At 43.6% G+C, this 72,089-nt stretch overlaps 1 long non-coding RNA gene across 1 annotated transcript; it reads right to left on the reverse strand.

Annotated features, from left to right (window-relative positions):
• Positions 1-16,930: 16,930 nt before the first annotated feature.
• On the reverse strand, positions 16,931-43,217 carry LOC145357093 (uncharacterized). The gene is made up of 3 exons (XR_013889248.1): positions 43,036-43,217; positions 34,480-34,545; positions 16,931-18,038 (listed from the first exon to the last, which is right to left on the reverse strand). It is a non-coding gene; the product is annotated as an uncharacterized LOC145357093 (long non-coding RNA).
• Positions 43,218-72,089: the final 28,872 nt, after the last annotated feature.

A 72,089-nucleotide genomic window follows, 5' to 3' on the forward strand; every position in this document is an offset into this window, starting at 1 on the left:
TAATCTAAATTGACTCGTACCTCAATTTTAGAATTCTCATTTTGGTTTTAAAACTATGGTCTCTGTCCTCGCTGTCTCTCTAATCTCTTTTATCCCTACAACTCTCAGATTATAGGCTTCTTAAAACCGCTTCCTACGAAAAAGTTTTGGTCATTATCTCCTTAAGTGGCTCTGTGTCAAAGTTTGTTTGATAACCCTCCTGTGAAACGTGAGCCATTTTCCAATATTAACACTCCTTTTTAAATATATAAGTAAATATTTTAACAAATAAGTATGTTCTGTTCTGCCGTGGATACTCCAATTCTGAAATGCACTGCTATTCCCTGTGTATACTTTGTCCTAGGGTGTCACCTGATCCTCTTCTACTCCTGATCCTTCACACTCTCTCGTTAATTGTCATCACTTTCCTCTCTTGTCAGCACTGACACAAGAGGGCGGATTGAACACTTAAACACCCCCACCACGCCCACTATCTACGCCAAGTTCATCATCTCGATGAATCACCAGTTCAGTGCAAAGGAAATGTGGCATGTTGGAGATGCTGTCCTTCCATAGGGATGTTAAACTGAGACCTTCTCCCTGCTTAGAACTTTAAAGCTCCTATGATTTTGAAGAAGATGGGATTCACCAGTGCCCCAGACAACAGTCGTCCCTCAACTAACAACAGCAAGAACCAGAATAACTGGTTATTTAGTCATCCTTATCTGACTGATACTTCTGTGCACAAAATGACAGCTGCTTGTAGTAGCCTAACAACAGTAACTTACTTCCAAATTGTTGTAATTCAGCCAAGTGCCAGTTTCCCGAAAACTCTTAATTGCGAACTAAGAAAGAGATGGTTCCCATGGCTCACAGCTAGGTAGTTCAACACCTCAGGACCAACAATGCTGGTCTGGGTAGAGTAACGGATTTCAAAATCCCCTTCCTATTGGGCAAGCTTCCACTTGCTAAACAAGGGAGCTTGTACTCCACCACGCCCACAGAGAGACCTGTTGTTGGTTTTGTGTGATCTTTGTCACCATCATATTACAAGTCATGTTTGTGTGGGGCACTTTGGGACAGTTATCTACAGATGTATGACAAGATGCATTATTTCCTTCTGGCGTGACGCTTCACATATGTGTTTCAAAACAGAATGTCCTCATTTTCAATCAGGAGCAGGAAACTTGTCTGAGTATTTGGGTCACCATTCTCCTGTCTGTAAACCGGGAAATTTAGCCAACTTTGGAAATCTTTGCAAAATGCCAAATAAAAATAATCTATTCCCCAGAAGTGTAAAACCTATAAAAAAAGGGTTCTGGGAGTTTTAAGGTTTGTTTGGTGTGGGGCCAACACACAGGTTATGAATACGGAAGGTACAGAAATGCACTGAAGATTAGCTTTTCATCCAGATTCTGAAGGTTAGAATCTAGGCGGAAACTTAGAAGAAATTAATTTTAAATCAAGTATGACACCACACGTATGTGGGGAAGCTTAGAGTGTTCATTATTTTGAGTTAATACTGTCATGATTTCCATGGGGATAAGCCAAAATGACCAGTTACTGAGTACCCTCAAATGTAAAAATTACCAATACTATACCACTTTTTTGTGCTATTACTTTAACACAAAATAGAATCAATGAAAATTAAACTTGAACTAACAGGAAAATGATATTTCAAATAAATAAGGTAAATTTCACTTGAAATAGTCAATAGTCAGTAATGTGGCACGATGTAACTGCATCGTTCCACAATCTTCCATTCTTCATTCGCAAAGAGTAGGTTAGGAGTCCTAACTTGTAACAACATTCATCTTCGCGTTTCATGGCTACAATTCTCACCAGCACACCCATACTTCTATGAACCCTCTCTATTGGATCACCGTAGTCTTCATAGTGTAGCTTTCTGGGGTTCTTTTTCAACTGACCGGCCAATAACACACTTTGTCACTTCTGGGAAAACACCCAACCATTTAGTGTCTCTGAGCTGTACACACAGCTTTCCAGAGTTTAGGCCTTTTTAGCCAGCTCATACAGTACCAGCAAGAACTCTTATAGAAAAGCTGACATTTGCTTCTCCCCACAAGAATTTTGCATTCCTCTGTCCATCTCTGTCTGCTTTCTCTTAGTGTCTGCATCTGTGTACTGATTGTCTTACCCTCCAGCTCCTCCACTTGTAGCTTAACTTTGCATTTGCCAGCCACACAGTTTCTTTCTAAGCTTCCTTTTGGCCCTGCTTCCAGGTCAAGAGTCACCAGTTCACATGGATCTGTGTCTCTTAACGTCCAAGAAAATTGCAATTGAGCTCTATACAATTAAAGCAAACTTTTAAAAGTCCCTTTCGACCATTCTTGAAACAATTACAGATTCCACACACTATTTCAAGAAATTCAAATCTTTCTTACTGTACTGCTTCCAGGTCAAATGTTGTCACATGACATGTATATAAGTTGAATCCAATCATAAATGTTGGACTACATGTTCAGTAGCTTTGGATTTAAAATTCTTATCTGCTTGATTTCAACAGGAATTTTTCTCTTTGTATGCGCGTGTGAATTGAAAGAATGATGGCTGGACTTTTACCAAAATGTGGTAGGGGAAATCCTGCAGACTGGAACTAGAACGAGATAAAGAAAACCTCTCCAGGGAGATTCCATGCTCAGCTGTCAGTTTTACAGAAAAGGGAAAAAGAGAGAAGAGATAAGACCAAACCAGGCCAGAATTGGAACTAGTGTTGACCTGTGCTGAGTTACCTAGGGCAGTAAAGACACAGAGTGACTTGTATACTATCGCCTAGACATTAAGTAATACTTAATAAGCTTTTAATTTATTACACTGAAACTACTGTCTATCAAACTCTTGTCTTGTTGAGAAACAAAATAAATGTTCACCCACTCCAGAACATTTACACCCTGACCACTCCCTTCCCTTTCAAAACAATGTGTAAATTATTTTTATTTATTAGCTTGAATGGAGTATGTTCAAAGTTTGCCCTCCTGAAGGGCAGACTCATTCACCCTAAAGAACAGAAAGGAATCCTTGGCACTCAAATGGTGTGATTTTGGTTGGAAAGTGGGGGGCAGTTTGGAGGAATTTTCTCATGAGCAGAGGTTGAGTAGGTTGGGCCTGTACTCATTTGAGTTTAGAAGAATGAGAGGCAACCTTACTGAGGCATATAGGATTCTCAGGGGGCTTGACAGGGTAGATGCTGTGAGGTTATTTGCCCTTGTGGGAGAATCTAGGGCCAGAGGGCTTAATCTCAGAATGAGGAGTTTCTTCTCTCAGCCGGCAGTGAATCTATGGAATTCTTTAATGCAGAGAGCTGTAGAGGCTGGATCTTTAAGTATGTTCAAAGCTGAGGTGGACAGATCTTTAATCAGTAAAGGAATTAAGGATTATGGGATAAGGCAGGAAAGTGGAGTTGAGGATTATAAAATCAGATCAGTCGTGATCTCCTTGAATGGCAGATGGGCTGAATGACCTATTTAAAAGTTTCAAAATTTATTAGTCATAATATTAACACTTCAATTAAGTTACAGTGAAATTCACCCAGTCACCACAATTCAGCACCTGTTCAGGTTAATACACCTAACCAGCATGTCTTTCTGAATATGGGAGCAAACCCATGCAGATACAGGGAGAACATGCAAACTCCACACAGACAGTGACCCAAGCCAGGAATCGAACCCAGGTCCCGTGAAGCAGCAGAGCCACCCTACTTCTGCTGCTATGTTTTACGACCTTATGGAATGCAAACTGAAATGCTTCAGCGCAAGTCTCCTTTCAGCAATATACAAGTTTTATATAACCAAGTCACTGTTTAAATATTAAAGCTATATCAGAGAACTTCAGAATGTCTTCTTTCTTTAACAACTGACAGGATGGTCTCACACGGATGTTCATCTGTTGAAATGAAAGCATTCCTGATTGTTACATGTGCAATCTCACAGACTAGCTACATGACCACAAAGATCAGCTTAATCAGGCATCTGTTACAGTGGTCGCTGACTATGTCCTGTTCTTGTATCCTTTCTTAAACTAAAAAGGAAGTGTCTATTTTCACACTTCCCCTACAGCACACCAGGTCTGTTATGGAAAAAGCACAAGAATTGTATTACAAGGTACAAATACTGAGAGAGTGCAGACACCATGGAAGTGAAATTATTCTTTGGCAATTGAACCAGACACGACCGTGAATTTCTAGCTTCTTTTACAATTCTGTGGCAACACCTGCCAAACCTGTGATCTCCACAATCCAGAAGGACAAGGGCACTAGCTGCCTCCAAGTCACACATTACTCTGACTTGGATGTATATTGCCATTGAGTTATCATTGCTGGCTTAAAACCTGCTCACTGATGCTCAGTTCAGGTTCTGCCAGGTAGTCACTCATTTCCTGACTTTTTTTTTAACAGTCTGGATTCAATCATGGGTAAAAGGGCTGAACACAGTAAGAAGTCTGACAACATCAGGTTTAAGTCCAACCAATTTATTTGATAGTAAACTCACAAGCTTTCGAGGTTAACCTCTTCGTCAGGTGAATAGAGAGTTCTGGCCTCAGACAGTGCATATAACAGCACAGACAGTTTACAGATTAGAATGCGAATCTTTACACCTAACCTGCTATTCAAGTCCTAAAGTGGCTAACAATGTGAGTGGAAGGAGCACTGAGCACAGGTTGTAATCTTGAAAGCTTGAGAGTTTACTATCAAATAAATCAGTCGGACTTAAATCTGGTGCTGTCAGACTTCTCACTGTGTTTATCCCAGTCCAACGCCGACATCTCCACACCATAAAAGGGCTGAACTCCAGAGGTGAAGTAAGATTGATTGCACTTGACATCAAGGCAGCATTTGACCAAGTGTGGCATCAAAGACCCGAGCAAAACTGGAGTCAATGGGAATCAGGGAGAGATGCACTGCTGGTTGGAGTCATATCTGGCACAAAGGAACATAGTTGTGGTTGTTGGAGGTCAATATCTCAACTTCAGGACATCTCTGCAGGAGTCCTTCGGGGTAGTGTCCTAGGCCCAACCATCTCAGCTGCTTCTACAATGACCTTCCCTCCATCATAAGACAAGAAGTTGAGATGTTTGCTTATGATTGCACAATGTTTAGCAACATATGCAACTCCATGTACAAAAGCAGTCCATGTCCAAATGCAGCAAAACCTGAATGATATCAAAGCTTGTATTGACAAGTGGGAAGAACATATCTGCCACTCAAGTGCCAGGCTGAGCATCTCCAACAAGAGAGAATCTAATCATTGCCCCTTGGCATTCAGTGCCATTATTATCACTAAATCCTCCACTGTCAACATACTAGGGGCAACCATTGTGTCTGTACTGTGCCTTTAAGAAATGTATTTTTAATCATGTTCTCTGCAGTTATAAGCAGGCACAAAGCTACCTGCTTAGATTTTTTTTTATTACTGCTTAAATGGGGTTTTGTTTATTTTTAATCTGGGCCCAATGCTCTTTTTGGGAGTTTACTACATTTTGTGGCAAGATTGATTAACAGGTCAGGTGGGACTGTAATTTTTCCATCTTCCAAGAGTTCTTTATTTTTAAGTTTTGGTTGCTAGATGTTTTTTAGTTAGAAGCTCTGTGGAATCCAGGCTGATGATAGTGTTTTTGTGACTCTCCCCGGTATTGGAAATTAGCTTGGTGGCTGGCTAGTTAGTAATTAGAGTGTCCCTGTCTCTTGAAGTGGTTTTAAAACAAAATCCTGGAATTCCTTCCCTAACAGCACTACGGATGTACTTACATTACATGCACTTCAGGGGTTCAAGAAGGCAGCTCACCACCACCTTCTCAAGGGCACTTAGAAATGGACAATAAATGCTGACCTAGCCAGCAATGTCCATGTCCCATGAAATATTTTAAAACGAGAGGCCAACAGTGGCTTTACCTGAATGGTCTGTGGTCAGAGTTTCAATTCTCTATCCAAAGGACTAATTCACAGCAGGTGTTGCAGACTCAAAAAATCCAGCATCATGTGAGCATTCTTATTTTCTGTGTTAAACCTGGAACAGTGTATGTTTATAAGGAACTTTGTTTGTTTGGAACAGTGCATTTAGTTGTTAAGGTTTATGCAATATCATGTTTTTTTTTTCTGGTTTAGAGTTGGTAAAAGCTGTTCCTAATTTTCTTTCCATTGTTAACTATATTCTTAAATAAACTTTGTTTGATAAAAGCTCCCTAGTGGCTCATTTGAATCATATCTGAAGTGAAACATCTTATGCTTACCATGCCAATTCAAAGTGTAAAATTTATGGTCTAGGCTGACTTCATAAAACACCTTGGAGTTTCTGACCTGGATTATAACACCATTGACTGGAACTGAACTGGACCAGCCATATAAATACTGTGGCTACAAGAGGAGATCAGAGGCTAGGAATCCTGCAGCAAGTAACTCACCACCTGAATCCCCAAAGTCTGTGCACCATCTACAAGGCACAAGTCAGGAGTGTGATGGAATGTTTGCCACTTGCCTGGATGAATGCAGCTCCCAACAACACACAAGCTTCACGCCATACAGATCAAAGTATCCCAACTGATTGGCACCCCATCCACTACCTTAAACATTCACTCCCTCTGCCATAAATGCACAGTAGCAGCAGTGTGCACCAGCTACAAGATGCACTGTAGAAACACACCAAGGCTCATTAGAAAGCACCTTCCAAACTAATCTTGAAGGACAAGGGCAGCAGATGTATGGGAGCGCCACCATCTGGAAATTGCCTCCAAGCCACTCACCATCCTGACTTGAAACTATGTCACTGTTCCTTCACTGTCATTGCATCAAAATCATGGAATTCCTTCCCTAACAGCACTGTGGATGTACTTACATTACATGCACCTCAAGGGTTCAAGAAGGCAGCTCACCACCACCTTCTCAAGGGCAATTAGAAATGGACAATAAATGCTGACCTAGCCAGCAACACCCATGTCCCATGAAATATTTTAAAGCCAATGAAGTACATTCACTATTATAACATAGGAAATGTGACAACCAAATTGCTCACAGTAATAATCTATAAACTCAATGAAATAAATGAGAATCAACTGATTTTAGGTATGGTTGAGGATAAATATTGGCCAGGACACCTGTGAAAAGTCTCCTCCTCTTCTTTAAAACAGTATTGAATCTTTTACATCCACACAAAGGAGAGCTGGGGCCAATGTCTAACCAGGAAAGGCAGCATCTCCCTTTTTACTGCATTTTAAAAGCAGCATTAATTATGGGCTTCAGGGGGAACTTGAATCCATTACCTTCTGACTCAGAGGCAAGAATGCTAATCACTGAGAGAAGACTGTAGTGCACTGTTTTTTAATGACTGTTCTACTTTTTTCTCTTTTTCTAAAGGCTGGTTTCTGTTCCAGTGGGTGATTCCACAAATGTAATTTCTCAAATGTCTCAGTGCAATGGCTAGTCTCTATGTAACATTTGTGATGATCCTGTGCCTTTAAGAAATATATTTGAGCCGTGTTCCTGTGCAAGATCTATTGTAGTAGTTTTATGTACTTGAAGCCATCCTGTATTGTTGCTGCAGCAACATAATTGCTTCAAAAGGCCAGAAAATTGGTCTTAATCTGAACTAATGCTGTTCTACTGTTTTCCCCTGGGATTTTGCAGAATGGGCATTGATTTGGATGACTGGTAGGTAATGTGACAGAGGAAGCAGGGTTTACACAAAATATTCAAGCTAGATGCTGCTTTTGGAGATGAGCAAGTGACTCTCTTTTCCCCTCTCTGAAGTTGAAGACTAGAATCTGCCAGGAGATGTTTCTTTCTTGGAAATTCTGCTGTATGAGAGTAGATCATTCTCTGAAAATTGCTATCTAGATCTCTTAAAAAGCTGAAAATCTAGCATCATGTGAATATCTTTGCTTTCTCTGCTAACTGGTTCTACAGAAGGGATTTACATCTATGGGGTATTGCTTTAAACTGGAACAACAGAAGCAGCTAACTGTTAAGGATTATACTTTGTCACGTCTATGTATTTTAATTCATAAAAGTTACGCTAATTCTTTTTGTTATATTCTAACTGTGTCCTTGAATTAAGTTTACTTTGATGATGTGGACAAGTCACCAGGACCGGATGGAATGCATCCGAGGGTTCTGAAAGAAATGGCAGAGGTGACAGTGGATGCCTTGGTGGTTATTTTCCAGACGTCGCTGGATTCCGGGGAAGTGCCGGAAGATTGGAAAGCGGCTAATGTTACGCCGTTGTTTAAGAAGGGTGCCAGGCAAAAGGCAGGGAATTATAGGCTGATTAGTTTAACGTCTGTTGGAGGTAAAATGTTAGAATCCGTCATCAAGGAGGAAATAGCGAGGCATCTTGAGGGGAATTGCTTGATAGAGCAGACGCAGCACGGTTTCGTTAAGGGGAAGTCGTGTCTGACAAACTTATTGGAGTTCTATGAGGATGTGTCTAGAGCGGCGGATAGAGGAGAGCCGGTGGATGTGGTCTTTCTTGATTTTCAGAAGGCGTTTGACAAGGTACCTCACAAGAGGTTATTGCAGAAGGTAAGGGGGCATGGAGTTGGGGGTAGGGTGTTAGCGTGGATAGAGGATTGGTTGTCAAATAGGAGGCAGAGAGTGGGGGTTAATGGGTGCTATTCGGATTGGCGGTTGATGACTAGTGGAGTGCCCCAGGGATCGGTGCTGGGGCCTCAGCTATTTACCATTTATATAGATGATCTGGAGGAGGGAACCGAGTGTATGGTGTCGAAATTTGCTGACGACACCAAGATTGGTGGAACGGCAAATTGCGCGGAGGGTATGGAGAGTCTGCAGAAGGATCTAGATAGGCTGGGCGAATGGGCCAGGAAATGACAAATGGAATTTAATGTTGGCAAGTGCGAGGTGGTCCACTTTGGTAGGAATAATGGTAGGAATGACTATTACTTACATGGCGAAAAACTGCAGCAGGCGACGGTGCAGAGGGACCTCGGGGTCCTTGTGCATGAGTCGCAAAAACCTAGCCTACAGGTGCAGCAGGTGGTCAGGAAGGCGAATGGGATGCTGGCCTTCATAGCGAAGGGGATTGAATATAAAAGTAGGGAGGTCTTGCTGCAGCTGTATAGGGCATTGGTGAGGCCGCAGCTGGAGTACTGTGTGCAGTTTTGGTCGCCGTACTTACGCAAGGATATTTTGGCCTTGGAGGGAGTGCAGAGGAGGTTTACTAGGCTGATATCGGAGTTGAGGGGGTTGAACTATGAGGAGAGGCTGAATAAACTAGGCTTGTACTCGTTAGAGTTTAGAAGAATGAGGGGAGATCTCATTGAGACGTATAAGATGATGAATGGGATGGATAGGATAGAGGTGGAGAGGCTCTTCCCGCTCAGAAAGGACAGTAGGACTAGGGGGCACAGCCTCAAGATAAAGGGGGGGCGGTTTAGAACGGAGTTGAGGAGGAACTTCTTCACTCAAAGGGTGGTGAATCTCTGGAATTCTCTGCCCGTTGAGGTGGTGGAGGCTGCCTCGCTAAATATTTTTAAGACGCGGGTTGATGGGTTTTTGATAAGCGAGGGGATTAAGGGTTATGGGGAGAGGGCGGGAATGTGGAACTGAGGCACGACAGATCAGCCATGATTTTATTGAATGGCGGGGCAGGCTTGAAGGGCTGGATGGCCTACTCCTGCTCCTATTTCCTATTTCTTATGTAAAGCTTTCTAGTGAATCACTTGAATTATACCTGGAGTTAAACATCTTATGTTCACCCTAATGTCAATTCAAATGCAGACGTTGAGGCTTAAGCTAACTGCGTAACATACCTTGCAGATTCTACTCTGGGCCTTAGCACACTGTTAGATTGCTATTTGACCAAGGGAGCCACCACAATGCCTAATCCTCTCATCACTCAAAGTCACATTTGTACCCTTTCCAGTCTGAGTCACCTGATAGCAATTTGGAATCCTGGTTGATTTTTATTTCCTTCCCATATCCTGAAGTCAACTTCGAAGGTCCATGACCACTGCACCAAAACAGCATAAACTGGGAATAAACTAAGGAACTTTAGTCAGGATACAGCGTTCATTGAAACCTGGATTATAATTGTTGTTTTTATAACCCATTTATAATTACCTACTTGGCAGTGACACTAATGTTGCTCTGACTGTTCAGCTGGTTGTTTAGCAACAACTAGCTACTGTGGTGTATAGGAGTGAACACAACATTATGTTGTCACAACAACATGACAACTATCTTATTTGGTCCTCACCAGAAACTCTGCTCTCTCGTCCTGACACTATTTTTTCTTGCTGCCTGCTTGCACAGGTGCAGCCTCGAGGCGAGATCCCTCAGCATCCTGTTTGATCCTTGCTGGACATCTTGGCCAGCTTGGAATTAATAATCAAAATTCTTTGTAGCTTGGAGCAGCAGACTTTCCAAGATAAACAGGATGGCTTTGAAGTACCATGAGAAGAAAGCATGGTTTGAATTCTACTTTTAATGTCTTACGTGTCCTATGCAGTGTTGCCTTTGGGTGGGAAATAACTTGTCAGTAATGGCATTGCCAGATAATTAATGGCCAAATAATAAGCATGGATAAAGAAAGCCATCAACTATAGCATGGAAAGATAACTATTGATGAAACCCATTCTTCAAAAGATTCACAAAGTTAAGACAGGAAGTCATGCTTCAGGGAAATACAGTTGTTTATATGAATAGAATCTCATGGGGTCTTATCTGTGACACGTTCAGGGAAAGTTCACTAAGCTGATTTCTGAGATGAAGGGTATGCCTTAGGAGAAAAGGTTGAGGAGGCTGGGCCTATACTTATTGGCATTTAGAAGGATGACGGGTGACCTTACTGAAGCATTTAAGATCCTGTGGGAGGTTTGACAGGGTACATACTGAGTTGATGTTTCCTCTGATGGGGGAATTTAGTAAGCACAGGTTAAAAATAAGGGCTGGAATTCCCTGGCCATTCACGCCGGTGGAATTCTCCAGCCCTGCTGGCAGCACACCCCCACCCGTGGGTTTCCCGCTGGCATAGGGTGACATCAATGGGAATTCCTATTGACAGCTCGGGACCAGAGAATCCCACTGCCAGCAAACAACACCCCACCTCCCACCGGCAGGAAACATGCAGCTGGGAGACTGGAGAATCTTGCCCAATGGTCTATCATTTAAGATAAAGTTGAGGGGGAATTTCTTCTTTCAAATGGTGTTTAGTCTTCAGAATTCTCTTCTGCAGAGAGCTGTGGAAGCTGGGTTATTGAATTTATTCAAGACTGATCTGGACAATTTTTGATTAACAAGGGAATCAAGAGTATGGGGACAACAGGAAGGTGGAGGCCACAATCAGATCAGCCATCATATAATTGAATGGTAGTGCAGGTTCTGAGCTGAGCAACACTTAATATTTTGATTCTTAGACCACCTACCTGAATAAAGTGCCAGCAGGGGACTGTGCTCATTCCCTTCCACATCTGCAGCAGCTTAAATGTGATCAGGATGCAAAAGTCAGTTTTGTTTTAATACTTATTTCCCTTCACTCTACCCTTAACATCTCTCCAATGCTGTGGAAGTCCAAAACATGATGATGTCACCACATACGTGCAGATGTCTCTCGACACGCATTGCGATGTATCCCTTTCTATGGACCTGTGGCAGTGCTCACTCTGCTGTGGCCATTGGAGCTCACTCCTGCTTCACTGGATCGTGCCCTACAACCACCAAATGGATCGTACAGCAGCCTCAGGCAAGGCTGGAAGAGATGGGGTCTGCTTCCTAATCAACACCTTGTGGTGCCTAGATGTAGCAACCCTGGCAACTTTCTGCTCCCCAAACCTAGAATACCTGACACTAAAATGCCACCCCTGCTACCTTCCGTGGGAGTTCATCTCCGTTATCTTGATGGCAGTTTACATCCCATCCCCTGTGGATGTGAAGATCATGCTGGATGAAACATACAACACTACAAATAGCCTTGAGACAAAACATTCCAAGGCCTTGTTCATCGTGGCCGGGGACTTGAATCAGGCCAAACTCAAGAGTGAACTACCAAGTTACCACCAACATGTCTCCTGTTCCACCAGGGGCCCAAACCTTCTAGACCACTGCTACACAAATATCAAACATGCCTACTGCTCCATCGCCCGTCCACACTTTGGCAAATCAGATCACAAGGCTGTGTTCCTGCTCCCGGCTTATAAGCAAAAACTGAAGCAGGAGAATCCATCAAAGAAAATAGTGCAATGTAGGTCTCAGGAATCAGATAATCTCCTATGAGGCTGCTTGGAATCAATGGACTATTCAGTATTTAAAAACTCTGTGACCAGCCTGAAAGAGTTTGCCACTACACTAACTGACTGCATTAGTAACTGTTTAGAAGACTGTGTGCCAAATCTGTATGTTCCCCAGCCGGAAATCAGGGATGAACAGAGATATCCACTCCTCCTGAAGTCCAGGTCTGAGGTGTTCAAATCAGGCGACACTGACCTATACAAGAAAGCCAGATACAATCTAAGAAGATCCATCAAAGATGCCAAAAGACAGTACTGAACCAAGTAGAGTCCCAGGCTAAACGCACCGATCCCCACCAACTATGGAAAGTTATGCAAAGTATAATACGCTACAAGATGAAGGCATGTAAAATCGCCAGCTCCAATGCACCCCTCCCTGATAAGCTCAATGCATTCTACGCCCATTTTGAGCAAAAGGTCAGCGAGAGCATGCCCTCCACCCTGGAAGCCCTGCAGATGTTAGAGCAGCCTTCCCGAAGTTTAACCCATGGAAAGTGACTGGCCCGGATGGGGTACCGGGACAAGCACTCAGATCCTGCACTGATCAGCTGGTGGGGATATTCACAGACATCTTCAACCTCTCTTTACAACAATCTGAGGTCCCTATCTACTTCTAGAAGATGATCATCATGCCGGTACCTAAGAAAAACCAAGCAGCGTGCCTTAATGACTATCAGCTGGTGGCTCCGATATCCATCATTATGAAGTGCTTCGAAAGGCTAGTCATGGCACGAATCAATTCCAGCCTCTCAGACTACCTGGATCCAGTACAGTTTGCATACTGCCACAACAGGTTCACAGCTGACACCATCTTCCTGTCCCTGCACTTAACCCTGGAACACCTAGATAACAAGGGCACCTATGTCAGACTCCTATTTATTGACTACAGCTCAGCCTTCAATACTATTATTCTCAGGAAACTCCAAACTCTGTGGCCTGGGCCTCTGCACCTCTCTCTGCGACTGAACTTTCTTACTCATAAACTGTAATCAGTAAGGATAGACAACAACATCTCCTCCACAATCATCCTCAACACTAGTACCCCACAAGGCTGTGTTCTCAGCTCCCTGCTATACTCCTTATACACCTATGACTGTGTGGCCAAATTCCCCTCCAATTCGATTTTCAAGTTTTCGGATGACACTACCACAGTGGGTCAGATCTCAAACAATTACGAGACAGAGGGCAGGATTGAGGTAGAGAATCTGGTGAACTGGTGGAGCAACAATAATCTCTGCCTCAATGTCAACAAAATGAAGGAACCTTCCTTCACTGTCCACCATGTCACCAATCTTAGTGTCATCTGCAAATTTACTAACCATGCCTCTTATACCCTCATCAAAATTCTCCCAAAAAATTTCAAAGTGTCAAATCTGCGGGAAAACTGGAGTAATTCATGTTGTTTTTCTCAGTTGGAGTTCAGTCTAGAACCTCCCACACTCTGTACAATGCAGACGCCTCCAGCATGAATATTATTAAATTTCAGGGGGCGGTGCCTATCCCCACCCAGGAACTGAAATCAGCAGCATCTGAGCATGTGCAGTGTCCCTGATCTCCTTCTTTGTGGTCAAGCTTGATCACTGGCCAGTCCGGGACCCCGGCAGTGCTGCCTCCCCCACCCCAAACACCCCCCATGACCCGATCGCGGGCCCCCCCGGCTACTCCTGGGCCCAGCCACCACCCCCCCCCGAAGCATGCCAATCTCCACACCCACTCCCACAGTTTGCCCCTGCAGCAGTCCCAAACCCACCCCCTTCCCAGGGGCACTGCTGAACCCCCATCAGGCAGATGCCCCCCCTCCCCCACCAGCCTGCCTCGATCTCCAGCCCTCCCCCATGATGATTCTCCTCCATGCCCGTAGTGCAGATCCCCCAGGAGGCAACCTCCCTCCCCCAGTTGACCTCCCCCTCCCGGCATAACCCCTCCCGGCTGACCCCTGGCTCCCAGCCGCCCGATTGCTGGCTCCCTCTTGCCCCGACCAATCCCAATGGCACAGTGGCAGCGGGGGGCCCCCACCTCCACCGATCATCTCTAGACCCACTTCACACTGCCTCCAGTAGACCCCACCCCCTTGGTGCTGCCTGATGGGCATTGGCACTTTACTCCTTGGGTAGAAGCAAGGGCACAAGCTGGCACTGCCAAAGTGCCAATGCTCCCGAGGGCACCATCCCCCACACCCCCCGACCACATAGGGGAGCCCCGATTGCCCCCTTCACTCCAACGGGCTATCCCAATAGTTCCCCGGAGTGGGGACCTACTGTAAACCCTGCTGGAGTGAAGTACTCTGGCAGGATGGGACCCAGAGAATTCAATCCTGGGCCCACTAATTACATTTAAATAACTTACCCTGTCTTCCTGCAAGTTTCCAGCGCAGATCTGATGGTGCCAGGAATCCGGTGCTGGGAGATGCACTGGCGGCGGGAACGCATGCACAAATTGGGCGCATGCCCCCCCACGAGATTCTCCCACCCCACTGTGCTAGAAAACTAGTGTGGCAGGGAGGGGGAATCGCCCTCATTAATTCCATTCTACCTCTCCAAAAAAACTGCCTGACCAATTGAGTGTTTCCTGCATGTTTGGTATTTGTTTAAAGAAAAGCAGGTTCTATCTGGCCAGTGGATTGAGTTACAGATCATGTGATTAGGGAAGTGGATATTATCTCCTTGGGTCTGAAGGAAATCACGATGACTACCCCACAACAAGCTCTGGTTAAAAGAGTAGACAGGCTCAGATGACATCATCAGTTGCCCATCTTTTTTTCTTGAGAGGTTGCCTCGTCACCTGGTCAGATGGCCAGGATTCAGACAAATGGGAGGACAGCAGGTCCTGGACAAATTACACACCATAGGCAATTTCAACCCACTCAGATTCTGTGGCTGGCGTGGTTAAAGTTACCGTCCTTAATGGAAATGTGTGTGTCCAGATTTCTTACTGTGTTTATCCCAGTCCAACGCCAGCATCTCCACACAGTGGTTAAAGATGCCACTATAAAGTTCGGGTAGCCCAACGCAAAACAGGCATAGGAGGAGGATAAACAAAGTTTCTGTTAGTGTTGGGAGATGAATATAAATACAATGCCCAAAGCTATCAGTGACTAGACTAATGTCAGTGCACTTTGATCATTCTGCACAGTGCCTGATGTAACCTGAGGCTGAGATCCTGGAAGTGGCCCTGAAAATGGAACATGATGAAGGGCAACAGGAGGTTTTACTGCACTGCACTGAAAGGACAGAAGGAATCATCAACCCCTGTCTATTCAGTTACTGTCTAGATGCCCCAGTGCTATTATGCAACCTGCATATAGCTAGACTTTACATTCTCCACAAACTCTGAAATCATATGAGGTCAGACTAGGAAGGGAAGGGCAGAGATGGATTGATGATGCCTGTAAGAGAGTAAATTAAATGAGCTGAGTTACAGAATTAATCATGGACTCAGAGCATAAAGAGCCCATCATGGCTGGACTGGTTCTTTGTAGAGTTAGCTTTAAATTCTAACCCCAGCTCAGTCCCCATTGCTCTGTAAAGGTTTCCCAAATATATATCCAATTACCTTTTGAAAGCTAGTATTCAATCTTCTTCCAACACCCTCTCAGGTTTTGCATTTTAGGGAAAAAAAATGTGTCCCTGTGTCACCTCTAATCCTTTTGCCAAGCACAGTTGATGTCCTTTGGTTACAAACCCTTATTTGTCACTTAAACACTAAAGTTTGTAGTGTTTTCATTCAAGAGTAGGAGTGTGTCCGATTATAGGATTCTGTGAATGGAATGAAAGAAAAAGAGGTGCAAAAATTACTTGTAGAGTCTGAACTAATTGGTCAATTTGATACAGTTTAAACGGCACATTTCTAATTGGCTCCAATGGCATTAGAAAATGGTTCTTGCCTTTTTCCTAATGTATGTGGCAGCCCTTGGCAAGTGGGAATGGTGCAAATAGTGAGGAAAAGAAGACCCATTTTGTCCGCTGATGTTTTATCAAGCCCCAGAGTAAACTATTTTATTTGGTTGAAAGCTTAATAAAGTGAGCTGGAAAGGAGCCTGTGATGCTGCTTTGTGCTGAGGTTAATGATATGAGAAGTAGATAATTGAAGGTTTAAAACAGGGAAGGTAACATACAATGGCTGCAAGATAAAAGATCAAAATGTGTGATTTCTAGGCTCATTTCCTTTTGAAGCAGCAACAAAGACACCGTAACTGGCTTTGTTTAAAGATATAAATTACTGAACAATGGGTGAGTTGGGAAAATGACTGGAATTAGTTTGAGGAAGTGGTATTTTACTTGGAAGTTAATATAAATTAACGTGGGGTTAGGGAAACCAGCCAGAATTCATTAAGTACTCTGAGAAATATTTGGAAGGAGAATTAGAGCGTGGGCAGGTCAGAGCTACAATGTTACAGGGGAAATAATCAGAAATGAGAGAGACAAATAAGGAATGACCAGGTGGAAACAGGAGGTTCAAAATTCATGAAGCCATACGGTGGAAGTCTACTGCCTCGCCCACTACGGAATTGGAGTGGGCAAGAGGCTGACAACAGAAATGTCCGTTGACATCGGGTAGGAATTTTAATTCCGCCCATAAATAGAAGTGAAAATAAACATCCAGAAATTAAATCCAGAAAGGTTGATAAATTATTACTTATTAGTGTCACAAGTAGGCTTACATTAACACTGCAATGAAGCTAGTGAAAAATCCCTGAGTCTCCACACTCCGGCGCCTGTTTGGGTACACTGAGGGAGAATTTAGTGTGGCCAATGTACCTAACCAGTACGTCTTTCAGACTGTGGGAGGAACCTGGAGGAAATCTACACAGACACGGAGAGAGTGTGCAGACTCCGCACAGACAGTGACCCAAGCTGGGAATTAATCACAGGTCCCTGGCACTGTGAGGCAGCAGTGCTAACCACTGTGCCACCATGACACTCTAATGGAAAGGTTTAAAAAAAAATCTTACTTTTAAAAAGGCACGGTTCTAAAGAATGATGAGGCAAAGCAGAAAGTTCTATGTGGTCTTAATTTTAGAATAAATCCAAAATATAAATGGTGAATTGTATCTCTGCCAAGTGTGCAGATGTCTCTTACTCAGTAGCAGTCAGTATTGTTGATGGCCAATACACAAGGCTGTCTATATTGAAATTACACTTGTCAATGTACCGAATGAGAACATTTGACCGAAACAGATTTTCACTGGTTTTCGATCCATTTCTGACTGGTCAAAGCATGGTCTGTTCACATGGCTTCTCTTCATTGCTATTTCTTGTGATCATATCATGGTAATGAGAATCTCAAAATTCAATTTAATCTGTTTGTTGGATTGTATGAATCAATCGGACTGGGAAAGTGTGAACATTAGAAGAAGATTTGATTTCGATCAGATATGAATTGTCAAAGGTAAGCATCAAAAAGATTGCTTTTATTTCAAAAGATAAAACATTTTTATAACCAGGGACTTGCCCATGGTGTTTGAGTTGCCAATTCGCTGATTTCACAGGAGTGCTGTAAGAAATAATCTTATGTATTTATCATCAAATATTGAAAAGAATTTTCTAAAAAGAACAATAAAGGTTACTACGCTGTATTTACTCTAATCACTCAATTTAGTTTTTATAGGATATAAATTGGATGAACAAATTGCTGGATTTTCTGTTTTGTTTTCTCTGTAGATAAGCTGCTATGCAGAGGTTCTGTGGTAGAATTATTTACATCTTCATGGGTGATAAGACAGTGTGGTGGGTAGTCCACTTATCCCACAGTAAGTGATTTATTGCAATTTGGGATTAACTGGTGGATCTGATCCATTCTCATTCCTAAAGGTAGAAAATAAACAGATGGCTTTCAGTTCAAAAGAGACTTACAGACAAAAATTGTATAACACCAGTTTTCAGCAGGGATTACCTTGCACAATTACCACACAATCAGGGTGATGCAGGCAGCACACAAACTCTGGACTCCCCTATTCATCACCATGAATACTGTGTACATAAACGCTACAGTCTGGTTGCAAGCTCAGCAGGAGCCCAGGTGCATATATGTGGATACTACGAGTCACAGCTAGCCTGCACTTCTTGAAGGCAACCTGCAACTTTTAAAGGGGAGGTGAATTGCAACTGCAGCAGGTGGTGGAAGTATTTGAGAAGGAATAAAAAGCACCAGTGGAGCACCAGGACAAATAGAGAGGGCTTCCTAGTTCTCCAAGGTAGCACTGGAGGCCTTAAGGAGCTTGAGAGGAGGAGAGACATCAGGTGTGGAATCTTACTGCCTTAATTTCTTTTCAGTGGTTGGGACTACTTACAAGACAAAAGCACAATTGTTGAAAAAGCAAATCAATCGTGAGCCAGCTTCTGGGCTCCTGACCAACTAGGGAAGGTGGAGGGGATAACTCGCCATTTTGTCAGAGGAAGGGACCATGTCATGTGTCAGAGAAGCTCTCCAGAATGTTGGAATTTTTATGCTGCAACAGCCATAGAAGTGATTCAGAGACCTAGGACAGAATTTTCCTGTCTCACCTGCCATGGGAATTGGAGCGGGTGGGATACAGACCATGCAAAGGTCCACTGAGGGGCAAGCAGGGCCAGAAAATCCCACCCCTAGAAAGGCTCCCCCGAGGTTTCTAACAGTGCAAGATGAAAAGCTTTGACAAAATGTCTTATTTCAGTCATTCTGACAATTCATTAGTTTTATTGTGAATGCCATGGGTATTCAGATGCAGAACCCTTCATTCAGTTTGTTTTTAAACTGCTTTTGTAAATTTTGGCCCTCTCTTTGGCAAAATCTTGAATTTGCAATCAGTGTCCCTACCTGCCATACTCGGATTATCATTACCCTTATTGCCACCTTGATCTATTGCCTTGTCATTTCCTTTTAATGTACTCACTCTTCCCCTAAATGATCTCTTCCCGCTCTAGGTAGTTTAAAACTCCCTCTACCTCTCTAGTTATATGACTCTCTAGAATACTGGTCCCAGCATGATTCAAGTGTAGATCATCTGAGCAGTACAGCTCCCACTTTCCCCAGTATTTCTCATGAACTGAAACCCATTTCTCCCATATCTGCCTTTGAGCGACACATTCATTTCTCTAATCTTATTTACCTGACATCAATTTGCATGATGCTCAGATAGTAATTCAGAGAATTGCTGAAATAAAACATTTTGTCAAAGCTTCCACCTTGCACTCATCAGACAATCACAGGAATACAAATGTCATTGATGCTGCCAACCTACATCTCATTCAGCCATAGCTTCATGTCCATGTGTCCTCTTGCAGTTCCATTCATTCCTCTCTCTCCAAGCACTTCACATTCCCAAATAAGTAGTGAACATTTACAACGACTCTACCCTATTGAGTCCTCATACTCATGCCTCACAGGCAACATGCACAAATATAGTTCTTTACTTCTCTGTACACAAACCATTCCCAACACTCTCAACTCATTCCGTTCTCTCTTTGTGAATTATTAGGCAAGTAGCAATTGAGGCCGTTACAACTGGCATCAACATGACTGTACATTCCACGGCTCATTCAGCTTCTCAATCCTACATTGCCCTCATCCCTTGATTTGGCATAAAGCACTGAATGGTGTGACCATGGATGTCTTGCCATCCATGTTTGTGCTTTTCTGGTGATTGTTGAGTGATGTTCATTTATTCGGTGTCATAGCATTGCTATGTGCAGATGCCATGACAACAGATGAATGAACACCGCTCAACAATGACCAGGCAAGAGTGTTTTCTTCCTGTTGGGGAACACTTCAGCGGTCATGGAAATTCGGTCTCTGATCTTCGGGTAAGCGTTCTCCAAGGTGGCCTTTGTGACACACGACAACACAAAGTCGCTGAGCAGAGATTGATGTGGCATGTGCTACCAAATAAACCTGTTGAACTTTAACCTGTGAGACTTCTTACTGTGTTTGTCCCAGTCCAAAAAAAATAGAAAAGACCATCATAGCAGATACAAGTGCTGATAGGGCTTTCATAGCAGGCCAGCAATCTGTGCTCCAACAGATTATTAGCATTGTTGAGGCACGGCCTAGGGAAGTGGCAGTGGCTCCATGGTGTGTGGATCTGCTGTCTTCTCTTAGGATAGCATTTCTTATATGCCTGTCAGCTGTCACCCAGCCATCCCACAGAAAACTTGAGATAAGGTAAAATAGAGGGTTAGTTTACCTTATACACAAAATCCCGGGAAAGCGATCAATGCACAAAAGCAAATGGCTTAATGAACCCAAACAGTGTGTAAGTACAGATCAGGTAACTTGAACTGGCGTACCATGGTTAGGTGCGTTGGCTGTGCTAAATTCTCACTCAGTGTGCTTGAACTGACGACTGGGGGATTTTCATAGTAACTTCACTGCAGTGTTAATGTAAGCCTACTTGTGACTAATATGTAAACTTTTTTTTTGATCTGGAGGTGAATCAGCCACCATTTTCAGCACCTCCATGTTCTGGCAGAGTCTAATTTTGCAGCCACGATTTACTAATGAAATCTATTGCTCAGCTATAAAGTAGAAAAACCTTACAAGGTAGAATGGGTAGCTCCAGCAACTGAGCTCAATATAATCATTTTCTCTTGCCACTCGTTCAGGTGATGCTTCTATTACGGCCAGCCATTCCATTTTATCTCAACAACTTACATTTATAAACAGACATAGTAAAAACTCCCAAGTCACTTCACAGCAGTGTTATCAACCAGAATTTGGCACTGAATCACAAAAGGAGAGATTAGGCTAGATGACCAAGCTTGGCCAAAGATGTAGAGGTTTTAAGCTGCACCCAAAAGGAGGAGGAACCAAAAGCATGGCCATCAATGGCAGATTGATTAAAATGGGCAATAAAGCCAGAAGTGAAGAAAAAGGGATCTTTCAGGATTGTAGAAGATAGAATTGTAGAGGAAATTACAGAGAAAGGGAAGTGACCAGTATTCATGTCTGGATATTACATGTTGGTAGGCTATGAAAGAAAACCAATACAATTCCACCCTTTTCCTGATGTCCCCACGCATACACATGCAAACATATACATTCAGCATGGATCACTGAATACTAACCCAAAGCAAGAACCCTGGCCAATTTTGCTTCTCTAGCTAAGGACATTGCAAGCAAATGTGGTGCCCCTAATAGCATCAATTAATTCAGCATAAATCTATGTTTAAACCTCCACTGGTCCTGATCTGCATGGACCAGACACCATTATAGGATCCTTCTGAAACGCATAATTAATAACAAATGGATAAATTAGCCCCAATCCCTGCATCAAAGCCTGTATGAAACTACTGGATAAAACCCATACCTCAACAGGTGAAGGGGTGAGCAACTAGAAGTGGGGGATTGCTTGTTAAGAGTGAACATTCATCAGTTCATAAGATATAGGAGCAGAATTCAGCCATTCGGTCCATCAAGTCTGCTCTGCCATTCAATCATTGCTGATCTACTCCTCATCCCTATTTTCCTGCCTTTCCCCATAACCCTTGAAAAGTTATGACAGGATTGACTGAGGACTTTACACAAGATGGACAAGTTTGACAGGAATACCAAAAATAGTTGGCTAATGTGGGTAATGAAGCCTTATGCAACAGAGTCACTTCTGGCCTTGGCTGGGCAGATGATCACAGCTGAAGTAGCAACGGCCAACCTGCTGCAACAGGAAGGGAGATATCCAGTACAACTAGAGAATGGCATTCTTACTGCAAGAAGAAAAGACAAGGGGGCCAACAATCTTATTGCTCAAACAACACTATGGACAATGGCTTCTAAGCAGATCTCACACCTGCTGGGATACTGTCTGCGAACCAAGGTCTGCATCCCCTGTTCAGTAACCAAGGCAGGTTCAGTAAATGTGCTTGTGGGAGTAAAGGGAAAGGAACATTACTATCAGTATCAAAGGGCCAGGAAAGTGATCACTGAGGTCAGTTCAACTTCATAAGATGCTTAGAGTTGGAATGTGGAATGTGTGTAGCATGCCTCATTCAGTAAAGTACTCTTGCTTACGAGGGAAGTGGAGAGATTTGGTGTGGATATGTGTGGGCTGGCAGAAGCGTGTCGGGAAGGTCAAGGCCATTCCACAACACTGGAATGCCACACCATAATTTAGTCCAGAGGGATTGCACCTGGCCATGAGGTGTCACAGTGTAGATACAGAGGTATTTGGCTGGAGCCCTAATCGATATGAACCAGTGGTAGGATGATAGTCTTGTGCCTGAATGCAAAACCAATAGACATCACTTTGATCCAAGCTTATGGACCAAAATTGACTGCCTTGGATGAAGAAGTTACATACTTTTAGCACGACATGTTGAAGGCACTGAAACAAATTCTAATGAAGGTCATTTTGTTGGTTAAGGGTGACTTCAAGCCAAAGCTGGTGCACGGGTTACGGATGTGGTTCAGACAGCGATTGACCCATTTCGATTAGGAGAGAATAATGAAGCTGAAGACTGCTATTGGCATTATTGTGAAGAACATGATTTGGTTCTGGCCAACACATGGTTTAAACATCACCTGGATCTGACCAAATGGTCAGACTAAGAATCAGATTGCTGACAGTATATCAATTATGCTGTTTAAAGTGTCACGATACATGGGTGAAGGTCACTATTTCATTAAGTATTTTGACCACATAATAATAGGGATCAGCTGGGACACTGGGTGTTAAAAGGAGATGTATGGTTCTGAACAATATCAATAATCTCTCTCAGTGAAGAAAATCTCTGCATCTTGGTTTTGACTTCATCAACCTGGACTCTATTAACAAGATTGATTACATTGCAGTGGCAATATAATGGAGACCCTGTCTAAAGAATTGTAAGGTGTAACCACGAGCAGGCTGTAACACTGATCAGCATTTGCCAGTGGCAATACTGAGGTTGAGAGGGAAAAAAGGACAATCAAGTTTTAACAACAGGACTGAATTTAGACAAGCTTAAAGATGATAAGGCAGGCAATATGCAGTGGAAACTCTACAGATGTTGGCTGACTCCAAGAACTTCGGCAAACCAAAAAAAAACTGTTTCCCAGGATGTAGCAAAGGAAATGGTGGGATTTGTGGAGACTGTGAGACAAAAAGGATGGATGTTGGATGAGACTATTTCCCTGATTGAACCCAAGAGAGAGGCAAAGGGGAAAAAGGATGTGGATTGTTATAAAGACTTAAAAACAGAAATTCAAAGAAAGCTGCATGTGGATAAAGGGAAACAGTTAAATGAGATGTGTGATGAATTAGAAGTAGAGAGTTGGAAAGGCAATATGTGGAAACCTTTCTAAATAATTCAATCAATTACACAAAGTTTCAACCTCGCCTGCATAGCATTCAGTCAGCTTTTGGCCCGAACGAAAATGAAGTGAAGAGAATTGCTGCATATTGTGAGTATTGGGGACAATTTTTGGCCCGTGTTTGCCATGAGAGTGAACAGCGACACGGGTGGAAGATTTGGACAGAACATGTTTCCATGCTCCACACTGGTGATGTCATGAGGTTCACACCCACAAAGGGCACATTTCCATGGATTTCAATATATTTGAAAATGATTATTCAATCCTCTCACCTCATGATTTCCCCCTCCCCCCTCACTGAATATTCAAACCTCACTCCAACGCATGCAAGGGAAGGGTGATGAAAGGGGCTTACCTCAATGGCTGCAAAGATGGGTGATGCCTGCGAAGAAGGGTAGTGCCTGCGAAGGAGGGTGCTGCCCCTATATTGGTGTTGGGGGTTATAATTGGAAAGTCCCATTGTTTGTGGGAGAAGGGGAAGGAGAAGGGTTGGGGGGGGTTGCCCCAATGCTTCTGTGAGGTGCCCTAACCTGTATCGCTGCAATATAACAGACACTTGAGGATCTAATTTAATGAATGTATTAGAGATTGTTTCTTAGAGCAATATGTTGTAAGCCAACCAGGGAGCAAGTTATTCCAGATTTGGTGTTATGTAATGAGGTAGGACAAATAAATGATCTCATACTTACTGATCCTCTAGGGAAGAGTGATCATATGATGCTAGAATTTCAAATGCTGTTTGAGGATGAGAAACTGGAGTCCCACACTAGCGTTCTGGAGTTAAACAAAGGAAATTACATAAGCATGAGGACAGATTTAGCTGTGGCGGAGTGGGCAGAAGACTACAAGGTAGGAAAATTGATGAACAGTGGCAAATTTTTCAGGATATATATTCAAGTATCCTAACTAAAATATATTTCAGACAGGAGGAAAGGTGGTAAATGTGGGGCTGGGGGGGAAACGACACTACCATGGGGTCGGGGGTGGGGGAGGACTTCCATGGCTAAGCAAAGATAACATAAAGACAAAATCAAAGGCATACGTTCTGCAAAGACTAGACTATTGGAAGATTGGGAAGCAATTAAAGATCAACAAGAGCTCACTAAAAAAAAGTAATAAAAAGAGCAAAGGTAAATTATGAAAGAAAACTAGTGCAAAATGTAAAAACAGACAGCAAAATCTTCTATAACTATATAGAGAGGAAGAGACTAGCTAAAGTGAATATTGGTCCCTAGGAAGATGAGGCTGGGGAGTTAATAGTGGGGAACGCAGGAATGGCCAAGACACCAAATCGACATTTTGCCTCAGTTTTCACGGTGAAAGACAAGAGTATTATCCCAATAATTACAGAAAATGCAGCGGTTATAGAAAGGGAGGAACTCATCATGAGATAAAAGGTACTGAGCAAACTACTGGGATTCAACACAGATAAGTCCCCAGGGCCTGATGGCCTACATTCTAGGATCTTAAGGGAAATAGCACTGGAAATGATGGATCTATTGGTTACAATATTCCAAAATTCCCTGGATGTAGAAATGGTACTGGTGGATTGGGAAAATGCTAACAACTTTATTCAAAAGGGAGGGAGGCAAAATGTTGGAAAATACAGGCAGCTCCTGCTCCATTGACAGGCTTCACCTGCAGCTCCTGCTCCATCGAGAGAGAGAGAGACTCCACCTGCAGCTCCTGCTCCATCGCGAGAGAGGGACTCCACCTGCAGCTCCTGCTCCCTCGAGGGAGAGAGACTCCACCTGCAGCTCCTGCTCCATCGAGAGAGAGAGAGAGACTCCACCTGCAGCTCCTGCTCCATCGAGAGAGAGAGAGAGACTCCACCTGCAGCTCCTGCTCCATCGAGAGAGAGAGACAGAGACTCCACCTGCAGCTCCTGCTCCCTCGAGGGACAGAGACTCCACCTGCAGCTCCTGCTCCCTCGAGGGAGAGAGACTCCACCTGCAGCTCCTGCTCCATCGAGAGAGAGAGAGAGAGAGAGAGAGTGTCCACCTGCAGCTCCTGCTCCATTGAGAGAGAGAGAGAGACTCCACCTGCAGCTCCTGCTCCATCGAGGGAGAGACACCACCTGTACCTCTTGCTCCAAAATTGACTCCAGGCTCCTGTTGCTGTGGCAGGAATCCTTATAGGACTCTTCACTTGTGTGCGTCACATTGGTCTGGGTGCATTCTGTACCAGCATGAACTGTGGGATGGCTGACTGGATAACAGAATTCCAGTCAGGTGATCATTTGAATCCCGACAAAGGGTGTACAATGGCTTCCCATTGGCCTGTAGCTGGAATGGCGACCTATCATCGCCCGGATTGCAAGTTTCAGCCATAATTTCCTGCCAACGGGAAATCAATGTTTTAGCTCCTGACATATTGTCTATCCCAGTCCATCACAGGTGGGGACGATTCCACCTGGAGAATGAGATCGCTGTTGAGCGAACTGGATTTTGACATGCAAGAGGGACTAGAGATCAAGTCATTAATTTTGAAAATGGACAGCAGCAGCCAAACACACATGCTCCACTGATGTTCAGAAGGCATTCGATTGGGTCCCACACGAGAAACTCTGGTTGACAATGTTAGATGTGGGACACCCACCACATTTAATCGATTGCTAGCCAAGCTTTATCATAAGCAAAGAGCATGGGTCAGAATTGTTGGCAGAGTCTCTCCGAATGATTTAATCAAAAGGTTAGACGGGTGTGTCCTCTTGGTATACATATACATATATATATATGTATGTACAACATCCTAACAGAAATAGTTGTGAGACAGACACCTGATGGATACAAAGATGGGATACTAACTGGCAGGTGGTGAGTCTCGAATCTTCAATATGCTGATAACATTATTCTGCTCACTAATTCAGCAGAGAATCATCAAGAGTTGGTGAATCATCTTGATTAAATTAGCTGGAAAAATAGTCTCCTAATCAATGTTGACAAGACAAAGATGATGGGGATGGGTGGAAGGGCCTGCAAGTTTCTGATTAACGATACGGGCTTAAACAGATTGATAGCATCTGTTACACTGGATCATCCATCACACAAGATACAGACACAAGCTAGACTAAGAAGCGTCATGGTGTTGGGAATTCAGGGTATAGAGTAGCCACAGCATCCTGATTATAATGAAAATCCTTGTGTGGCTGGTGACAATGTATAGCTGCGAGAGTTGGACCATCAAGAAGAAGCATAGAATCCCTACAGTGCAAAAGGAGGCCATTCGGCCCATCAAGTCTGTACTGGGCACAATCCCAATCAGGCCCTATCTCCACAACCCTATACATATACTCTAGCTAATCCCCCTGACACTAAGAGGCAATTTAGCATGGCCAATCCACCTAACCCGCACAATTTTGAATAAAGAGACTCGAGTAAGAGCATCTGAAATGAAAGGACTCAGTTGTATATTTTGTCTGTTATGAATGGCTATGCAGGCAAACAAATAAGAAAGCTGTTATTAAAAGGAACTTGTTTGAGGCAGTGCAATGACGGGGCTCACACATTTTTGACGTATGGAGTGACAAAGAGGTAATGCAAGGCAAAACACCTGGAAGACATACAAAAGGAAGACCAAAGATGACAAGGATGGATAGTATTAGTATTATAGTATTATATTAGTATTATTAGTATTATATGGACTTGCCTCTCCATGGGACAGGCATTGTGGGCAGTGAAGGATAGAAATCAGTGGAAAATATTAATCAAAGTGCAGCCAAACCTCAGAATAAGGACAGATGAATACAGACAGACAGTATGTTAATAAGTAGATAATTGAAATGGTCAATGTAAATTGAATCAATTGTCCATTAGATATATTTCTGGAGAGTGAGGCTACTGAGAGATAATTCTCAGAAGGTGGAGTCAGTTGGGTTGATGACTAGAAAAGGGTGTTCCTTAGAGAATCATCTGCAATTATTAGGAACAATGTATAATCTTAAATTTAATTGACATTTGTATTGTGTGTTAAGAAAGGAAGAACACGGTTCTCGTTTGATTTTGAGTTTTTTTGTGAGCTGGGTAATGGGAAGTCTGAGGCCCTGTTTGTATAATATACATTTTTAATGAGGTTTTACAACCCTTAAGTGAAGAGAAGGGTTGCAAAGGAGTTAATAGTTTGGTGAATTTAGAGGAAAAAACATAAAGTAGGAAAAATTGTGCTGCAGTCTAGCAGCAGGGGTTCAAGGGCACACAGAGAAAGACAGAAGGGCAGTTTAGTCCACATGTATACACCAGAGTGTAAGGTAGGAGTTCTAAACTCTCTAGTAAGAATTCTGCAGGACTGATGGGGAACTGAGTTTAGGGAGCACATGTGTTTGCTCTGAAGTTGAAGTAATAGTGAGATGCAGTTTTTTGGGTGTCTCAGGGAGAAATAGTAGTTGGGAAAAAAGGCATCTAGTGAATGCTCAAAAATCCATTGGAAGAAAGTTGTTTGCAATTGGGCCAGCCCAAACAAGAAGCCCTGTTGTTATAATAAAGGTAAATCTTCACTGGTGTATTGTGTCCGTAAGAGTATTGCTTGGATAAAACGAATAGTGTGGGTTTGGATCATCTTCTGGTGTTTGCATTGAAATCTTTCCAACACTGGTCCAGTGTAATATAGTTATTTTTTCTTGTTTAATAAACATTTTATTCTTTCTGTTAAAAGTATATTGGCAGACTTGTGTGTGTGTGTGTGCGTGTGTGTTCAGTAACTGAGTTCCATGATTTTTCTAAACAAATAAAAGTTAGGATCTATCAAGTCAGGTTTCACTTTGAAATCTGATTTGTCCAGTATTAACGTCAACTTGGATTGTAACACAATAGTTTCTCTTCCTGCTGCTACATTGTTATTGCTCATATCCCCAAGGTCCTTTCCTTAGCCCCATCCTTTTCTACATGGTGTTCCCAGACAACATCATCCAAAAATATGGTGTCAGTTCTCACAAATATGCTGATGACACCCAGTTCTACCTCAGCACCATCTCTCTGAACTCTATTCTACCCGTCCAACATTCAGATGAGCAGGAATTTCCTTTAATTAAATATCGTGAAGATTCAAGTCGTCAGTCTCTGCCAAATCTCTGCTCTGTTCCTGAGCCACTGACTTTATTCCTCACTCTGGACATTGTATGATGCTGAAACAGGCTGTTAGTAACTTTGGTGTCGCAGACAGACAGACAGACTGTGTGGAGTTTGCACATTCTCCTCGTGTCTGCGTGGGTTTCCTCTGGGTGCTCCGGTTTCCTCCCACAGTCCAAAGATATGTGGGTTAGGTCAATTGGCCATGCTAAAATTTCCTGTTTGTGTCCTGAGGTGCGTAGGTTAGAGTGATTAGCAGGAAGAATATATAGGGATATGGGGATAGGGCCTGGGTGGGATTGTAGTCGGTGCAGACTTGATGGGCCGAAGGGCCTCTTCCTGCACTGGTGGGATCTATGATTCTATGATTGGTGTCATATTTGACTCTGAGATGAGATTCCAATCACATACCCATACCATCATTACAACTGCCTATTTTCATCTTTATAACATCACTTAATCCAGATCTTGCCTCAACTCATTTGCCACTGAAAGCCTCAGGCGTGCCTTTGCTGCCTCTAGACTTGCCCCTCCCTATCTCTGTCATCCCCTTTGGCCCCATAGTGCTTTGAGATACCTGCAATCCTCTTTAGCATCCCTGAGTTTAATCACTCCATTACTGGGGACCAACCATGCAGTTACGTGGGCCTTTAGCTCTGGAATTCCCTCCCCTCAGCTCCCTGCTTCTCTACCGCACCTTCCTCCTTTAAGATGCTCCTTAAAACTTATCTCTTTGACAAAGCTTTTGGTCACCTGTCCTGATATCCCCTAATATGTGACTCACTATCAAGCCTTGCCTTTTAACCCTCCTGTGAAGGAGGACATTTGGATACCTTTGAATATTTACTGCTTTAAAGACACTATATACATGCAAATAGATGTTTTATTGGTTCAAACGATCCCTTCCAATGCGAGAAACTTTTACTTATTCCTATCAATAAGAAATTTGCAGTTAGAAAGGTATAGATAGGATGAAAGATGAGACAGCCACTCAGAGAGGGAGCTGGTTCAAACCAAATCAGTAATAAAATGCTCAAAGGGGGATGAGTAGAGACCGGAAGGAACTGACAGACCAAGTAAGGTCAGATATACTCTGTGAATTAACCTGGATGGAAATGTATAATGGAAAGTGTGGGATATTGTTAACAGCTCCACTGGGATAATTTGATGCTATTAAGATGGAAACTTCAAAACAAATTAGAGAAACCTGATAATGGCAGCAAGCATTAATTGGACCAACTGTTAATTATCAAAAACATAGGTGGGCAATGCCTTCCTAAAGGAAGCAGTAAATCCAGGGAACTATTTGGAGTGCTTCTTGATTGAAAGGTCTGAAGAGGGTTCATCAGTGTAAAGCAGTGGGAAGATGGATCTCCATCTCTTGCTGAGGAAAATATCATTAATTTCAGCAATAGGAAGTCAGAATATATCATGTTTCACAAGACATGATTCAGAGCCATGGGGGTGAGAAAATGGAAAAGTTAACTTAAAAAAAAAGAAAAGATAACCCAAAAAGAAATTATGGCCTTCTGGCGTGTTGTGTAAAACACTCAAGGATTATTATCTATAAGGCTCAGGAAGGTTGCACTCTCAATTTCCAGTCTGTAGTGAGTTAGTTGATCCCAAGCAGAGTAACATCAGGAGTGTTATAATTAGACTTGGTGATTATTCTTTGCACATAGATTTATTTCAATGAATATTGACAGGTTCTTCCACGCCTAGAATCATCAACTCTTTCCTCATCCAGCAATGATTCCAGCAGAGATTACTGAATAGTAACCTGCTTCAGGAATTCCGAACACATATTCAACACATTTCTTTTCAGTGTTTAAACTCAGTTTACTCATTGCAGCACTTGCAATTTTATCGCCAATGTAAGGCCCAGATTTAATTTGCAGGGGCAGGCTATTGTCATATTACAGTTAATGTGGCAGCCTACAGCAACAATATTGGAGGCAACAGTAGACAGAGGAACAGCAATGTAGTTGACTCTCAAATGCCCTCTGAAGTGGCCTAGTGAGCCACTCAGTCTCAACAAAGAAATGAAACCTGATGGACCACCTTGCATCGTCCTTGGCACCGGAAAAGACAACGGCAAAACGAACAGCCCCTGTCGACCCTGTAAAGTCCTCCTTACTAGTATCTGGGACTAGTGCCAAAACTGGGAGAGCTGTCTCACAGATTAGTCAAGCAAGAGCCTGACATAGTCATTCTCACGGAATCACACCTGACATATCACCACAGACACCACCATTACCATCACTGAATATGGCCTGTCACATCGGCAGGACAGGCCCAGCAGAGGTGGCCGCACAGTGGTATGCAGTTGAGACGGAGTTGCCTGGGAGTCCTTAACATCGACTCTAGACCCCATGCAGTCTCAAGGCTTCAGATTAAACATGGGCAAGGAAACCTCTTACTGCTTACCAAGTACCATGCTCCTTCGGCTGATGATTCAGTTTTCCTCCATATTGAACAACACTTGGAGGAAGCGCTGAGGGTGGCAAGGAAGCAAAATGTACTCTGGATGGGGGATTTCAACGTCCACCACAAAGAGTGACTCGGCAGCAGCACTGTGCTCAGGTTCTAAAGGATATAACTGCCAAACTGGGTTTGCAATCAGTGGTGAAGGAACCAACAAGAGAAGAAAAACATACTTGACCTTATCCTTTTCGATCTACTGGCTGCATCCATGACAGTATTGGTAAGAGTGACCACCACATGGTCCTTGTGGAGATGAATTCCCGCCTTCACATTGCGAATAACCTCCATCGTGTTGTGCGGCACTATCACTGTGCTAAATGGGATAGACTTCGAAGTGACCGAGCAACTCAAGGCTGGGCACCCCTGAGGAGCCGTGGGCCATCAACAACAGTGGAACTGTACAATCTGCAACCTCATGGTCCAACATATTCCCCACTCAACCATTTCCATCAAGCCAGGGATCAACCCTGGTTCAATAGAGAGTGCAGGAGGGCATGCCAGGAGCAGCACCAGACATACCTAAAAATGAAATGGGGATGTTCGTCGATGATTGCACAATGTTCAGCACTATTCGTGACTCCTCAGAAACAGAAGCAGTCCATGTTCAAATGCAACAAGATCTGGACAATATCCAAGCTTAGGGTGACAAATAGAAACCCCTAGGCACTTAGATAACAAAGACACCTATGTTCGACTCCTATTTATTGACCATAGCTCAGCCTTCAACACTATTATTCCTACAAAACTCATCTCCAAATTCTGTGGCCCGGGCCTCGGCTCCTCTCTCTGCGACTGGATTCTGAACTTCCTAACCTGCAGGTCACAATCAGTAAGGATGGGCAACAACACATCCCCCACGATCATCCTGAACACCAGTGCCCCAAAAGGCTGTGTTCTCAGCCTCCTACTATACTCCTGGTACACCTATGACTGTGTGGCCAAACTCCCCTCCAATTCGATTTTCAAGTTTGCTGACGACACAACTGTAGTGGGTAAGGTCTCAAACAATGACGAGACAGAGTACAGGAATGAGATAGAGAATCTGGTGAACTGGTGCGGCAATAATAACCTCTCCCTCAATGTCAATAGAATGAAGGAGATTGTCATCAACTTCAGGAAGTGTAGAGGAGAACATGCCCCTGTCTACATCAATGGGGACGACGTAGAAAGGGTCAAATGCTTCAAGTGTTTAGGTGTCCAGATCACCAACAACATGTCCTGTTCCCCTCGTGCTGACATTATAGTTAAGAAAGCCCACCAAAGTTTCTGCTTTCTCAGAAGGCTAAGGAAGTTTGGCATATCAGCTACGACTCTCACCAACTTTTACAGATGCACCACAGAAAGCATTCTTTCTGGCTGTATCACAGCTTGGTATGGCTCCTGCTCTGCCCAAGACCACAGGAAACTACAAAAGGTCATGAATGTAGCCCAATCCATAACACAAACCAGCCTCCCATCCATTGACTCTGTCTGCACTTGCTGCTGCCCCAGCAAAGCAGCCAGCATAATTAAGGACCCAACGCAGCCTGGACATTCTGTCTTCCACTTTCTTCCATTAGGAAAAACATACAGAAGTCAGGTCACATACTAACCAAGAACAGCTTCTTCCCTGTTGCCATCAGACTTTTGAATGGACCTACCTTGCATTAAGTTTATCTTTCTCTGCACCCTAGCAATGATTGTAACACTAGATTACGCACTTTCTCCATTCCTTCTCTACGAATGGTATGCTTTGTCTGCATAGTCTGTATACTTTTCACTGTATCTTAATACATGTGACAATAATAAACCAAATTAAAGCAGACAAGTGGCAAGTAACATTCGCATTACACAAATGCCAAGCAATGACCAAAAGTGATACTCTAACCACCGTCTCTTGACATTCAATAGTGTTACCATCACTGAATCCTTCGCTATCAACATCCTTGGGGTTACCATTGACCAGAAACTCAACTGGACTCACCACATAAACACAGTGGCTACAAGAACAGGTCAGACGCTAGGAATACTGCAGCAAGCAACTCACCTCCTGACTCCCCAAAGCCTATCCACCATCTACAAGGCACAAGTCAGGATTCTGATGGAATACTGCCTACTTTCCTGGATGAGTGCAGCTCCAACAACACTCAAGAAGCTTGACGCCATCCAGGATAAAGCAGCCTGCTTGATTGGCACCACATCTACAAACATTCAATCCCTCCACCACCAATGCTCAGTAGCAGCAGAGTGCACCATCTACAAGATGCATTGCAGCAATTCACCAAAGATCCTTAGACAGCACCATCCAAACCCACGACCACTCCCATGTAGAAGGACAAGGGCAGCAGATACATGGGAACACTACCACCTGCAAGTTCCCCTCCAAGCCACTCATCACCCTGATTTGGAAATATATCACTGTAGCTTCACAGTCGCTGGGTCAAAATCCTAGAATTTCCTCTCTAACAGCATTGTGGGTCAACCCACAGCATTTGGACCGCAGCAATTCAAGAAGACAGCTCACCACCACCTTTTCAAGGGCAACTAGGGATGAGTAATAAATGCTGGTCAGCCAGCAACACCCATGTCCCACAAATGAATATTAAAAAAATGTAGAGGGCTGCACCCAGAGGTCTTGACCTCCAAGTCTTTTTGGGTGGCTGAATACCTAGTCAGGCCTGTAGCTTCTCCACACCATTATTCTATTCTCATCCTTACGTGTCTTTTTCTCTTGATAATCTCTGCATTGCTATGTTTTCTCCTGTTGTCCTATAGTTCTGAGTTTCCTAATAGGATGGATGCATTGTGCTGTCCTGCAGGGGTGATATTACAGCCATTTTGTAATTAGAACCCAAAAGTTAACGCATTTGTCTGGCATTGCTTTCTCCTGTATTTTAAACCAGGCTGGGTAATTTCTCCCTTGAGTTTGAAAGAGTTGGGGGTGGGGTTGTCCTGTGGTTGTGTTCAGTGCAAATGCCCAAATATTGCAAGTAATTTCTATAGCCATAGAACATTGATTGTTTTCAATGTCATTTGTCAGTAATGTGGAACTGGAGCAATATCTGATGCACAAATAATTCATGCTCAGTCCGAATCAAGCTTATGATCTAATTAAGCAGTTCAACCACCATAAATAATGACAATGTGTCATAAAACAGGAGAACAAAGCAGCAGCTGCTCATAACTATGATCTGAACTCCAAGTTTACACCCTTTCCCATGATCTTCATATTACATTATGTTACTAGCATTTGTCACTTGTGCATCTACCAGTTTGTATCATATCCATGTGGTGGTAAATTCTGAGATGTTTGCTGCTATTAAGTGTTGCAATAGCATTGAATTTATCCTGAAATCCTGAACTTCCAGTTTGCTGAAATGGCTCGGTGAGAAACTACGCTGGTGATCCCATTTGGATCTGTCAGCATGTAAATTTGGGCCGTTTGCATGGTACTTACCGAGCTTTGCACCCTGATTTGTTAGCACCACTCCCAGCAGATGTAAAGCTTCCTAGGAGCATCACCCTTTAAATCAGAAGGTAGTAAGAGACGAGAATTAAAACATTTAAAAAAGTACAATTCACTCAACAGAAAACAGAGCTCATTCAGTTTGTGGTGTGAAAGTGGGGTTTGAGGTCGCTGGAATTGTACCTTGCCACTGGGTCATCTGACCCACCTCACCAGTGAACCCACACAAGACAGGAAGGTCTTAAGGTTCCAGCATAAAAAAGGGAACGTCGCAGTTTGGAATGTAGTAAGTGGATGCGCACTCACTCTGCTGCTGACAGTAAGATTTGGACCAGTACATTTTAAATAATTCTCTATTTTCTTTATCTGTTAGTGTCACAAGTAGACTTAGATTAACACTGCAATGAAGTTACTGTGAAAATCCCCTAGTCGCTCTGGCGCCTGTTCGGGTACACTGAGGGAGAATTTAGCATGCCAATGCACCTAACCACCATGTCTTTCGGACTGTGGGAGGAAACCAGACCATGCAGACAAGGGGAGAACGTGCAGATTCTGCACAGGCAGTGACCCACGCCGGAAATCAAACCCGGGTCCCTGGCACGGTGGTGGCACCAATATGCCACCATGCCACCCTGGAGACAAAAGGATATGAGTGAGCAGCAGCACTCTGAGGCTTCTTTGGCTGTATTTCCCAAACTCTCAACATTCTCCCCTGGGAGGATAAGGACAGCATGTGCACGCAAGCACCTCCAAGTTTCCCTCCAATCCCATTATCCTTGTGGTCATCCCTTCGCTGTCAGCGGGTCAAAATCCTATCAGGTCTCCCCTCAACCTCCATTGCTCCAGTGAGAACAAACCAAGTTTTTCCAGTCTCTCCTCCATACCAGACAACATTCTGGTAAATCTTTTCTGTACCCTCTCCAAAGCTTCCACGTCCTTCTGGTAATGTGGTGACCAGAATTGAACACTATATTCCAAGTGCAGCCTCACTAAGGTTCTATAAAGTGTCAATATGAACTTGCCAATTTTTAAACTCAGTACTCTGGCTGATGAAGACAAGCACGCTGTATGCCTTCTTGTCTACCTTCTCCACCTGCACTGCCACTTTCAGTGACCTGTATACCTGCACACCCAGATCCCTTTGTTTATCAATACTCCTAAGGGTTCTCCTATTTACTGTATATTTCCTATCTGCATTAGGCCTTCCAAAATGCATTACTTCACATTTGTCCGGATTAAACTCCATCTGCCATCTCTCTGCCCAAGTGTCCAACTGATCCATATCCTGATGGTCCTCATATATCCCCTGATGGTCCTCATCGCTATCCGCAAATCCACCAACCTTCGTGTCATCCGCAAACTTCTTAATCAATCCAGTTACATTTTCCTCCAAAACATTTATATATATTACAAACATCAAAGGTCCCAGCACTGATCCCTGAGGAACACCACTTGTCACAGCCCTCGATTCAGAAACACACCCTTCCACGGCTACCTTCTATCATCATACAACATACAACATGCAATTCGAAAAGGCCATCCAGCCCAACAAACAAGCACTTTCCACAGCCCAGATGCAATCTACTAAGACACCACTCAATAGTCGCCCATATTTCTCTTTTACACATCCATTACTGTGAGTGACACACTATAAGCTGTGAACTACAGACCTGAAGCTGGCATTAAGGTACTACAGAGTGAACTGCACATTCACTGTCACGAGTTTGTAAACCAATAGCTGTATTTTGTGAATGAATACTGTACACCCATTAACTCCCAAATTGCACAGAATCTTTTACAATGTATAATATAAGAAGCACTCTGAATGGTTTTATTGCTTGAAGCATAGTCCTAATACAATATTTATAAAAAGTGTTTTCTGTAAAACTATCTTCTATGATTCATCATCTGATACAAGTTACAACATTCTCCAGGAGTATATTACGCAAACTAGGATTAAATGGTACGTCTGTGAGAAAATCAAAGTGAGAGGCACAGGGCAATCTCACAGTCTCATCTGAATGTATGTACAAATATATATAAGAACATAGGACTTAAGAACAGGAGTAAGCCATTCAGCCCCTTGAGTCTGCTCTGCCATTCAATAAGATTATAAGGCTGATTTGATCCACTTCCACTTTGCTGTCTGTCACCACCAGCACCATCACTTTCTCCACCCCAACCACACCATAACCCTTAAAATATGGTAACTCAATTCACAGAATGATCATAGAGCCCCAACAGTGCAGAAGGAGGCCATTTGGCCCATTCAGTCTGCGCCGGCAACCATCCCGTCCATGCCCTATCCCCATAACCCCACATGCTAATCCCCCTGACACTGAGGGACAATTTAGCATGGCCAATCAACCTAACCTGCACATCTCTGGACTGTGGGAGGCAACCAGAGCAGACAGAAGAAGCCCATGCAGACATGGGGAGAATGTGCAAACTCTACACAGACAGTGACCCAAAGCCAGAATTGAACCCAGGTCCCTGGCGGTGTGAGGCAGTAGTGTTAACCACTGTGCCGCCCAAGCTCAGCTCATCTTCCAATGACTATGAAGTAATACAGTCCAGGAAGTACCAAGTCCTTGAAGGTTCATTCATTGACCATATTTAAGACAGAATGATAGATTTCTTGATAGTAAAGACATCAAGGGTTATGGGGATAATGCAGGAAAATGGCACTGAAGTAGAAGACCCAGACACGATTTCATCGTATTTTTCACCTGTCATTTTTCTGTTATTGTTAGTTACAGCAGTCAAGGTTAAAACTACTTTAAAGAAAACGTTATCTTTGGTCAGACGAGAGGCAAAAGGTGGAAAAATGGAAATCATCCCTTTTATCTCTCCCTGTTAATAGCCAACTTAAACATTCACTCCCTCCACCAGCAGCCAATCAGTGGCAGCAGTGTATAGTATACCATCTACAAGATATACTGCAGCAATGCACCAAGCCCCAGGAGGTCAATCACAAAAGTACACTTGTGCACCTTTACAAGGGAGTGACTGCCCAGAACTTTTTCTCTCAGCAACCCCACCCCACAAGGGCTGCTGAACCTTATTGTATCCCCTAACTGTAACTCCAGCCAAGATCAGGCTTGATAGCACAGATCAAGGATTGAGGTGAAAACTTGGCACTGTTTGGGGTTGAAAGGTCAGCCCTTAGTATTTTTACCTATTGGCACTTCATTGATGTTTACCTTTACTTGTAGCAGTGAGAAAGGAAGCCCAGAAAGTTCTTCCATTTATATAGCATCTTCGTTACAACAGGACATCCAAACCTCTATACAGTCAGTGAAGTAGTTTTGGTACAGTCAGTGAAGTAGTTTTGGTACAATCACTGTTGTAATGCAGATGCAGCTGATTTGTTGCTTGAATAATACTGATTGAATGATCCCCATTTTTCCACAATGTATTATCAGCCCACTGAGCTGCCAGCCAGCACTTTGGAGAAATTTTAGTATCAGATGAGATGTCTCAACCTTTTTTGTTAAACTGACAGTCTTTAGGAGTGGGAAAAACAGAATTCTTGATCTTCTAAGTAATTCTCATAACTCAGCTTTCGACTATCATTCTTCTTCCAACTGTTGTCACTTTACTCTGTATTTTTCATTCATTTTCACAGATGGGAAAGTCAGCCTAATAAAATAAATAGCTCGCACCATGTGTGGCTTCAGCCAGCATCTGTCAGCTGTACTTATGCATGACCTTTTGGCCATGAGCGCATAGTGTGACTCGATGCTGGAAGTTGGGGCTGGCCTGTATGTCATTTATTATGCAAGTCTTTTGGCTATTAAATAAAACTCAATGACTAATAATTCATTTTTCTTGCTGACTGAAATGCAGAATGTAGGTGAAAAACAGAGAGGGTAACAGGCAAAGTGGAATAGAATGGGCTGGGGAGAGAGAAACCAGCTTTAGGGTAGAATCTTCTGAACACTTTTTAAAAAGTAATGATGCCCTATTTAATCTACTTTAAATAGTTTAATAACTTTCTTAAAATAGCAGAATTTCATATAAGGCAGTTTGCCAAAAAGACCACAAAGAAGAATGTCTTCCACTCAAGAGTTATTGAGATGGATTCAGTGTTCATTGGGTAGACTTGCAGATGATTGGCCAGATTGGCTGATCAGGTACAGAGGCCAGCTCACTCAATTCATGACAATTTCAAGGTATGAACAATAACTTATATTGATATAAAGTCTTTAATGCACTATTACTGCTTACCGGAAAAGCAGATAATGGGATGTCTAAGTTGGGGATCCATTCAATGGCCTGCTGGGAGGAAATAAGTGCCTCCTTGTAACAGATCTTGAGAACAGGTTGATGTGGCGTGTTCCATGTGCTGGGACTCATGGCTACAGCTGCACTCTGGATCATTCCTCATCTTGTGGGGAAGTGGTTGCTCTGCCTGTGCCCTGTGGGGATTTGGTTGAGCACTGTCCACTATCTTTGGAGGAGATCCAAGGCAGGGGCCTCTGCTGTTGGGTTAGTGCTGAGTTACTGTTACCTTCATTTTGCACGTATCTCACAATTCCCTATATCTGCAGTGCAGGTTGACACTAGCATCAGGTCATGGTGAATGGCAGGCTGAGCAGTGTGGGAAGCACCAGGGTTGATTCAGTTAGACTTAAGTGTTCCTGACGCTGTCTTTGTGGCACTGCTTAGTGGCAAGTCCATGATCTTTGTGGACGGGATGCAGGATCATAAGGAAGAATAGTATTTTGCAGCAGGGCCTCTGTTGAAGTTCAAAGTGTTCTCCTGTGATGTTCCAGCAAGTTTCTGGATCAGCTTCACTCTAGTTTTGAACTATCTGGCCACAGTTGATGCAATGTGGCTGATTGGTGCAGACCCTGGTCAAGGTAACACTCAGGTATTTTGGATGGGAGTTATGGATAAACCCTTTCTGCAGAAAGAAACATTGAATTCTTTCCTGGCAGTGTTACAATTCAAATGGATTTGTGACAATAATTGTCTTCTCTGGATTGGGGTGGGAGCAACAGGTCTGAGAATAGCACTCTAGGAGGTCCAAGTTTCTGGTCGATAATACTATTTAGTTCCTCTAACATTGATACCTATATTAGCACTGATATGTCACTGGCAGAGAGGAGCCCAGGGATTTGGTCAGCAGTGCACCCGCCAAAGAGACGTTAAAAAAGGTGCACGTGAATACTGATACTTATGGCATCATCGAGTATCTATGTTTGGCTGGTTTTGTCAAATGCTGATAAGTCTAAGCGTTTTGCAGAATTGAGACATATTGAAAGGTTTGGTCACAGGCCTTTGTAGATAGTTTTCTATCTAATGACAAGTCTGTGAAGGCCTCTCCAGTTTTCCATTGTTTCTGAGATCCTGCCACAATTGTGGTAGCATGTTCAAGGGCATGAACAAAGCAGCTTCTTCCTTTGCTGAAATTAATTTGCTGATTTGGGAAGGCTGCTTTCATAATTAGCTATATTCAGATCGACTACCTTGTGGACAGAAGAGCAATAGGATGCAAGTGTCCCAATATACTTCGCAAAGGCATTATCAGACAAAATTTGACATGAGCCATTAGGACAAATGGCCAAAAGTTTGGACAAAGACAAATGTCTGAAGGGCCATCTTGCAAAAGGGAAGAGAGATCATAGAATCCCTGTAGTACAGAAGGAGACCATTTGGCCCATCGCCTAGTACTTCATGTCGTTAGTGTACGCTTAAACTGGACCAGATGCTGGGCAACATGTCAGCTCAGTGACTATCACTGTTTGCTGTGCAGACACATGGATTTGGACCAGTGTCTGTGGGAGTTTGCACATTCTCCCCGTACTTGCGTGGGTTTTCTCTGGGTGCTCCGGTTTCCTCCCACACCCCAAAGATGTGCTATTAGGCTGACTGGAGGTAATAAATTGTCCCTAAATTAGTTTTCCCTCAATGTGGAACGCCATAAGCATAGATAAGGGTCATGGGTGGAGGGGGGACTCGTAATGTTAAAATGGCGGTGCAGGCTCGTTGGGCCTGTTTCCCGGGCTGTTTTTGTTCTTTGAGTCTATATCGACTACAATCCCACACAGGCCATATTCCCATAACTCCACGTATTTAGCCTGCTAATGCCAATGACAGGGTCAATTTAGCATGGCCAATCAACCTAACCTTTGGAGTGTGGGAGGAAACCAGAGCACCCGGAGGAAGCCCACATAGACACGGGGAGAAAGTGCAAACTCCACACAGACGGCGACCTGAGGCTGGAACCGAACGTAGGTCCCTGGCACTGTGACCTACAACAGTGCTAACCACTGTGCCACCGTGCTGCCCCAGCTTAAGGAATTACAAAAGTTTGGGTCTTGACAGTTGGAGGAATGGCCACCCGTAATGGTTCAAAAGAAGTGGGGATGCTCAAGAAGCTAGAATTGGAGGAATCAGAGATTTGGAGTAATGTCAGAAAATGTTGCCAAGGAAAGATCTTAAGACAAAGATGACAAATAATAAGCAAAAAATTGAAGACTGTTTATAATAGGTTCTTCCCTCTCTACCTCAGTCGCTGATCTGCTCCTTCATTAAGCAAAGCTCCAACATTGAAGCATGAACTTAAAATGACTAGTTGCATCATTAAAATAACTTAAAAGTAAAAGTGAGATACACAGACAGAAAGCCAGGAAATTATGTGAACAGCTGGCTTGTCCAGATTGTGAATCGACACCGGAAACAAGTAACTCTTTCTTCCAAATCTCCAAGGTTACAGTGACTGCAGCATTGATGGACTTCCCCCAGCTGCCTTGCCTCATGTATTCTAGTGGGAGAATGTGCCCAAAGTATACCTAGCCCACAGTTAGGATAAACCCTAATGTAATTATCACAGTCCACTCTCTCCTGGTGTCACTCACAGAAACCATCCTTTATAATCCTTTTGTTATCCTACTTCAGTAGTTTGGGATAGGTAGATACATTTTACATCTTTCAAAGATCCTTTCCCATTTTGAAACAGCATCTTTCTCAAAGAAAACCAAGGGATTTCTTTTCTCCTACACTAATGACTCAGAAATTCTCAGCAGCCAAATGCACACCCCACAAATATTGTTCGTTTCAGTTAAACAAAATTCTCCTGCTTTCATCAAATAAATAATTTCTTAACTAAAAGCAGCATCAGGGGGAGGGGGGATTGGGAAGAGACGGAGTCACAGGCAAGTCTGAACAGCAGTATTTTTGAGGCTGCTGTCTGATGAGGGGCTGTGGGCTTCTTAAAAAGGTTGGAGGGAAGGAAAGCCTGGGAAACGGACTCAGAGTGGTGAGGGAGATGGTGGTGGGGAGCGCTGGTGGCGGGAGTCACCACGGATGGAAGGTTCCACAGAATCAGGAGGGGCGGGGGCTTATGAGGCAAGATGTAGACAAGAGCAAGGCTACTGGAAAACCATGTCAATAATCACTCCCTTGTTACATCTGAGACCGTTGAACTTAAGCTCAATTAACGTGCTTAGAGTCAGACTAGTCACGCAATTTTGCCCACTCAAACAACACTGATGTGGGAGAGTGACAATGATTGCTGTTCAGCACTTAAACCTTTGCACACAGACTTTCAAATTCAATGACTGCTATGGTGTGGCTGTACCATTGGCTGACTGGGCAAGCAACTGTATCATGTTAGAAAGGTAGCCATGACACATTGCCCAAGCTTAGTACTCCTTAGCTCTGTGCTGAAATGCCAACCGACAAGCACCTATCATGGCCAAGCTGAATACGAGGCCTTAGTGTGAAGGTTAGGAAAATGCCTGCTCAGATGAGAGCTCAGGATGCAGCAGAGTGGCCAAAACTGTCACCACTTGGTCATGTGGTATGGGGTGGGAGTGATGTGGGGTCCTGCCCAACCAGCATGTGAATGAAGGATGGGGCATCAATGTGATGGCTATGACATGAGTCAATGGGCTTTGAGAAGCAGCTTCAGATGATGAGTGTATAATGAGTGGTCCTTAGCAAAAAAAATACTGATCGTCAAGCCTCTCTCTTTGATATTGTAGTAAAAAGACCATCAGGAACATGGAACCTGGTGATCTTACTGACATTCTGTTCATTGATATGCAGGAGAGAAGAAAAAGACATCAATGGTGGTGTATGGCTTGCAAAAGGCAGCAGTAGTATCGTCAACAGGAAACAGTGGCAGGGCCTGTTCTGAACACAGAGGATGAATCTTGGAGAGCCATTGCTTGTCCACCTCACTGGACCCAGGGTCTACAGATGGTGTCTAACATAGTGCAGGACAAAGGTTTTGGACAAAGGTCTCTACTGCATCTGCTACGCTTGCAGTGTTGACCTCAGTATGATGACCTGTTGGTGCAATCACCTCAGTTTGCAGACGGCCAAACTCCTCCATGTATCCTTGCTATTTGAGGAATGCAGCTGACATCCTTCCTGATCTTCCCTACCTTGTCTTTGGAGTTCCAGCAACCAGATGACTGAGTCCAGAGGCCCTTCATCTGACTGGGACTCAGCAGGTTCCTGGCCTCCAGCAAACCTTCAAGTGCCAGCACCCTGCCTCTGCCTGCTGTTGACTAGACAGTGTGATGTGCTCACCAGATTGTGACCCTAAGGCTATCCTAGAACTAGGTCCCCTCGAGATGCATGTCTCTGCACTGATGGAGGGTATGGGTGGCACTGTGACATTTCTTCTATTTTGAGGTCTGTGAATCTATGGTGGCTACTGTTGGGGTTGGAGTTGAGGACTTAACTCGTAGATCCTCCTGGCTGCTTCCTAGACGCGCCTGTGAAAGGAAAGAGATGTAATTAGTGCATGGCAGGGACCTGAGAAGCATCATTCACAAGATGGTAATCTGATGGATGCTGCTGTGCTGGATCCTCACTTGGCTCAGTGCCACCGACCTCACCATTAACACGGGAATGGTCCGTGTCCTCATTGGCTCTCTCCCCAATGTCTGTGAGGACCTTCACTTCTGGCATCTTCTGTACTTTTGTAATGTAGGAGACATAGCAGCAGCCAATTTACATTCAGCAAGCTCTCACAATATCAATGTGATATGATCAGCTATTCTGCTTTGGTGCTATTGACTGGGGGATAGTGCCATGGAATGTTTTAGGGCAGACAAGGCCTCGGTTTACCTTCTCATTTGAAATATCGCACCTCTGAAAGTACTGCACTGGAGTCTCAGCCTTGATTTCTTTGCTCAAGTCCTAGAATGAGACTTGAACATACAAATCCTCCAATTCAGAGGCAAGAGTGTTGCCTACTGAGCCACAACTGACACTTTTGGCTGTTGCACATGATGACAATGATTACACTTCAGAAGTGCTTCATTGCCAATAACATACCTTGCAACATCTCGAGTTTATTAAAGGTGCTATACAAATGCAAGTCTTTCTTATTTTGTTATCACTGCTCCAGTAGTAAAATCAGCTAACTGAACATAGACCTGATTGAACCCACAATCTTACTGGTGTGTATGACTCAGCAACTTACTATCTTAGACTAGCGCTTGGCCAGATGTACCTTTAAGTCCTTGGGAGCAACAGGTTTGTCAGATGTACATCATCATCCATGTCTTTTTTTTATTCATTCATGGGATATCGGCGTTGCTGACTGGCCAGCATTTATTGCCCATCCCTAGTTGCCTGAGGGCAGTTGAGAGTCAACCACATTGCTGTGGCTCTGGAGTCACATGTAGTCCAGATTAGGTATGGACATTAGTGAAAGAGATGGGTTTTTCCAACAATCTTTAATGGTTTAATGGTCATCTGTAGATTCCTAATTCCAGATATTTTTTATTGAATTCAAATTCTACCATCTGTTGTGATGGGATTCGAACCCGGGTCCCTTAGAACATTAGCTGAGTTTCTGGATCAATAGCCCAGCGATAATACCACTAGGTATTATCACTGGACTATTGACATACTAATCATAGATCAGCATATCCCATCTGCTAACCGTTCATATTACAAAAAGGCTGAAGTCACTGGTGAACAATTGCAGCTTGATCCAAGGTGATCGGCAGCATAGGTGGAAATGAAATACAGATCATCCATGATTTACTTGAATGGCAGAACAATTTTGAGGGGGTGATTAGCCTACACTGTTTCTGGTGAGTAGTGGAAACATCTTGTGTATACGGTCTCTGGTCCTTAAAATTGGCTATAGACAGAACTGGGGGACAGAGTATTCTTGCTTTAAATTCTTTCTCAAAATTATTAGAGGGCTCAGAGTGCATACATTGACTCATGGGGGAAGGGAGAAGAAGTTGGAGAAAGGCTCCACTACTCCTCCATCTGTGCAGCACATGTAAGCTTAGCTCGAGTTAGATAAATTCTGACAAGGTTTGGTAAAATTAGGTAGGGTAGCCAGAGGCTAGTCTTATAGCTGAAGCGACGTTTTTTTAACCTGGGACTTTGCAGCAAAGTTTGCAATGTGGAGGCTCCAGTTGCGTGTGGAATTGTTTGATCACTTATTTTTTTTCAAAACACAACTTGTACTTGTTGTTTTGGGGTGAAGTTCGTGTGAATTTTAATTAAGAATTCAAACACGGGCATCAGCAGGCTGGTTTGCAGCCCAAAGGTTTTCAAATTCTGAATTCACAACATGAGGCTGCTATCATACAAAGCTCCATGTCGAGTGTTTGAATTTGGTGTGTTAGACTTACTAATGAAATCATTTTCAACTTTGAGTCAACTCATCCATTTTAAATTGTTTGCATCCTGTGACTTTATTGAGCTTACAATAGGTGTGACCATCACAGCTTGGCTCTAGTAATGGAGGGCAGGAAGTCTCGTGGATAAGTAGCCAGGATGGCCCCTACTCTTTTACACAGAGTTTCCTAAATCTGGCATCCTCAGGACCAGTTTTCCTGGATTTCAGGCATCCAACCTACACGGTGTCTGAAACTAATAAAGACCCTGAATACAATAAGATCCTGACACAAATAGTAAACAGACTGGATGGGAGTCAGGTTAACCTGAAAGGAGATACTTCCACCTAATTCTCCCTTGGGCCCAGGAGCTTACCTCGTCAGAAGCATCAAAGTGCAAATGAAACAGCAGTCCAAGAGCTCTCGCCAGGCAGTGACACAGATACAATACTGACCCTGAGGTGTTCTATGAGGATGTGCCTAGGGCGGTGGATAGAGGAGAGCCGGTGGATGTGGTCTTTCTTGATTTTCAGAAGGCGTTTGACAAGGTTCCTCACAAGAGGTTATTGCAGAAGGTCAGGGGACATGGAGTTGGGGGTAGGGTGTTAGCATGGATAGAGGATTGGTTGTCAAATAGGAGGCAGAGAGTGGGGGTCAATGGGTGCTATTCGGATTGGCGGATGGTGACTAGTGGAGTGCCCCAGGGGTCGGTGCTGGGGCCTCAGCTATTTACCATTTATATAGATGATCTGGAGGAGGGAACCAAGTGTAGGGTGTCGAAATTTGCTGATGACACCAAGATTGGGGGAACGGCAAATTGTGCGGAGGGTGTGGAGAGTCTACAGAAGGATCTAGATAGGCTGGGCGAATGGGCCAGGAAATGGCAAATGGAATTTAATGTTGGCAAGTGCGAGGTGGTCCACTTTGGTAGGAATAATGGTAGGAAGGACTATTACTTACGTGGCGAAAAACTGCAGCATGCGACGGTGCAGAGGGACCTTGGGGTCCTTGTGCATGAGTCGCAAAAACCCAGCTTGCAGGTGCAGCAGGTGGTCAGGAAGGCGAATGGGATGCTGGCCTTCATAGCGAGGGGGGTTGAATATAAAAGTAGGGAGGTCTTGCTGCGGCTGTATAGGGCATTGGTGAGGCCGCAGCTGGAGTACTGTGTGCAGTTTTGGGCACCGTACTTACGCAAGGATATTTTGGCCTTGGAGGGAGTGCAGAGGAGGTTTACTAGGCTGATACCGGAGTTGAGGGGGTTGAGCTATGAGGAGAGGCGAATAAACTAGGCTTGTACTCGTTAGAGTTTAGAAGAATGAGGGGAGATCTCATTGAGACATATAAGATGATGAATGGGATGGATAGGATAGAGGTGGAGAGACTCTTCCCACTCAGAAAGGATAGTAGGACTAGGGGGCACAGCCTCAAGATAAAGGGGGGGCGGTTTAGAACGGAGTTGAGGAGGAACTTCTTCACGCAAAGGGTGGTGAATCTCTGGAATTCTCTGCCCGTTGAAGTGGTGGAGGCTACCTCGCTAAATATTTTTAAGACGCGGGTTGATGGGTTTTTGATAAGAGAGTGGATTAAGGGTTGTGGGGAGAGGGCGGGAATGTGGAACTGAGCCACGACAGATCAGCCATGATCTTATTGAATGGCGGGGCAGGCTCGAAGGGCTAGATGGCCTAATCCTGCTCCTATTTCTTATGTTCTTGTGTTCTTATGAAGCCATGTCTCATTCTCTAGTGGCCATACATTTCTCTCACCCCAAGTGCTTACTCCCCCGTGCCTGGAAGAAAATAGCCAAGCCCAAGGGAAGTCCGAGGAAAAGATTTCCCGGAACACTGGGAGAACAATTCTGTTCCAAACAGGAACAAAAAGTGGAAGGTTTTCTATCTGACAGAGGCAATCAGGACTTAGCAGAAGTGAAGGAAGGAGACCAGGAAAAAAAACTGATCAGAAGAATAATCGATAATCCAGATCCTGAACCTAAAACAGATTCTAGAACCAGCCCGATGGGCAATTCCAAATACTTTTAGACATCACTGGTTTTTGGGTAGTTGGATTTGAGGTACTGTAGTTGTGTCACAGAAATGTCGTACCTGGAAGTCCGAATGGAGAAAACATAAGGTGTCATGAAGACATCAAAGAGAAGGTTCATCAATGGGAGATGACTGGCAGGGTTTCCCTGAAACAGTGAGAGCCCTTCTGGAAAGGTTCATGGACAGTCAGAAGGAAAACACCTACAGAAGCTAAATCTGATCATCTTGGATCTGCAGGAAACCAGATGATAATAATAATTACTGTATTTGTGTGTCTGAGCAATTAACTTGGATTTGGACAACAGACTTGATCTGAACCAGGGAGAATTATTTAACTAATCGAAGAAGAATCCTTTGCATCCAGACCCTTAAAAATGCTGTCGATGACTTGGATTTGCACCTTCAGGAGACAAGGAGAGCATATTGGGCGAGCAGTTCCACAGTGGTTAGCACAGCTGCTTCACAGCTCCAGAGAGCCAGGTTCAATTCCCAGCTTAGCTCACTGTCTGTGCAGAGTTTGCACACTTCTCCCGTGTCTGCGTGGGCTTCCTTCAGGTGCTCTGCTGCCCTCAACCAAGTTCACACATGTGCTCGTTCCAGAGGGATCCGGAGCTCTTGACCATAAACAGAAACCTAAGAAGTTATCAGAGCTCAAACTGAAACCTAGGGGATAGCGCAGACCAGATTATAAAGCCTAGGATTTTCCTGTCAGTCCAGTTAAGACTGCTAGTTCAATGATGAGTAGGCATTTTTAAGGTGACAGCTCAGACTTGAACCCCATCACATCACAACCGGGAAACTGTACTAACTTTATCCATTTCTTGTAAGAGATTATGGAAATTTTATATTCCTGCCTTAACTCAGTACCTCTAGCGTAAAGTTCCTCTCATCAGTAGTTGAGTGAATAGATATAGGGCAGGATTTTCTGTCCACGTCATTGGTGGTCATTGTTGCGGGTGGGATGGGAAAATTTGGAGAACAGGTCAGCTTTAACAGATCTTCAAATTTTCCTGTCTCGCCTGTGACGATGCTCACTGGTGGCAGGGCTGGAAAATTCCAGCCATAATTAATTGTGCTAACATATGCAGAGCACTCTTTCACCAAGTCCATACATCTGAATGGAAGCAGACCTTTGAGCATTGTCGCAAAGATGTGCTATCACCGAATCTTTATTGACTTTCCTTTTCTTTAATCTGCAAGTTAACTTGACCAAGTTTAACCTCTGATACTGTCTCTATAAAGCTGTACATTTATCTGCATGCTTAGGGTTTGAATGTGTGTTTGCATGTGTTAGTGGGAAGTAGGACTAACATGTATTTGCATGTTTTTAACATTCATACTTGGGAGAGTTTTAGTACAATAAAGCTGACTCTTTTGGTCAGGGGAGGCATGGTAACATTGTGGTTAGCACCACTGCTTCAAAGCGCCTGTCTGTGCGAATTTGCATGTTCTCCCCATGTCTGCATGGGTTTTCTTTGGGTGCTCTCGTTTCCTCCCACAGCCCAAAAGATGTGGTTAGGTGAGAATTTTGGCTGCGCAAAATTCTCCCTCAGTGTACCTGAACGGATGCTGGAATGTGGTGACTAGGGGATTTTTACAGTAACTTCATTGCAGAGTTACTGTAAGCCTACTTGCAACACAATAAATAGAACCCCTACTGTACAGAAAGAGGCCATTCGACCCATCAAGTCTGTACCAAACACAATCCCACCCAGTCCCTATTTCCTTAATTTATCTTGCTAATCCCCCTGACACTAAAAGTCAATTTAGCATGGCCAATCAACCTGACCTGCACATCTTTGGACTGTGGGAGGAAACCAGAGCACTCGGAGGAAATGCACACAGAAACTGGGGCGAAAGTGCAAACTCCACACAGTGACCAAGGTCAGAACTGAACCTGGGTCCCTGGCGCTGTTTGGCAGCAGTGCTAACCATTGTGCCGCCCATGAACAAATAAACTTAAAATAAAACTATGTGATTATCTCAAAAATATCTGTCTGGCTTAAATCTTACAAGATGCTCACAATCAAGTATACACTGAATTGACAATACAGCATCATTTTTTCAAAAATTCAAAGCCTCCACTATAACCTAAAGGGGAGTGGGTAAAGAGGAAAACTAGTCCATCCTTCCTCAACAACTTGAAACAGCAGTTTTGAGCATTGTGAAACCTAATGGTGTTTGCCTCTCTCAATTCAATCCAGCTGACAGCTAAGAAAGCATCTTGCTGAAGGTGTTCAGTAAAAGTCCAGAGGTACTTTGAATCTCTGTCTCTGGGGAACTGCTTTAGAAGGCACTGGAGTTACCACACCACATCAGATGGTGTAAGAGGGTGTTATGTTGTTAACATTAGCCTTAACAACTTGTTCTGTCCTAGAGAAGTAATTTTGCCTATTGAATATTTTTAAGCATTGTTTTGCTTGTGCTCCAAACAACCCCCTAGTCAATGTAAAGTCACATTGAAAGGGAATTGGTATTTATCCAGCATTTTCTTAAGTGTCCCTAACTTGCTTCATAGGCAATGACCTATTTCTGAAATGTAGTCACTTGTTGTTTTATGGGGATACGCTGCAGTCAAACTGAGCACTGCTCAGGGACCCTGTAATGAGACAAACCTATAGGTAATATGTCTCCGAGGTGTTTGCTGAAGGATCAAGGCTGGTCAGAACATTGAGAAAACTCTTACGCTGCTCTTTGAATGTGCTGTGAGGCCTGAAGCAGACTCTGCTATCAGTGTGATTGGGGCGGGGGGTTTGGTGGTGGTGGTGGTGGTGGTGGCGGCGGGGGGAGAAAGAGGAGGAGGAGAATCGAAGAGAGAGAATAATGCATCGGGAAACTGGAAGTTGAAGAACATTGTGACAACCATGCAAACATTAAACAGGAATGAAATATCTTACATTCAGATAGTGCCTCAGAATGTCCCATTAGGTTTTATAGCCAACTAAACTATTTGTCAAGTGCAGTCACTGTTGCAATGTAGGAAGCATGGAAGGGGATTTGAACACAGCGAGATCCACAAATGGCAATATGATAATGACTAGTTAATTTATTTTTTAGCGATGTTAGTTGAAGGATAAATATTGCGTTAGACACTGGTGAGAACTTCCCTGCTCTTCTTCGAATAGTGCTCAGAACAGACACCTTCATAATCTGGACTGGAGGCAAGCAATGCTGTTTAATAGCATCCCCTGGTGCCCCATACAATTTACAGTATATTTGGCGGTGGCTATTCATCACATCAAAGATAAACTGTCCTTTGGTATCAGTATTAAATACCACATAGATGAAATATGCTATAACCTTGGTCGCCTTTATGCCAAAACTAAACTGACCAATGAAGTGATATATTGTCTATAATTTGTGAATGGTTTTAGTGTTGCTGCCCACTCTGCACTGGAGTTCCAAAGCACTGTTGATCCCTTCAATTCTGCATTCAAGAAATCTGGCCTGTTTCTGAACGTTGCCAAAATAAAACTTACACATCAACCCACACCTGGTCAGTCAAATATTCCTCTTTCCATATACATTGAAGGAGAGACTCTGAATGTGTTATTTCCCTTGGCAGTCACCTCTCTCAAAATGCTGATAAGTGGATCCAACACCGGATCAGCTGCGCCAGTTCAACCTCCCACAAAGTACCACAGGGAGTATTTGGCAATAAAGGTCTCTGAAAATCAACAGAGGCCTCATGTACAGAGCAGCTGTCATCACCACTCCTGTACTGCCAAAAGAAATGGAATGTGTACCTGTGATACACGAGTGCGCTAAAGAAATTCCATCAACAATCAACCTGTCCTACTCTCCAGATTCAATAGGATGACTGTCAAACAAACACTAGGATTCTTCTTGAAACCAGGACAACAAGCATTTAGACAAAGTCAACTTCAATGGACAAGACACACTGTCTGGGTCACTGAAAATTGTCTCCCTCACCAGGTTCTGTTTTCTCAACTCTCGAATGGTCAGTGTTCCAAGGACAGACAAATGAAATGCTTCATGGACACTCTGGAGGTCTCTTTGAAGCATAGCGTCATTGATCTCAATGACTGAGGAACTTGCTACCAATTTTTCAGAATGGCAACAACTTGTCTGTCAAGCTGCATCACACTTTGGATCACAACGTCCCAATGATGAGGCACAGCTATGACAGAAAAAAAAAGGAATTAAATCTTGCACTCTGGAACCCACTCGCTCCTGAAACTTCCTGCCCATGTCCCTCAGCGTCTGTGGGTCATGCTGAGTCACATGTAGACCCACTGCAGAATCGTGATCCTGAATGGATGTCATCCTCGAATCAAGGGACAGCTGATGACTATTGCTGTGAGATATTTCATATCCACCTGAGAGGGAAGATGCTTGCTTCAAAATCTCATTGAAAAGATGCACTTCCAGCACTCCCTCGGTATATTCAACATGAAGCTTCACTAAACTGTGCCATGACAATCATGTAAGCATTATTATAGCAATTGTCAAGATTTCAAATAACTTATGTTCACGGGTCTTAGAAATAAGGAATAGGTTTAAGTAAATTCAATTTTGTGTTTCTTTATCTGAAAGGGTGAGTGACTTCAGTTTGGTTCAGATGCCTGGTAATGAGTGTTTATGACATGAAAACAAACAGAGTTTAAAGAAAAACTAGGCTGTTGCTCAGCAACCAGGGCCCATCTTGGGACAGAAAGAAGTTCTGACTTTGTGGTAAGCTAGAGCTAGGGTTGGGTAATATTGTGCCCTTAGCACATCCCTTACCACAGGGACCAAATTAAAACAAAATGTTGCCATTTACGTCTTGTTCAGGAGCTCAGATTGTGACCTCTAGTTCCACCACCTCTGGATCTTGCTCTTTTTTGACATACTGACCTCCAAAGGTTTAGTAAGCCTCTTTGTGAGGCAAGGTAGGGGCATAGGGGCAGTAGCAGGTGCTACTAATATAGAGAATTCATTGTTCCAGCCCTGTCCCTTCATCACCAGATTGTGGCCTCATTTTGGGAAGAGAGGACATGTGCACCAAATAGAGGCCACAGGGATCTCCCACAGAAAAAGTTAAATCCCATCATAACAGGTTCCCAGTTGATTTCCTGGCTAATCTACCCCCCTCCCACATTACATATATAGTGGTTTTCAGTCAAAATGGAACAGGTTGACAGTAAGATTGTTTTTCAATGATAAATATTAACAGTCAACATTCCTCTGAGAGTTAGTTGCTAATAAACAAGAAATAGATCTTCCTTCTTGATCCTTGTAAATACTTTTACCTCAGTCTAACAGTACTAAGATTTTGGAACCAGAGTGGAATAGAAAACTCGGGGCAAAGATTTCAGGGTAACTGTTTCTTTACTTAAAAATCAATAATAACATATCTGCATTTTATAGTCGCAAGCGAAGAATAGCTTGTTTCTCTTTTGAAAAAGTATACTTTATTCGTAAGATAACTGAAATAACATTACAAAACATTCAAAGTGGCCATCACAGAGTGCAATAATATTTAAGTTTTCTACATAGATCATGTTGCAGTGTAGCTTCTTCCTCTGTGTGACCAATCAAGTGCCCAACCAAACTGCAGTAGCATTGAGTGTCATTAGATTGCTACCTTTATATCCCAAAACCTGGCAGTCCTGCTCCCAATGCTTAAATGTCTTGGACCACATTGACTTTTGCCGATTGTTGGTATCCCTTCTCTTTAACTGTGGGCAGTGGGCCTCAAGGTCACCTACGTTATCTCTGCAGGGATTGTAGAAGTTGAAGGTTTGTGTTTGCAGAACTCTCAAAGGCTGTTTCCTGAGTGGAGATTAAAAAAAAAGTCCCAAGTGTGCCCTTGTAGTTTCCTCATCTGACAGCATTGTCTAGTTTTTATCAGCTTGACATTGCAGCATTCATATACAATAATGGTCGCTTTCTCAAGAAACTTAGTTCAGAATAATAGGAATAGCCTGAAGCTACAGCAATTGCATTTTACAGATGTTGCCCAGCAACCTGGCCCTCAGCCACTCAAGGCATGATGCCAAATTAAATTCAGTCAAGTTACAGAATATATCGGAGATATCCCCTCTTTACACTCCTCAACAGCAATCAAATAACCCTCTGTACAGGGGCCAATGATTCAAATATTATATACGCTTCTGTGGATGTCAATGTCTGTGTGGATGTCTCTATTTGTCTGTGTGTGTGTGTTTCTGTATGTATCTCAGTATGAATGTCTGTGTGAGTCTGTCTCTGTATGTGCATCTGTGTGTTTGTGTATGGGTAAATAAACCAAAACTTAATTCTCTTCAGATAATCTATGGGTCCTGAACACCTTCATTTTGAGAGAAATTTAAGAAGGGATACAAAATAAAGTGTTTGCCAATCCATATGTCTCAGTGAACTGCTGTAATCAACGCCACATTCAGTAAAATTTATAGGTGAACCTTGCAGAGAAGTGATTAACTGCACTTTCTCTTGACACCTTAGGCTTGTGGCTGCCTGGAAATGGCCTCTGCCTCTAAGTTAGTTGGATGATGGAGAAGCCGGGTGTATTGGTATGGTCAATCCCTACGAAAAATGGGCTTTCCTTCTGCCATAATCAATCAAACATGGTGTTTCACTGATGCTAGTACATTTTGGAAATTGCTCTGTTTCCTCCAGATGTACACATTAGGTAGATTGGCCATGCTAAATTGCCCCTTAGATGTGTGTATTAGGGGGATTAGTGGAGTAACTGTGCGGGGTATGGGGTAGAGTAGGGTTAAAATGCTGTGTCAGAGAGTTTGTGCAGACTCAATGGACCAAATGGCCTCCTCCTACACAGTAGGGATCCTATGATATTCTATGAACCCTGGGCAGAATCTTGTCAACATTTCTCGAAGTGTCAGTCTCAGACAGAAAACCAGAATGAAGCTCTCCAGTTCCACTGACAAATTCCCTTTTCAGATTTTGAGCATCTTAGTAAAAAAAAATGACTGGATGAGGTTTAAGCTGTCACACTGGCAGGGTGAGGCCTCGTAGAGAAGACAAGAACAACTCCACAAAGACTGGGGAACTATTTTTAAAGCACCCCCTGATCAGAATACAAAGTTAACACTGCCCTCCACTCCCCTCTCCCGACCTCACCACTACAGGTACAAGGGGCTCTCCCCACACCCTACAATCATCTCCAGCATTGACATACCCCTTCCGTGGCCCAGCATGATCATTGCCAGCGTTCCCATCCCCCCTCAGTGCCCCTGGAGGGATCCCCTCGACTGCCCTTCGTTTGGCCAAACATATTCATACTCAGTTCACAATATTTAAGGGTTGGATCAAGTGGGGAGGGGGGGGTCTTGTTAATCATATTAAAATATATTAAAATCTTTTTAAATGAGGTCCTACCCTTTATTGGTGTGCACCTCATGACATTGCCAATGAGGGGCGGGGAAATTCCTTCTGCGTTTTCTATCAGCAATGGCAATCCCAAGCATAGATAGTGCGGACTCAAAATCTACTGCCTTGTCTTAGTAGCAGGCTTCACTCATTAAAGAATGGAGCTATTGCTCAGTCCTTGACCTCTCTTTCTTCCTCTTCCCATCATTGTTTGTCAGGAAGCCATGAGTTCAAGTTCTGCTGGAATAACTGAGCACATAATCTTGGTTTAACACTTAGTAGGGTGAGGTTCCGCTTTTTAGGTGATCTAGATGTAAAACTGAGTGTCCAAGCCTGCTCAAGTGGGTGGATGGAAGCATTCAAAGAAGAATTGGTGTTTTTTCAAAATACTGGCTAACATTTATGCTAATCAATGCCTCTGTGGGGCGGCACGGTGGCACAATGGTTAGCACTGCTGCCTCACAGCGTCTGGGACCCAGGTTCAATTCCTGGCTTGGGTCACTGTCTGTGCAAAGTCTGCACATTCTCCCCATATCTGCATGGATTTTCTCTGGGTGCTCTGGTTTCCTCCCACAGTCTGAAAGCTGTGCTGGTTAGGTGTATTGGCCATGCTAAATTCTCCCTCAGTGTACCCGCATAGGCACCAGAGTGCGACGACTAGGGGATTTTCACAGTAACTTCATTGCCGTGTTAATGTAAGCCTACTTGTGACACTAATAAATAAATTTTAACTTTACTTTTTCAAAAATAGATCTTTTAATGTTCATATGATTGCTGCCTGTAGATATAACTTGAAAGTCAGATTTGCCTTTAAAACAACAGTGACTATATTGTGTGTAAAGCACCTTGGGACATGCTAAGGAATGAAAAGTGTCCCATAAACACAAGTGCTTTATTTCTTAAAGAATCACAGCACTGACTTCTATCCCAGTTTGGCAGCAGAGTGGAATTGAAGCTGCATAATATTGTCTTTGGGGAAGTATAAAGTTGGCAATAGTGAACCAGCAGCTTGCCTTGCATTTTATTTTCTATTGACTTCAATGAGGAAGTAACTGAGAAGAGTGTAAATCAGGCAACAAGTTCTGCATTACCATGTGAGAGGAATTCATACCTCAAAAATCTTAGCAGAAAATAACTGCAGGTGGAAAAGAGGGATGTGTCTATATGCGGCAGAATCTGTAAAGTGAGATAACACTGCCATCAGCCTCCAATCATATTGCCCAGGTGGAATAATCTAATGTGTGTTTGAATTTTTCAGCTCAGTTGAGTATGGGCTTCCTTGTTCAGTGTGTTTGACTTCTTACAGTGCAAAAAGAGGCCAGTCAGCCCACTGCTATGGTGGTTCTTTGAAAGAGTTTTCCAATTTAGTTCCATACCCCAACTTTTTCCCCATCCCCTGCAAATTAGTCAAGTAAATACCCAATTAACTTGAACTTTCCTATGGGATCTGATTCCACTTCACTTGCAGGTCATGCATTCCAAATCTTAACAGATCTGTGTCAAGAAAGTTCTCCTAATTTCACTCTAGTTTTTATACTTTTTATTTTAGATCTATGACCTCTGGTTGCTGACCCACTTGCCAGAGAAAACAATTTCTTCCTATTTGAACTACCAAAACCCATCACTTTGAATACATCTTCACGACCCCCTTAATCTTCTCTGCTCTTAATAGAACAATACTGGATTCTCAAATATTGCCAGATAAAACCCTCTTTTCTGATATAATTCTGCTAAACAGCATGGTGGCGCAGTGGTTATCACTGCTGGCTCACAGCGCCAGGGACTTGAGTTCAATTCCAGCCTCAGGTCACTGCCTGTGTGGAATTTGCATGTTCTCCTGATGCTCCTCTGGGTTTCCTCCAGGTGCTCAGATTTCCTCCCACGGTCCAAAGATGTGCAGGTTAGGTTGTTTGGCCATGCAAAATTAACTCTAGTGTCAGGGGGATTAGCAGGGTAAATATGAAGGGTTACGGGAATAAGGCCTGGGTGGGATTGTGGTCAGTGCAGACTGGATTGGCTGAATGGTCTCCTTCAGCACTGCAGGGATTCAATGATTCTAAACTTCCTCTGCACCCTCTTGAGGTTCTTAATATTCTTCCTAAAGTGTGGTGCCCAGAAGGGTACACAATATTACAGCTGAGATCTACCTAGTGATTGATAAAAGAATGACTTCTTTGTTTTTGTATTCAATAGCCCTATTTACAAAGACAAATATCCCATACGCTTCCTTAACTGTTTTCTCAGCTTCCACTGCCACCTTCAAAGATTTGTGAATATGCACCACCAGTCCTTTTGCTTTTCACTGCTCGGTTACGTAGTACCATTTATGGTTATACTCCATCTCCATGCAATTCGTCCTAAAGTCCATCACTTCCCACTTATCTGAGTTAAATTACATCTGCCATTTGTCTCACAATTTCACCAGTCTGTCTGTGTCCTCCTGAAGTTTGCTATCCTCCTCACTATTTACTATCTTTCCAAATTTGGTATTCTGTGCAAACCTGGAAATTGTACTCCATTTGATCAGGTGCAAATGACGAAAAGGCAAAAGACCTCATGTCAACCACCAGGGGACTGTGCTACATGCTTCCTGCCAGTCAGAAAAACATCTGTGCACCACTGCACTTTACCTCCTATTGCTTTGGCAATTATGCAGCTAAATTAACAATTTAGTAATTAGCTTGCCTGAGAGGTCCTGTGGTGCAGTGAATAGCAGCCCCATTTCTGAGTCAGAAACTTGGAATTTGAGTCCCTCCCCAGAACTTAAAAACCTCATAAAGCATGTTCATAACTTGGCCAAACAGATGGATTATCTACCTGTAAAAGCTTTCCAATATGCCAATGGCAGATGGTAAAGAGTGGGAGAGTTTTCTGGTCAGCCAGAAACGTGTGGCAGTCGCAGCATATCAGTCTCCCCATGTCAAACCAATCCACGTTGTCATGGGCTGTGCTCTGTACAAAGCATCCTCCTCACTTTTAGGGACTGCTAGAGAGTTAGCTTGCTTCAAATGTCCGAGGTATTTGAAGACTTGGGCAGGAAATTACAGCCTCGCTCAAGGGGTACCAGAAATTCCCATCCGAGGTCAACGGACATTTCCATTGTCCGCCCCTTGCCTGCTCCAATTCTGTGGCAGGCAAGGCAGTAGAATTCTAGCATTTGTATCTGATTGGGTTTTGCCCCGTGTTGTTCTGGACTTTTTGTGCTGAATTCCATAAGGAGGTGAAGTGTCTCGGATACTTCACTTTGTTCCATACAACTTCCCAGTTAGAGAGTTTCTATCTGATCCCCAGATAGAATCTATCTGATTGAAGTGATCTCAACTGGAGTGTTATAAACACATTCAGAAGCATTGGTTTGTAGAGGGATTTCTGCCTTTGACAGATTGCCTATCTCATGATAGAATAGTTTACTGTCTCATAAATCAAGCTGAAGCATAAAGAACAGTCTTGTTGTCAGTTTTGGCTCAGAGGCACACATTGGTCACCGATTCAGAAGCTGTGGACTTTAAGTGTCAGGCAGAGATTTTGAGCACATAATCCAGGCTGAAATTTTACTGTAGTATTGGAGATGACACCTGAAATGTTTAATAATCACACAAGCTTAAAAATCATATAAGCTGCAAGCTGAACCTCAATCACACATGGAAAGCAATGTGCAAATGACAGGTTTTGACTACAGTAAACTCAGATAAGGGTCGAGGGCCATCTAATTGAATGACGTGCAGCTGAAGTTCTTATCTGTCCATCAGGACAAGGAATAATGGAAAGGAAGGCTGAGGTACCATTGTTCAGAGACATACCTATCATTTCTTGATGATATAATATGCATAAGTTTTAACTGGACATTATACCCTTATGAATGCATGATGTAACCTTAACTATGATTGGATAGAGATAACTCTTATATGTCTATCGGTATATGCTAATTACTTGTAATCGAAGCTGAGATTTTAATTGTCTAAGTATTTCTGAATTTTTCATATTGAATGGTCTGAATGGCTTCATTCAGTCACCCTTGAAACCACCCTGTTACTTTGTCTGGCTGCTTGAAGGGAATAATAGTTTTAAATACAACACGAAAATCATCACAACAGCCCCTAATAACAACTTGTGGATGAGATGTTAAATAGTCTTCTCGGGGAGGCATAAAAAGACCTGATCATGCTACTCGAAGAAGAACAAGGGAATTCTGTGATCTGATCAATTTTTACCCTCAATGAACATCACTGAAACAGATTATCTGATCATCATTGTATTGCTGCTTGTGAGATCTTGCCGTGGGCAAATATCCCATCTCATTTCCACAGTTACATTACAACAGTGATTATCCTTCAACGCTACCTCATTGACTGTAAAGTTCTTTGGGATCTTTCTTTCTTTGATGAAACAGTCGCTGGCCGACAATAAGAAGCATTTCTTTGTCATGCAGGGAAAAAAAATGCACAAAATTCCCAAGAAAGATAGGCTACGGGGTGGGGGGGGGGGGGTAACAGCAGGAGGAACAGGCAAAGTAAATCAAAAGAACACAGCTAACAAAAGCTGCAGGGGATGGAGGCAGGATGACATGCACCCCTATGGTGGTTTGTGCTAGCTAACAGTCAAAGGTCAGAGGTCATTTCGATTAATGAGTCTCATACGTGAACCTAACAGGAAGGAAAAGTGGACGGAAGAAAAATCAGTACATTTCTCATTCTTCTTGTCTCCACAAATGCGAGACAGATGCTAGAGAGAGAGAGAGAGAGAGCAAAAGAGACAGATACAACATAGAGAGAATTAACCAATACCAGGGCCTTTAACATTTCAGTAGAAATTGATCCAGTTCATCATGAACTCACATTTGTATAGCCACTTATTAGATAGTAAAATGACCCAATGTACTTCACAGGAGGGGTTTCAAACTTAAAAGCCTTACACGATGAATTCAGCAATGAATCTTCACAAAGACATCTCTCCAGAATCATCGAATCCCTACAGTGCAGAAGGAGGCCATTCGGCCCATCGAGTCTGCACTGACAATTATCCCAGAAGTGGCTCCTATTCACACAAGGCGATATTAGAACAGGTGACGAAAGCTTGGTCAGAGGTAAACTTTAAGAGGCGTCTTAAAGGAGGAGAGAGCAGTAAAGTGGCAGAGAGATTCAGGATGGCATTCCAGACAACCAGGCAAATTAAAGCAAGACCATTATTGTGGTGGTGGAGGGGGTGAGAGAGAAACTGAAGAAAATCATTGCTTGACAAAAGGTCAGAATTGGAGAAGCAGAGATCTCAGGGGTTATATGGCTGGGGAAACCTTTTCACTTATACTCACTGAGCCATACTGGTTGATAGTCCAGATGAGGAATGGGCATAGATTGATTCAGAATTCACAAGGACGCGTGATAATGAGATACTGGAAGTGCAGCATGAGCAGTTCTCAACAATTAAATCAGATAAGATAATCCCTGTTTGATCATTATGTCAAGTGGATGTTAAACAGCTATAAATGAAAAGCTGAAACTGCTCAAAATAACCAATTTGCTGAATATAAAAGAGCAATGCTTTTGTAACTGACAGCCATGGGAGTGGCAAATGGCTAGCATTAATTGCCTGGTATAATCAGTTGCCTACAATGACTGCAGGGAGTGTAAGTGAAGGGGACTCAATATGAACGGAGACTTGAGATGTCAGACCCGAGCAGTTCTGCATTCAAGTGATGATTTCAAGAATCCGTGAAAAAGCAAATACTTCTAGAACCTCATAATGTAACCACAGGCAAAGATAGTCACCACAATTAGTAGGATGACAAGTCAGCACACCAATCTGCTCCACCAATCTGCTGAAATCCAGAGAACAACACCAAACACATCCTCAAAAAGCAATAAAATAGCAAAGTTACAGGGATAGCACAGAGATGTGCACCAAACTGGATAGCTCTTTCAAAGGGCCTACACCAGGTACATTGGGTTGAATGGCCACCTTTTGCCCTGCCCTGTTCTTTGATTCTATGATCAGAACTATGAAAAGCACTGCACATACTTTCTGAAGATGGTGACAGAGCTTATGCCATTGTTATCACAGTAGGAGGAAAGATTTCCATACAGTGAAGAAAATCTTTGAGTGAGTGGAAAATCTGGAAACTTCAGTCCAGAACAGATGCTTCCTGACATGTAGCTGCATGGATGCATTGGGGAATGATGTTCTGGTGGCTAGGTACGTATAGGAGGGTTTGAAAGATCTGCAATGCTGTGTTTGGAATCTGGCTACTGAGAGTCCCATGTTCCTCCTTCTTTCCAACAAATGGGTTACACACGGGAGTCACTCTTTCATTTTGGGTAAGTCCACCCAACAAGAAAAAGATTCAAATAGAGCTAGATGCAGTAAAAGAGACAAATACAAAACAAAATTCTGAAATATCTTGCAGAACAATGAAATACATTGACACATTTAAGCATGATCCTGCCTCAGCTTTTGATCCTGTTTTATAGTGGCAAGTTCTGCTTTCGGTAGACTGTGCTCCATTGTATGGGAATGTCGAGGAATCAGCCCAGCAACAAAACTGAAGGTCTACAGCGCCGTGGTACTCACTATTCTCTTGTATGCCGCTGAAACGTGGACTGTGTATCGAAGGCATGCAAGCTAGCTCAATCATTTCCATATGACTTATCTTCACAGAATATTACGCATCCGTTGGCAAGACAAAGTACCAGACGCTGAAGTTCTCTCTAGAGCAGGTCTATCATCAGTCCACACACTGCTGATGAGAGCGCAGACCCAGTGGGCAGGTCATGTCATTCGTATGTCAGACGAGCGAATACCCAAGCAGCTCCTTTTTGGGGAACTCTCTGCTGGAAGACACTTGCATAGAGGGCAAAAGAAATGTTACAAAGACACACTCAAGGCCTCCCTGAAGTCCCTTGACATTGACACGACCACCTGGGAAACGCTGGCACAAAACCACCCTACCTGGCGCTGCCTCATCCACAAAGGCTGTCAAGCTCACAAAGCAAGGTGTATTGCTGAAGCACAACTTAAGCGTGAGGTGCGCAAGTCCAGAGCCACCAGGGCAACAACTACAGTGTCTACACAAATCTGTCCAATATATGCCAGGACATTCCGTGCCCGAATTGGCCTGATTAGTCATCTTCGGACACACCGCAACCGGCCTCAAAATGACTAATGGTGTCGATGTCCTCATCGATGACGATGGACAAACAACAACATAATAGCGTAAGTTAAATTTTCAGATCCTAGGACAGAAATGATGGAATTTGGACACATCTAGGTCCAAATTTATCATTTGCATGATGGCAGTTTAGTTAGGACAGTTGCATTTTACCATTTCTGGCAGCAATCAGGGAAGAATGTAAATGGGGTGCAAAACTGCCTTATCCTGCACTAGTCTCACTAGCCACGCCACTCCATTCACTTAACCTATCCATCTCCATTTGTAAATTTCTTATTTAATTATCACACCTATTTCACACAGCTGGAGTACTGTGTGCAGTTTTGGGCGCCGCACCTGCGCAAAGATATTTTGGCCTTGGAGGGAGTGCAGAGGAGGTTTACTAGGCTGATACCAGAGTTGAGGGGGTTGAGCTATGAGGAGAGGCTGAATAAACTGGGCTTGTACTCGTTAGAGTTTAGAAGAATGAGGGGAGATCTCATTGAGACGTATAAGATAATGAATGGGATGGATAGGATAGAGGTGGAGAGACTCTTCCCGCTCAAAAAAGACAGTAGGACCAGGGGGCACAGCCTCAAGATAAAAGGGGGGTGGTTTAGAACGGAGTTGAGGAGGAACTTCTTCACTCAAAGGGTGGTGAATCTCTGGAATTCTCTGCCCGTTGAAGTGGTGGAGGATGCCTCGCTAAATATTTTTAAGACGCGGGTTGATGGGTTTTTGACAAGAGAGGGGATTAAGGGTTATGGGGAGAGGGCGGGAAAGTGGAACTGAGCAGCGACAGATCAGCCATGATCTTATTGAATGGCGGGGCAGGCTCGAAGGGCTAGATGGCCTACTCCTGCTCCTATTTCTTATGTTCTTATGTTCAGTGTCATCTGCAAATTTGGCTATTGTACCGACTACCCCTGCATTCAAGTTATTAATATAGAATGTAACTAGTTGGGGCCTGAGACTAAGCCCTGTGATATTCCACTAGTTACATCTTGCCAACCAGAAAAAGACCCATTTATCCTGACTCTATGCTTTCTGTTGATTTGCTAATCCTCTATCCAAGCTAATAAATACCCGATCTCATATGAACTAACCTTGTGCAATGACCTCAGAATTTCCAAACTGAAGTTTCTTTTAACAACTCAAGATGGCAGGGAGATTAAAAAAATACAGAATTTAGTAAGGCGTTCCTGAGAAATAGACTACAAAGGAGACAGAGAGGTATTGATTTCACTGTAGTGAGGATGTAGTCCAAAGGGAGAGTATATAGGGCAATGTATCTGAGATCAAACGAGATGAGAAAGGTAAAGTCCGAGGAGCACTTATTAAAATTGTAAGAATTTAGTCAAATCAGCTTATAAAGGAAAGAGCGAAAGGTTGATATACAGATGGTTTACCATCTGTATAATCGCTACTGCCTCAACACCAGGGGCCTGGGTTCAATTCCAACTTTGGATGATTGTGTGGAGTTTGCACATTCTCCCAGTGTTTGCATGGATTTCCTCCAGCTGCTCCGGTTTCCTCCCACAAAGAACAAAGAAAAGTACCGCACAGAAACAGGCTCGTCGACCTTCCAAGCCTATGCCGATCATGATGCCTGCTTAAACTATGCACTTATGGAGTCCGTATCCTTCCATTCCCATCCTATTCATGTATTCATCTAGTTTCCCCTAAAATGCCACTATCGTACCTGTTCCCACCACTTTCCTGAGCAGTGCGTTCCAGACATCCACCACCCTCTGTGTAAAAAACTTGCCTCATATATCTCCTCTAAACTTTTCCCCATGCACCTTAAACTCTGTCCCCTGGTATTTAACTTTTTTACCCTTGGAAAGAGCACCTGACTATCCACTCTGTCCATGCCAACTCATAATCTTGTAAACCTCTATCAGGTCACCCCTCATACTCTGTCGTTCCAATGAGAACAAACTGAGTTTATCCAACTTCTCCTCAAAACTAATACCCTCCAGACCAGGCAACATCCTGGTAAACTTCTCCTGTACCTTCTCCAAAGCATCCACATCCTTTTGGTAGTGTGGCAACCAGAATTGTACACAATATTCTAAATGAAGCCTAACTTAAGGTTCTGTACAGCTGCAGCACGACCTGCAAATTTTTATACTGTCCTGATCGATAAAGGCAAGCATGCCATAAGCCTTCTTGACTACCTTATCCACCTGTGTTGCTACTTTCAGTGATCGGTGGAAATGCACGCCCAGATCTTTCTGCTTCTCAATACTCCAAATGGTTTTACCATTTGCTTTGAAGGTGGCAACACAGGTGGAGAAGTTTGTGAAGAACGTTTACGGTATGCTGGCCTTTCTAGGAAGGGGTATAGAGTACAAGAGCTGGCGTGTAATGCTGCAGTTGTATAGAACGTTGGTTAGACCGCATTTGGAGTACTGTGTCCAGTTCTGGTCACCTTACTACCGGAAGGACGTGGAGACCCTGGAGAGAGTGCACAGGAGGTTTACCAGGATGCTGCCTGGTATGGAAGGACTTGGTTATGAGGAAAGATTGGGTAAATTGGGGCTGTTTTCCTTAGAAAGACGGAGATTGAGGGGGGATCTAATAGAGGTGTATAAGATAATGAAGGGTATAGATAGAGTAAACTGTGGCAGGCTTTTTCCTAGATTGGAGACAAATATCACGAGGGGCCACGGGCTTAAGGTGAGGGGGGCGAGGTATAATTTGGATGCTAGAGGGAGGTTTTTCACTCAGAGGGTTGTGGGGGTATGGAATGCACTGCCAAGTAAGGTGGTGGAGGCAGGTACGCTGGACTTATTTAAGGTTTACTTAGATAGACACATGAGCGAAATAGGGATGGAGGGTTATAGGAGACTGTTTAAAATAAGGATCAGAGCCTCGGAACGTTCCAGGAAATCAACTGTTACATGTGTTGACGTTTTTCTCTTTTACTCCACAGGTGCGTTGGTCCACCTTGTTGTCTAACAAGGGGCATACACACGGTGGGTCGTGCGTGGGCTGCTCTTGGATGTTTTGAGAGTAGCCTAGTACTTTGCCCAGCAGATGGGCACCACAACAGCTCAGTGACTATCACTGTTTGCTGTGCAGATACATGGATTTGGGCCAGTATCTGTGGGAGTTTGCGCATTCTTGCTGCGGTTGCGTGGGTTTCCTCCGGGTGCTCCAGTTTCCTCCCACACCCCAAAGATGTGCTCTTAGGCTGGCTGGTGTAACAAATTGTCCCCAAATTATTCTCCCCTCAATCTGGTTTCCAATGGGGTACCATAAGCATAGACATAGATCAAGGGTGGAGGAGGAAAAGCACGTTGTTAAAATGGCGGTGTGGGCTCGTTGGGCCGAAGGGCCTGGTTCCCGTGCTGTGTTGTTCTTTGTACAATTCCTAATGCATTGGACCTTCTAAAATGAATTATCTCACACTTGTCTGGATTAAACTCCACCTGCCATTTCTCCGCTCAAGTCTTTGACCGGTCTATATCTTGCTGTATCTTTTGACAATCCTCTTCACTATCCACAGCTCCACCAATTTTGGTGTCATTTGCAAACTTACTAATCAGACCTGCTACATTTTCCTACAAATCATTTATATTTACGACAAACAACAAAGGTCCCAGAACTGATCCCCGTGGAACATCGCTAGTCATGGCCTTCCATTCAGAAAAGCACCTCCCTACTGCTACCCTCTGTCTTCTATGGCCAAGCCAGTTATGTATCCATCTTGCCAGCTCTCCTCTGACCCTGTGAGACTTCACCTTTTGTACCAGTCAACCATGAGGTACCTTATCAAAGGCTTTACTGAAGTCCATGTACATAACATCCACTGCTTCTCCCTCATCCATCATCTTCGTCACTTTCTTGAAAAACTCGATCAAGTTAGTGAGGCACAATCTCCCGTTCACATAACTATGCTATCACTAGTAAGTCCAATTGTTTCCAAATATGAGTAAATCCTGTCCCTAAGAATCTTTCTCAATAATTTCCCTACCACTGGCGTAAGGCTCACCAGCTTATAATTTCCTGGTTTATCCCTGTTGTCCTTCTTAAACAATGGAACAACATTGGCTATCCTCCAGTCCTTTGAAACTTCACCTGTAGCCAATGAGGATACAAAGATTAAGGCCCCAGCGAATTCTACCCTTGCCTCCCTCAGTATTCTGAGGTAGATCTCATCAGGCCCTGGAGACTTATCTATTTTAATGCTTTTTAGAGGCCCAATACCGCCTCCTTTTTGATATTGACATGACCAAAATATCTATACACCCTACCCTATGCTCCTCTTCCATCAAGTCCCTCTCTTTGGTGAATATTGAGGCAAAGTATTCATTTAGTATCTCACCCATTTCCTCTGGTTCCAAGCATAGATTTCCTCCACTATCCTTGAGTGAACCAACTGTAACCCTGGCTACCCTCCTGCTCTTTACGTATGTATTAAATGCCTTAGGATTTTCCTTAATCCTGTTTGCCAAGAACTTTTCATGACTTCTTTTAGCCCTCCTATGTCCTTCCTTAATTTCCTTCTTACTTTCTTTATAGACTTCAAGGGCTTCATTTGTCTTAAGCCTCTTCAAACTTACAAACGCTTCCTTTTTGTTTTTGGCAAGGCTTATAATATTCCTCATATCCAGGGTTCCTGATACTTGCCACATTTATCCCTCATCCTCATAGGTACATGCTGATCCTGAATTCCAATTAACTGACATTTGAAAGACTCCCACATGTCGGATGTTGATTTACCCTCAGACAACCTACCCAATCTACACGCTCCAGATCCTGCCTAATGTTGTTGTAGTTAGTCTTCCCTCAATTTAACTCATTCACCCAAGGACCACTCTTGTCCTGATCCAGAAGCACTTTTAAGCTTACGGAATTACGATCACTGTTCCCAAAATGCTCTCCTACTGAAACTTCGATCATCTCACAGGCTTATTCCCCAATACCAGATCTAATATGGCTCCTTCCTGAGTTGGGCTATTTACATCTGTTTCAAGAAATCCTCCTGGGTGCTCCTTACAAATTCTGCCGTATCCATAAGAACATAAGAAATAAGAACATAAGAAATAGGAGCAGGAGTAGGCCATCTAGCCCTTCGAGCCTCCCCGCCATTCAATAAGATCATGGCTGATCTGTCGTGGCTCAGTTCCACATTCCCGCCCTCTCCCCATAACCCTTAATCCCCTCGCTTATCAAAAACCCATCAACCCGCGTCTTAAAAATATTTAGCGAGGCAGCCTCCACCACTTCAACGGGCAGAGAATTCCAGAGATTCACCACCCTTTGAGTGAAGAAGTTCCTCCTCAACTCCGTTCTAAACCGCACCCCCTTTATCTTGAGGCTGTGCCTCCTAGTCCTACTGTCCTTTCTGAGCGGGAAGAGTCTCTCCACCTCTATCCTATCCATCCCATTCATTATCTTATATGTCTCAAATGAGATCTCCCCTCATTCTTCTAAACTCTAACGAGTATAAGCCAAGTTTATTCAGCCTCTCCTCATAGCTCAACCCCCTCAACTCCAGCATCAGCCTAGTAAACCTCCTCTGCACTCCCTCCAAGGCCAAAATATCCTTGCATAAGTGCGGCGACCAAAACTGCACACAGTACTCCAGCTGCGGCCTCACCAATGCCCTATACAGCTGCAGCAAGACCTCCCTACTTTTATATTCAATCCCCCTCACTATGAAGGCCAGCATCCCATTAGCCTTCCTGACCACCTGCTGCACCTGCAGGCTGGGTTTTTGCGACTCATGCACAAGGACCCCGAGGTCCCTCTGCACCGTCGCCTGCTGCAGTTTTTCTCCACGTAAGTAACAGTCCTTCCTACCATTATTCCTACCCAAGCCCCTAGCAGTAAGAAAGCCCCAGTCAATTTCGGGAAAGTAAAAATCACCCACCACAACAATCCTGTTGTTTTTGCATCTTTCCAAAGTCTGTCTGCATATCTACTCCCTTACCTCCCACTGACTGTTGGGAGGCCTGTAATAAACTCCCAACATTGTGGCTGCACCCTTCCTATTCCTGAGCTCTACTCATATTGCCTCATTGTACGAACCCTCCCTCAGTACAACTGTAATATTCTCCTTAACTACCCCTTTACATCCCCCTCTATCCTGCCTGAAGCATCTAAATTCTGGATTGTTTAGTTGTCAATCCCGTCCCTCTGTCAACCAAATCTCTGTAATAGCAACAACATCATAGTTTCAAGTACTAATCCAAGCTCTAAGTTCATTTGTCTTACCTGTTATAATCCTTGCGTTGAAACAAATGCACTTCAAATCACCAGTCCCACTGTGTTCAACAGCTGCCTGCCTGCTTTATCTCTTAATCTTACTGGCCTCAATCTGTAGCTCTCACGTAGTTATTTTTCCTGTCAACATACTGCTCTGGTTCCCATCGCGCTGCCAAATACATTTAAACCTTCCCGAGTGAGGATATTGATGCCCCTCCAGTTTAGGTGTAACCCATCGTTCATACAGGTCTCACCTCTCTGGAAGAGATATCAATGATCAAGATATCTGAACTCCTTCCTCCTATACCAGTTCTTTCGCCATGTGTTTAGTTGCACTATCTTCCTACTTCTAGGCTCACTGGCACGTGGCACAGGATGTAATTCTGAAATTACAACCCTAAAAGTCCTCTTTTTTAACTTGCTGCCTAACTCCCCGAACTCCCCTCGCAGGACTTTGTCACTCTTCCTGCCTATGTCGTTGGCACCAAAATGTACCCCAACTTCTGGCTGTTCACCCTCCCCTTTCAGAATGTCCCATGCCCGTTCAAAGACATCCTTGGCCCTGGCACCAGACAGGCAAAATGCTATCCTGGAGTCTCTTTTCCTGCCACAGAAATGCCCATCTGCGCCCTTGACTATCAAGTCCTCTGTAGCTATTGCTCTTCTGTGCCTCGACCCTCTCTGCTGAATAACAGAGCCAGTCGTGGTGTCTCTGCCCTGGCTGCTGCTGTTTTCCCCTGATAGGCCATTCCACGCACCACCACCCCCCACCCCCAACAGTATCCAGACCCAGTGTACCTGTTCAAAAGGGAGATAGCCACAGGGGATTCCTGCACTGACTGCCTGCCCTTTCCAGCAGTCACCCATCTATCTGTTTGCACCTTGGGTGTGACCACATCTCTAATTTAGGTTATAAGAAGATATGCAGATTAAGTGGATTGGCCATGGTAAATTCCCCCTCAGTGTTCAAAGATTTGTAGGTTAAGGGGATTAGTGAGGTTAATGCATAGGGCTATGGAGATAGGGCCGTGGGGTGGGTCTGAGTAAGATGCAATGTTGGAGAAGCAATGCAGACCTGATGGACTGAATGGCCTCCTTATGCCCTGTTGGGATTCTATGAATTGGCTACAAGCTTTTGTTTAAAACAAAAAGAGAAAAACAGGCATATCTAAACCACAGGCCAGTCACCATCTGTGGAGAGGATGGAAAAGTTAGCATTCAAGCACAGATAAAGTTTCACAAGGAAAATAAGAAATAGACCTGCACATTCATTCAGTCAGAAGAAAGGAAGAGAAAACTAAACTCAAACTTCCCAGCAAAGATGGTGTTCAAACTTGCAATGTCTTTGCCTTATAAGAAGTTAACAGTTGAAATAAAAGAATATTCAGCACAAAATTGGGCACCGAGGCCCTTAATAAGAACATAAGTAATAGAAGCAGGAGTCAACCATTGAGCCCTGACATGGCCATTCAGTGCAAGCATGCTGATCATCAGCCTTAACTCCACTTTCCTGCCCATTTCCCCAAATCTCTTGATTCTCCCAGAGACCAAAATATTTGCCCATCTCGGTCATCAGCAATGGAGCATGCACAGCATTCTGGGGTAGACAATTCCAAGGATTCCCCAGATAAACAATCTCTTTGGGTGGAATTTTCCAGCCCCTTTGTAGTGAGTTTTCCTGTGGCGGAGGAGGCTCACATTAGCTCCCAGCACAATTTCCACTGAAGCCTAGGGCGTTTTGCATGGCTCTCCCATTCTGCCACCAGAAATCCTGCGCAGGAATTTGGGGAGGCGGTGTATATGTGTGTGTGTGTGTGTGTGTGTGTGTGTGGAATCCGGGGCAGGGGGAGTGGGGAGGCTGACTTTGGATTCTAGCTTTTCTTACTGTGAGCGTCATTATTTCTTTCATGATTTTTTTCTTGGGTTTAGCAACTAATAGACTTACTCTTTCTTTGAGGAAACCTGGTATAATTGTCTCCTCATCAAAAAGCAAGGGCATCCGGATTGGAAAACACATTTATGGGGGAAAAAACAAATTTGAAGAAACCTTACTGTGACCAATCAAGGAGGCTGAATAAAGAGGAGCCAGTTCACTTCTCCTGCCCTGTCTGTGTGACACTGAAATGTCTGGACAAATGGAAAGAAAGGACTGATAATGATGCCCTGCTGATTTGAAGTAGCAACTACAGCTGATATCTGCACAACAGACCCAGCATCCAACAAGTGCAGAGAAGTTAGCTGACTTGTGCAATGGTTACTTTTTGCAGTGTAGCCACTTGCTATTCTTCATCAAAATAGTTTCATGGCATTTTTTCATTCACCTGCAAAAGTAGATGGAGCCTCAATATAACACTTCACCCAAAAGGCATTACATCTGACAGTGCAGCACTCCTTCATTGGGATTGGAACCCATAATTTTCTGAATCAGTTCAAGAGATGCAGATGCTGAGCCAACAGTGAAACACAGCTGCAATTAGCTTTGTTGCCCCTGACTTGTGGAAACTATTAGTGCGTCCTCCTGCTCCTACTGACCATTCTGTGACCCAACTGAGTGAATACTAAGTTGTCAAAGATATTGTCCTTCAGGGAACAAAGTTCAGCCTTGATTTGGTAGAACATTGGTTATGTTACTGGACTGGTAATCCAGAGGCCTGGACTAATGAATCAGCCATTAATTAAATATGAAATAAAAGTAGTATCAGTAATGGTGACCATGAAGCTACTGGATTATCATCCATCTGGCTCTCTAATGTCCTTTAAGGCAGGAAACCTACCATCCTTATCTGATCTGGCCTGTGACTGCACACCCACAGTAATGTACTTAGGCCCTAACTTCGAGGCTTTCCAGTGTTGGATCTGGAAGGTTACTCCAAAGATGCACTGGAGAATCCCTCTCAGAAATTCCCAGGTAAGAGTTTACATGGTAATTGCCCAGGAATGCTAACGAGATCTGAGCCAACAACCTCCGACCCCCCCCCCCCCACCACCCTTCCCAACCCACCGCCCCCAATTCCCCTAACTCCTTTCACCCCCCAGCCCCCCACCCCTAACCTTCAACACCCCCCCCCCGCACCCCCCCCTCCCCCACCCCACAACCTCTGACCTTCCAATACCACCACTGGGGCCTTTAAGCTTACCTAGGGCTGTAAAAAAGGGGGCTTGGCCTTCTTGAATCCACCAGAGCTGGACTGCACAGGGGCCTGCAAGGAGTCTTTCGATGCTGCAGCTCTGGCCATCGGAAGTTTCAGTGCAATTGTCAAGAACAGATAAGTGTGCATTAAATTCTTCTAATTCAATCTCTTTCTGATACAAGTCAGAAGTTATGGTCCCTTGACTCTAAACTGTCTCCTGAAATAGATTAGCAAGCCACTCAGTTGTATTTAGGGAAAAACAAACTGAGACTGAATCTGGTAGTTTAGTGGAATGTTAAAGATCTCATGGTGCTACTCAGACAAGACTTGGTAAAACAGTCTTTCCAGCTGCTAGCTTAAATGAATCCCAGAGTGACAGATCCATGTGGCAGTGGGCAGCATCCTATGAGTAAAAGCACCTAATACTACAAGCTCCTGGCACATGAGTCTCATATAGCTGCTAAGTGAATCTGCCAGGTTCACCAAGGCTGACTGTCAGGGGTTCAAAAAGCAAATTGCAAAACAAAACATGATCAGGTTTCATTTACCCAATATTACCCAAACATCGCTGAGACAAATCAGTAGTCTATCTATTGTTCGACACTGTTGATTGAGTGAATATTATTGGCCACCATGGAAAAAGATGGGGGCGGGGAGGATGGTGAAATCAAGGCTTCAGTTTAAATTTTCTGTTTTATTGCTGATTAAATATTTTAAAATCTGCAATAATCTCAATACTTAAAACATCTACGTCACAAGAAAAGAAGCGTAGAGAATGGACTTGTGTTTAAAACAGACTTTTCAGCATAATATTTCAATCAGGTCAAAACTGGAGGTGGGACTTAGCAAATAGAGCATCTACTGTTTCATAATACACCATTCCCATTTTCATTTTGATGGTACTTTCATTTACAAAGCCTGTTTTAAATACAAGTCCATTCTTTCCACTCCTTGTCATCTGCTGTGCAGATAACTCAGCATTAACTTGGTACATGTGGCTCAGTTATCATTGTGAACTCTTGCAGAGCAGAGAATTAGGTGCTTCAGGATTTGCGCATCGGACAGTAGCTTCAGCTCATGAGTTTCCCAATTTATTCAGTGCCTCAAAGATTGGGAAGAAATTCATTAC

The sequence above is a fragment of the Carcharhinus amblyrhynchos genome, chromosome 22 (genome assembly GCF_965287045.1).
Source record: "Carcharhinus amblyrhynchos chromosome 22, sCarAmb.v2.hapA, whole genome shotgun sequence".
In the NCBI taxonomy this organism is placed as follows: Eukaryota; Metazoa; Chordata; class Chondrichthyes; order Carcharhiniformes; family Carcharhinidae; genus Carcharhinus; species Carcharhinus amblyrhynchos.